This window comes from Lactuca serriola, chromosome 1 (genome assembly GCF_051521515.1).
Source record: "Lactuca serriola cultivar US96UC23 chromosome 1, Lser_US96UC23_V15, whole genome shotgun sequence".
NCBI classification, from domain to species: domain Eukaryota; kingdom Viridiplantae; phylum Streptophyta; class Magnoliopsida; order Asterales; family Asteraceae; genus Lactuca; species Lactuca serriola.
The window spans coordinates 208475408-208547496 of NC_136408.1; the positions used below are offsets into that span (position 1 = coordinate 208475408).

Here is a 72089-nt window from a genome sequence, read left to right on the forward strand (position 1 = left end):
GTGAGCAAGAAAGGTGCGGTATTCCTTACGTAAGTATTTATGAGCTTGAATATTGGAGATGATATGTAGGTTCGTTCCGAGTTTATCTCCATAGATCAATAGAGTTTCGTGGTTCGAAAGATTCAGGCGAATGGCTTTGTCAGAGCATAGGATATCGGCACGATGGAGACTCAACCAGTCCATACCGACAATGACATCGAAATTTTTGATAGAGACTGGTATGAGATCGATTGGAAATCAGTGATCGTCTAACGTGAGGGTACAACCTATGTAGATTTCGTTAGAGTTTTCGGTCTTCCCGTTAGCCATCTCTACGACGAATGTTTCTTTTAGTGGTTGAGCGGATTGTTTGAGTAAGTGTTTAAAGTTGTGGTTTATGAAGCTTCTTTCTGCACCACCATCGAATAAGACACATGCATAAGAGTTGTTGAGAAGAAACGTACCCGTGACTACTGTGGGGTCCGTTACCGCCTCGTTGTGACCAATAGCGAGTAGCCTTCCAGTTCCCCCAGCATTCGCAGCCTTCGGACAGTTCTTCTTCAAATGACCAGCCTCACCGCAGCCATAACACGTCGGGGTCACACCCAAACCAGAAACTTGCGAGATAGGTTTGGGAGGGGCCTTGCAGAATCGCACAGTATGGCCCTTTCGACCGCAGTTGGAACACTGCAATTCACGGCAGGGTCCGTTGTGGTGGAAAGGGCACTTGGGACACTTGGGCAGATTTCCACTATAAGCTTTTGGTGGTGTAGGAGTGGCTGGAGTAGTGGCAGCATGGACAGCCACAATTTGTTGGTCCTTGGAGGAGGTTTGAGTTTTCTTGCCTTTCTTCTTATCCCATTGCTTCCTCTTTCTATCAGATGAATCGGGTGGTGCAGTGGTAGTTGTGGTTGCCGTTGCTTGAGTGGAAGAGACTTCATGGTTGATCAGACTCTGGGCCAATTACTTGGCACTGTCGAAAGTGGTAGGGCGCGAGGCTAGAACATTTCCTCGATACGGGGGCATTAGACCCCATATGTATCGTTCAATCTTCTTGCTTTCGGATGGGATCATGTTGGGACACATAGCCGCCAAGTCGCAGAACCTGGCCGTGTAAGCTGTTATGTCAGTCCCTTCCATCTTGAGGTTACAGAGTTCCTCCTCAAGTTTCTGAATTTCACCCCTCGGGCAGTATTCCTTTCTCATGAAATCTTTTAGAGTGTCCCAGCCCATGGCATTGGCTGTGACCAAGGAGAGTGCGTTGACATGGCCGTTCCACCATGTCAGGGCCCTGTTAGTGAGAGTGGCAGTAGTGAACTTGGTTTTGCTCTCTTCGGGGCAAGAGCACATTTCGAATACAGCCTCGGTTCTTTCGAACCATTGGGATAATGCCAGAATTCCTCCAGTACCTCGAAGAAGGTAGGTTTACAGTTCATGAAGTCCTTATAAGTGCATCCCTGCACTCTTTGATGGACTTCACCAAATCTAGAGTTACCACCGCTCGCATCGCCGGAGTTCATTTGAGCCATGGCTGCCGTTACAGCCGCAGTCACAGCCGTTTGGAACAGCACTGTATCGAACTGCGGAGGAGGAGGTGGTGGAGGAGAGGTTTGAGTTGCTGGTCTTCCTCTGCTTGGACGCTTTCGTGGAGGCATCTTTTACTGGAAGATCACAGGAATGATAGCAATAGTAAGAGTCTATTGCGAAATAGGAATAGGGTGTTTCATGGATTAATTCAACATAATCCAAAATTCAGATTGAGAGTCATAGTAATAGGATAGTTAGCTGCCAATATACTAGTATTGATGATGTAATACAAGTTCAGGAAAAATTGACCTAACAAAAGGTCTTACATCAAACCATAGGGAAAATGTTGGCAGTTTAGAGATCTAGTTAGAGTGCTTTCTAGAGCTAGGATTATTTACAGACAAGAAATCTACGGAACATTGAGATAAAAGGCTAGTCCTTTAGACAAAAGAGTGAGGTAATTGGGTGTCTTCTACTGGCGACGGTTACTTGTTGGGCGAACCCTCAGATCCGCTAGTCGACGCATAATTTCCCGAAGGTATCGATCATGAATCCTTTGACGTGCTTGGAGTTCCCTAACTTCGGCTCAGGATGCAGCCAGCTGATGCTGCAGAGCCTCGTTGGTCCTCCTTGTCCTGTCCATGGCTTCTTCGAGTTGGCAGATGCGAACCGTGTTGAGATTCGAGTTGGCATCCACTTCTATAACTCGACCAATGGCTGCTTGACCCTGCTCGACATTCCTGGCAATTCTTCGGACCATGATGGGCAGAACCCGATCCGCTGATCCTCCTTCGCTTACGTTGTAGAAGCTTCGGTCTCCATTGAAAGGTATAGGATGGCCTTGCTCCTCGCTCCATCGATGCAAGGATATGGCCCACATAGGGGTGGGACCCTGAAATACCGGACGGGGGTTGGGATTTGGAGCTTCAGGAGGTTGGTTGTTAACTTCTGTTCGGATCTGGAACTATCAGAGAAGCCTTCAGCATGATGATCGTCCAAAGGGATCGGGTGATCATTATCTGACTCCTCATCGAGCCATCCTCCATTGCCCTGGTTTGGATAGTACGGATCGTCGAGTAGGTGGAAGCCAGCCATGCTATCTATGCGAGAAAGGGGAAAAGAAGATTAATAGACGTACTAACCTAAATTACTTATAAAATGAATCGTTACTAGTCGACCCAATACTTGCGTAGTGCATACCAATTACATGCAACCGAAGCAAGATAGTCCTTCGAATAAGCAACCCTAACTCTAGATCCCCAATCAAACAAGAATAGGAAATGAAGCAAAGGCTACAAATTCTGAGTCTATAGCGCCCTAGTCACACGTAACCGTGGCATATTCACTTAGCAACTATTGTCCTACCAGTAACGACCCTTTTTGTTATCACATATGTATGTTTTAGAGATACAGAATACTCCTATAGTATTCTTAGGGTAACGTTATTGTGGAAGTGTTGGTAAGTTTTAGACTTGTTGCAACACCACAACTAAGCTTAGGCACATGCTAGTCACTCCCAGGAAAACGTAGTTGATCAGGCTACATTCCTCCCAAATATGACTATATGTCTCTAAACCCAATTTGTGTTGTCCAACAATCTTAATACTTTTTGTTCTGTTCTAGTGTGATACTAACTTCCGTGTTTTATACAGATGTGTGTGTATATATACTTAGTTAAATCTTTTAAATACTTAACAATATATATTCTTGGTCAGAGTGTTTTAGTCCCGAAGTGTTTATAGTTCGTATATCTTTTATAGGTTGATATAATTGATTCACTATTAACAAAGCTCTGATACCAATCTGTCGCACCCCAAAACTGGTAACGGCGGAATACGTTTCGGGGTGGAGGACGTCATGTACAGTATCATCACAATTGTATAATAGTAAAAACAAGAAACATGCAACCATTTCATTTACATAGTGAGTATAATTACAAGTGTGTTCTGTAAAGTTCATCAAACACCTAAAGTATGCAAAAATAAGAGATGGATCTTGTATGCTCCACCTTCTCCAAAATGTAGCACCTGTACCTGTCTATCTTTGACTTGAGGATACAAGTTATTTTGAAAACGAGTATCAGCATAAAGCTGGTGAGTTCATAAGAGTTTAGTGTAAATTTTAGTATAAAATGTATTAGTACAGATAGTGTGAAAAGCTGCAGTTTACATTCGTAGGTAGTAGAAAACTCTAGAAAATCCTATATTTTCCAGAAAATACCTTGTAAGTGAAAGCCTTTAAGTTGCATGTACTTATCTTCATTTAAAACCATTTGTTGTAAGGTATATTACTGAGTCACCAATAGGTAGTGTAATAAGAAAAATTATGCCTGATATCGGTAATAGTGGGGCAAACTCCCATAGGAAATAGATACTTAGTTAGTTCGGGATTTTAACTTATTCTTTAGTGTTAGTATTTTAGTGTGAATGTAATGTATTCCTTGTATGCTACTGATAGTGTGAGTAATAGAGTACCCCATGACCTTCCCGGTCATGCATAGTGTAGAGAATTAGCGGCATCCCTGGGCCTGCACGGCTCGGACTGAGGTTAACAGTCAGAATGTAATAGTGTCTGCCCCGTATAGATCTATACATGTAGTGTCGTCTTCCTGTTGGAAAACTCTGGGAATAGTTTGTAGCGAATAGCGTATCTCGTAGTGAGTTAGTGTGTTATCCCCTGATTAGTGTTTTCTCTTGTATTATAGTGTAGTAGTCTTTTGTATAGCTCGTAGTGAGTTCTCTTACTAGTGTGACGTCTCGTAATAGTGTGTATTATAGTAGGTAAAGTAGTGACAGTAACGAGTAGTAGTGGCCTTAACTATACCCATTATAGTTAACTTAGTGTATATGGTTCTTGGTATTTTAGTAGTATAGGCATCGAATGAAATGAAAATACTCGTATCCAACACCAATATACATGATATATAACTAAGAATTCAACGACAGTCGGACAGATAACAACTACCCTAAGCCCACAATCAAACAAGAACAGGAAGTAAGGCGAGCTATCGGTCCTAAGTCCTTCAAGTCTTACTTATATACATATATTAGAGTGGTTACATTTTTATAAGAAAACAAATTTAATAAAGTCTTGTCAAAAGGGAACATTTAGAAAATAGTTTATTTATTCAAAGTAGTTTTGAAAACGCAAAGTTCCTTTATAAGGCATACCGATAAATCACATATGATTTGAGTTACGGATAGTGAATCACATGTGATTAATTTTCATAAATATGTATATTTGACTTGTATCCCCCCCTAAAACATATAAAAACATTTGAAAGGTTCATTAAAGGGGTATGAACTCATAGTTTATCGTAGGGTTCGAGTGTCAACGAATGCCCTGAATGCCAATGGTCCCTATAAATCATGTGATGACACATAATTAGGTTAGAACTAGGGTGTTTCATGCTTAAACATGATGGAAAAACATTCTTAGGGCTCGGAAGTACTGAGTATAAATGTCTCATGATCCATACTTAGTGATTCATGCAAGTATAGGGCCAAAAGTGGGCATTTGAGTGAGTGCAAGGCCTTGAAACTTAGTGTGCGGCTGAGGTGTGCGGCCAGAAGGTTGTGTGAGGCTGCACACAAGTGTGTGCGGCCGTTCAGAGTGTGTGTGCGGCCGTACACAGGAGTGTGTGGCCGTACACTCCTCTTGTGAGTCCATCTGAAGTGTTTGCTCTTCACACTAGGGGGTTTTGAATGTGTGTTGCCCCCTTCATGAAGGTGTGCGGCCGTACACCTTCAAGGGACTATGAATATGATGAACATGATGAGTTTTAAAGCTTGGGGTTCAAGTGTTTACCACTAATAAGCTTGAAGATGAACTAGATCACAATATGAAGCCTTCAAGGTGTTCTTGGTTGAAGATTTTAGAGAGAAGAAGTAGAGAGAGAGAGAGAGAGAGTAAGGAGCATCCAAATGAAAGAATGAAGAAGGTATCCAACTATATATAGGTTTGGGTGTGAGGCTAGAGGGTGTGCGGTTGGGTGTGAGGCCGTACACACAAAAGTGTGGCCGCACACACCTCCTTTGGTGTGTTTGATCCGATTCCATGATGCAAAACACTTTCCAACACTTCCTAAGACCCATAGTTAGACTATATTATGTCCAAAACACGCATTTGGAACCACAAGATTTACAAAGGATAATGAATTCAAGATTTAAAGACAATACGCTGACCAATTACATAGGATGAGAGTTTCGGGTTGTCACAATCAATGTCTCTATTCTTGCATTATCTCTCAAATAGAGCCAAAGAACATTGAAATGGATTTGAATGAGCCCAGGTGGGTTAATGCTATGCACGAAGAGTTAAATCAATTTGAAAAACTCAGGATTTGGATGCTGGTTGAACTTCCTAAGGGCAAAGAGTCTCTTGACACACGATGGGTATACCGCAATAACCAAGATGATTCAGGAGTCATAGTGCACAACAAGGCAAGGTTGGTGGTTCGTGGTTTTAGATATATCGAGGGTCTTGACTACACTGAGGTTTATGTTCCGGTGGCTCGCTTGGAGACTATCTGTATATTTCTTGCATACGCTTCCTACATGAACTTCACTGTTTATCAGATGGATGTCAAGACAACCTTTTTGTATGGCAAGGTGAAAGAAGAAATCTACGTTGATCAACCCCCTGGGTTTGTTAAATCGAACTTTCCTAATCATGTCTACAAGTTGGACAAGGCATTGTATGGGTTACATCAAGCTCCTGGAGCATGGTATGCAACTCTCACAAAGCACTTGCTCGAACATGGATATTCTCGCGACACTATCGATCAGACTTTGTTCATCAAGCATGCAGGTAATGATCAGATTCTAGTCCAAATCTATGTTGACGACATTATCTTCGGGTCTACAAGTCCACAGCTTTGCACAGAGTTCGAAGGAGTGATGAAAAAGCGGTTCGAGATGAGCTCGTTAGGAGAAATGACCATGTTTTTGGGGCTTCAGGTCCAACAAAGATCAACCAAAATCCTAATCCATCAAGCAAAGTATGTGTTCGATATACTTGAGAAGTTCGAGTTTCAAGACGCAAAACCTGCCTTGACGCCAATGGCCGAGAGACCCCTGTTGACTCCAGATATTGAAGGAAAATCTGTAGATCAAACTCATTATAGATCGATGATCGGTTCGTTGATGTATCTAACTGCAAGCCGTCCAAACATGATGTTTGCAATTTGTCAATGCGCACGCTATCAGGCTAATTCTAAACTTTCACATCTTATTGTTGTCAAAAGAATTTTTCGGCATCTCAAAGGCAGCCCATATTTGGGTCTTTAGCATCCGAAAAACTCTGAATTTGATTTATATGCATTTGCTGATAGTAATTATGGAGGCTGTGAGCTTGATAGGAAATCTACATCAGGAGGGTGTCAATTCCTTGGTGACCGGATGGTGTCTTGCCAGTGCAAAAAACAACACACCGTCTCAACCTCAACAGCAGAGGTCGAATATGTTGCTGCCTCTGCTTATTGCTCTCAAGTTATATGGATCCAACATCAGCTGTTGGATTACAGTTTGAATTATTTAGAAACCCCTATATTTTGTGATAATGAGGCTGCAATTCATATTGCTAAAAATCCAGTACAGCACTTGAAAACCAAGCACATTGACATCAAATTCATTTCATCAGAGATTGTTATGAGCATTCGCTCATTCAGCTGGAACAGGTTCCCACTGCTAATAATGTGGCGAATCTGTTCACAAAGCCGTTTAACAAAGCTCGATTCGATGTGCTTGTGAGCTTGTTGAAAATGATTCGTTTTGAGGACTAATTTTTGCTTTAGGTTATTTCAATTTGCGTATTTTAATTTCATTCTCACCCATGCACAAATTTATGGGGGGAAATAAACAAAAACCAAACAAAAATTAGAAAATCAAAAAAAAAATAGTGTTATTTATGTTTTATTTTTTTTCAAAAAATACTCCAAAAACCCAAAAACATTACAAAATCAGAAAATTAAAAAAATAATATATGTTGTTAATAGTTTTGTTTGTAGGTGATGTGAAGGGAGGTGATATAATCATGTGATAACAGATAACCTGAATTTGTGTAAGGTGCCTAAGTCGAATTGTCTGTGCTCTGTGTTTGATGTGCTGATAGGCATGAAGGATTTTAAAATGGACTTGACTAGGATCAGATGAACTTAAGGAGTTTAGAGTCTAGACAAATCTTGACCTAGATAGTTCCATTGAGTGTGACAATACGACGCTTGGGTAGGTTGAGCAGAGAGATATACATGGGAATTTGGGGATACACTAAATGATCTGTATTTAGAACTGTGGATTGACTTTTCCTCGATGTGCAGACTTTGTCCTTAATTCCTATATTGACGGGGCGACTGGGGAATTCCGATAAACTAGGTCTGTAGAAAGTTATTATCTTTCTTTCTTACTGTCAGTCATATGTTACTTCCTTTGTGTGATCGAAAGATCCGACTTGGACTGTAACATATGCAATTTTGTCTCTCTGCATCTTCTTCTAGGCTATTCTTCCTACCTGTTAGCCATATGTTGTCTCCTTTGTGTGATTAACAATCCGACCGAGTACACAGCATATGCAACCTTCTACTTCTCAATCCCTCTAAACTCTAGTTAGTCATACGTTTCACTCTCTGCGTGATTGGTAGAGATCCAACCTGAGTGTAAAACATATGCATTCTAAATCTGTTTTCCTCCTTAATAATTGTCTGCTCATCTGAAGTAAGGAGTAATCTAGAAGTCCTTGATTATTGGGGTATATTAGGAAGCGGGAAACACGTTCTAATACAATTAAAATTGAACACTTATAGGTTGTCTGTAGATCATGTTGCTCAATTTAGGTGGACAACAATATCCTTGGTTGTTGTCAGCTAAATGGTCTTTAGGATGTGTATCTAGATTCATAGGATCCAAGGTCTTGTCACTCTTATCTTGTCCAAAACTTATCACAAATCTTTCGTGTTTAAGTGGACCACAATACCGACAATCGACCAGACATAGAGATGAAGGTAGATGTAACGCCTGTGTTTCCGGGCTTGCCATTTGTAGCAATATAATAGTCTAGGTTAACCTTTGTAACCCGTTTTGAAATAATAAGATTGTATTATTTGAGTATTGTGTGTTTTGTGCTTAATTGCTTAATTATGTGGTTTGATTAATTAAGAATAAAAATAAGCGTCAAAAATTTAAGTGTAAATAAACTTAATATCTTTGGTTAATGTTGTAGTAATTGAAACGAGGTTTCCGAATATATATAGAACGCCCAAATCTGACCTCGTATGAGGAAGTTATGATTTATCGAAGTTCCTGCTTAGCGGTATGCAGCCTGAAATACTCGATTTGAGATCGAGCGGTTTTTAGCCGAAGCAATCTAAATGAGAATCGAAGATCTCATTGTTGGTATCGAAGCGATAAAAATTTAGGCGAGAACGGACGTCAAACGAAGAAGTTATGAACTTATAACGAAAGTTTCTGTCTCGGCCTATTAAAAATAATTAATAAAAATAAATTCAAAATTAGCCGACGGAGTCTAAACGAAAGTCGTAGAGCGTGGTCTCACCTTTCCGTGGATATAAAGAACGTCGAAAACGGAGTTCGTATAAAGAAGATATGAATTTCCGAAGTTTGATAAATAAATTGTATTTATTTTTAAATCAAAAATCCGGCATTATCCGAAGCGGGAGTCACCAGTCCGATCCGACGTACGCCCCGCGTACTCCGAGAGTGTCGACACTTCGGATGACGCATGCAGTGACGATTTCGGAAGCAGTACGCGCTGCGTACTACAGTACGCCCCGCGTACTCCGAGGCTCCAGCCTCTATAAAAGGGATCCGAAGGCAGCCGAGAGTTTTGTTCATTTCTTCTCCTCTCTCTCCCGTTTTGCATCGTTTTGCGTGCCAGAAATATCCCGAAGCCCCGGTAATATTCCCAAGTCCCGAAGCAAGTCCCGAGATCCCGAGAAGTGCGGTTCTTGAGCCGAAGCTCTGCCCGCGAGAAGTTCGATTTTTGAAGAGATCTTCCAGATCTGCTGAGGAATACTACTTCCATAAGCCGTAGTGCTGTCGGATCATCTTCTGATCAAGTGAGTGTGTAGTTATTTTCTTCTAATACAATAATATGAAGTATTTTATATGAAATACGTGCTATGTGTATATATTTGGTTGTGTTACGTGTGAATGTGTATTCACTCTCTTCTATCTTATAGATCTGATTATTTCTCTATGAGATATGTGTTATGTGTGTGTGTGCCTCATCTGTTATGTGATGTATGTGTTGATTAAAGCATGCTATACAGGTTTTTAAACTATGTATACAAATGTATATTTTTATCTACTAATATGTTGGGTAGAACATGGGTAGACAGTTGGTGTGTAATAAACAGATGAGAGGCCTCGTTGTTGTTTGATTTAGTCATCTAGCGGAGTTTAGATGACGACCACATACTATTCTAGACAGTCTTATGGAAACATTAGCAGGTTCGCCACCTGTAGGTGTTAATGAACTTGGGTGTTCATTCGCTGTACTCCATCCCCCTCATGGTTGCCTTATTTGACTTATATTGCTGAGGTACCCCCGAAGCATGTGTTGTCGCCCCGATGAAATATTCTTAGACTAGGTCCCTTATGTTAGTTGTTTTAGGGACATTAAAGTGAGAATAACGGGAATGGGTAATTGGGTTATTGTTGGTTGGTGAAAATTAAATATGATATTTATTGTGGGTTGAAAACCCTATATGCTCACCAGGCTCCCAAGCCTGACCCACTCAGTTCTAAATTGTATTACAGGAAGTGGCGGAAGGGCATGAGATGGATGAACCATCAAGTTGTTTTGTTTACAATTCTGCATATGTTTATATTTGTTATATGACTTGTAATGTATTCGTTTATGCTTATTGGTCTGTATCGGAACATGACACCCCGAGTTTTGATTATAATGAAAATACATTTCTTTTATGAAATGCTTCGGTAAACATTGTTTTATCATGTTTTGTTTTTGGGAACAAATTCCGCAACTCTTTCAAATCAAAAGGATTTACTCTGAAAATATTTAAAGGCATAAATGAAAATCGGTCTTTTCTGGCCGAGATTTTGGGGATGTCACAGTAGAGGTACCGATAAGTAGACTAAGGTTGTATAATAACTTTGATCCCAGTGTTACAAAATTACTTTCAGTGTCAGATTAGATGAAACAAGATTTATTTTTTAATTCTCAATTTTTAATTTTATTTTTAATTTTTAACTTTTCATTTTTATTTTTGATAAGAAATTTATTTTTAAAATTTAGGTTTATTTTAGTTTACTTTATTTTATTTTTATTTTTATTCTTTATCCTCGAAATGTTTTATTTTTAAAAATTTTGGGGTATTGGACTTCGTTTTATACAGTGTGGATTGCAACCCAACTTTTCAACCAGATATATAAGGGAGTTTACAGCCGAATTCAACCCCACCCTCTCATTTTCTGAGTTCTCAGCCGTAAACTCTCTAGATTCTCTCTCTCTCTCTCTCTCTCTCTCTCTCTCAAAAAAAAAAATTGTGAAATTTAGTGAAATTGATCCATTGAAACTATAAATATGCCAATTTCGATCTTGGAAATGTGATTATCGCATCAAATCGACATATATTGTGGCTTTTATCGAGGAAAATCCAACTGTTGAAGTTTACAGCCAGGCTGTTTACGGCCAGGCTGTTTACATGCAGGCTGTTTACGGCCGCGAACTTACTTTTGGTTAAATAAAAATTATTTTTTTGTGTTTCACTTAAATGCCAATCTGAATAGCTAACATGAGTAAATTCTAAATATTTAAATATATTGTTTTCTCATTTGGCTCGTTTTAGTTCAAATTGAAATGTTAGAGCTTAAATTTGCTGACAATCACAACCTGGCAATCCTTCTGGTTGAACCTCCTGTTGCTCATATGGAGAGTTCAAGTCAATGATTCATGGTTTAAGGGAATGCTGCTTGTCCATTGCTCTTACCGTGAATTTTGTAGTCTATCAAGTAATCATCAAGGAGTTCTAGAAATCTGCTAAGTTGAAGAGAGGAAATGATAGATCTATATCTATTGAAGCTGATGTAAAAGGGTGCAATGTTATCATAACAGAGAAATCAATCAGAGAAGCGTTACAAATTGACCATCAATCTACCTTCTCTACTGAAATTGCAATTGATGAAGCTCAAGAAATTCTTGACAAGATGGGCTATGAAGGCGAATTTCCTCCCAACATAAAGAAACTACTGCCACCGTACTGGAGATTCTTGGCTCACATCTTTGTGAAATGCATATCCGGCAGACGAACTGGTGTTGATGAGATCTCATTAAGAAACACAGGATCCATTACCGCTCTTGCTGCAGGAATCAATTTCAATTTCTCAAGGTTTATCCTGGACGAATTTGTTACGAACATCAACGTGAAGACTAGAGACACATTCTTGATGTATCCCAGGTTTATTCAGGTGTTTATTGATGTGCAATTTCCTGAAGTAGTCACAGATGGAGAAATCTTGGATATGAAGTCTCTTGGTCCACACACTGTTGGGTTGATCAAATAAAATCGAAAAGGAAAAGTCGTTTTTCAAGGAAAGTTTCCCCAGGTAGAGTTTGGTAAGTTTGTTTAGTTGAATGAACTATCTGAATCTCACGGGTCTTCAGACAGAGTATCTTCGGAGCTTGTATATTCAGAGCATGTGTGTTCAGAAGATGATGTCATTACAGTTTCTGATCATGAAGACGATGAAGTTGCACCTGTTGCTATTGTAGCTGAAGAGCATGACCTTCACTCTGTACAGGTTGAGAGTGATTTCAACGAAGAAATTGATTCCTTTGAGGATTTGGACCTTACGGGCTTTGACAAGGATGATATTCCCTTTAACCTTGGAGGAAATGAAAATCTCTTCTCAAATGAGGATCTTGACACTTTCTTTGACACTATCCATGATGTTGCTCATCCAAAAACGGAGATAAGGGAGTCAGAAGACATTCTTGAGACAACGCTTCCTTCTCCAAATCAAATGACTGAAACTTCAACTCCAATGGAGACATCTTCAGAGATTCCTCCCTCTGAGAATGTTCCTCCTTCTATTGACCCATCAGTGAGTGAACCTCTAAGAACTCAGACCTCATTGCCTTCATTGAAGAGAAGAAGACTTGATCCTAGACCGGGTGTATTTGTGCCTGATCTATCTCAAGGCTTGTCAACTCCACCAATTACTACTTTTGTTGCATCTTCACATATTCCATCAAATGAAGGACCAAGCACATTTTATGAAGCTAGTGGTTCCTTAGTCCCATCAGGATCATCTCCTCTTATGCTCTATTACGATGTTGCCTCTGAGAGGCTTACTCTACATTTGGCCCACGAACAAAGCTCAGTGCCTTCCTCCCAAGCTAAGGGAATTTTTTTTAGGAAGGCCATTCAAAAGAGGATGATCCAACCATAACTGACCTTCAAATGGAAATCAACGTGCTTAATCAGATGAATATTGAGCTTAATATCTGGGTGGCTAATCTTGAAGCTGAAAAGGTCCAACTTGAAATTCAAGTTGCAGATATTAACGTAGATAAAACCCAAAAAACTCAGCAAATTTCGGATCTGCAAACCCATCTGGGAGCCTTGAGTGCAAGTTACTTTGATCTTAAGAAGAAGCTAGCAGAAGAATTTGGCGACAAATTCAAGTCTTCAGTTCACAATGTCAACACTGGCCAGTCTGCTGATCAACAAGTTCAAGAACCCCTGTTGACCTGCCCACTCAAAAAAGAACGATGATTGTCAATCACTTTGACAAGGGACCTGCTCAAGCACCAAATGTTGTTGCACTCAAGCGTGCCAAGCTAGTAGCTTCTAACAAGAAAAAGCAACTTCTTTTTCAAGAAATACTCTGATCTGAATGCTCCTAAAAATCAACCCAAAATCACTGTCACTAATCTTGAAAAAAAGAAATTTGGACACAAGTATGGTGATAGGTCAGGAATTGTCTCATGGGGCTTTCATGATGGGCTAAACATGTGGTTAGTGAGACGTAAAAGCAAAAATGTGGAGCACTACAAAGACTTCCATGATTTTAGTTCCTAGACAAGGGTTGATCTTTCAGAACTATCAAATGTTCCATTTTCAAATCCTTCTAGAGATCCAAAGGCAAATCATTTCAAGGGATTCTTGGAGGATCAAGTAAAGAAGGGATTCTCTGGTATGAAGATTGCCGAGTCTTTTATTAAGAGCATCCCTAAGGTAGTGGACCCCAAGAAAAATAATCCTTTTTAGAATGTTATGTGGCCACCAACCAATCAAGTCAGGCAGATTCTGGTGCTGCAAAACCTTAATGATGGATCTCTCACGAAAATGCATTACTAGGTCTATGAAGAAACAACTGTGACTACTATCATAAAATTTCAAAAGGTTTGCTTTCGCCTATATGAAAAAAGAGACCTACTTCAATTTAGCAAGTGGGATATTCATCAGTTGGCCTTACATCAGATCAAGGTAGCTGAAGATATTTTCGAGCCTGGTGCGAAAGAGTACACAACAATGGTTGCTGAGATTATTGCGAAGGAGATGTGGCAAGGGGAAATAGGAGGGTCTGATGTGCTTATAATTGAAAAGGACTAAATTACAGCTAGCCCCAACCAAGGGGAGATTGAAGGGTCCATGTTATGGTTTGGGCTAGGCTTTTAGATGTATAGGTCATTTCTACTTTAAGTATTGTAATAGAAGTGCTTTTGGTGTGTTTCAGCCATGAGTGTGTTTACGGTCGTTAACAGGTTTACGACCGTAAACCTGTTTACGGGCATGTCCAGTTTATGATCATGTGTTCTTTGCTATATATAGGATCAGTTTGTATTTTTTGTTGGTTATTGATAATTCATTGTGTTAACGGTCATTATCAGAGTTGTACCAGACATTTTATGAATACAAATGTGTGCAAGCTTTGATTCATTCTTCTTCTACTTAATTCTCATCTTAATTGGTTGTTAGATTGCTTGATTACTGGTTAAGATCCTGTTTCTAGGACCTTACATACGGCATGCTTCAAGAACATGATGCACAGTCGGTTTCAAAAATCCAGATTTCGTCCATGTTACAACCTATAAGCTATAGGGGATCGATAGTTGAGGCTTAGACAAGAAAAATACACTACCAATTTCACCCTAAACATCACAAAATCAACAGATTAAGCAAAACCCTAGATTTTTTTACCATAACCAGAAATGCCATATCTAGGTTAGATTAATTAATTAAATCATAAATTATGCATTGGGGTTTAGTAATCAGTTGTTAAACTAGATATACAGCTAATCAATTTTGAGTATTACGAGCAAAAGTGATAAAATCCTAAAAAGCCTTAAAAACGCTATATACAAAATTAATAGATTGTTAGGTACTAAATGTAAGATAAGATTAGGAGTAAGGAGTATCCTAGATGTAGGAGAAATCAGAACCCGAAGTCAAAATCAATGAATGCGCAACGTGTCTATCGCGTGTGGTGGCCAGTTAAGAGAAAGAGTTGCGGCACTTGTTGTCGAATAAAGACAAAATCGTCATTAAATAACGAATTAATCAAGGTGTGAGAGATGCATATGCCATGCACGAAGTGCAATACCCTATTTTTAAAATTTGACACTTTTTACCTCAAATTTATTTCATCTATCAGTTTTGTACCCTAAGAATTAAAAAGTCATTTAAACATAGAAACCTTACCTATCCAAAGTCGTAAAGCACGAAAGGAATAATGTACCATTATTCATAATAATTCCATTAAATAACAATGAATCTCATTTATAGACAACCAATCCATCTAAGTAAAGCATAGACCGATAATAAGACATATTTCTATGGAATTAACTAGTTAGAAACCATAGTATGTGCTAAAAAATAAGTAGGAAGAATATTACATTCCCAAAAAATTAAAACACATAAAAATTTAAAATTTTCAATTATACCAATCAAATCTATGAGAAAGAAATAACAAGTAACATCATTATAGGATGAAAACAGGACAATGTTAGCATTAGTAGATCCAACCACCATCAAGTCAATGATTGAGCATCAAGTCTATGATGTTATAGGAAATTATGGACTCGCTACGAAGGAATGAAATATCAACCAAGGGGATAAAGAAGGTAGGTACAAGCACCTACAAGGAGTTTATCACAACAAACAAAGACCCTTCTATGGAGATGAAGGAGTAAATGGATTAATCCACTATATAGAAGAGATGGAAATCAAGTGTGCCAAGGATTATTGGGTAAAGTTTACAACCTACACATTTATGAGTAAGGCTCTTATCTGGTGGAATGCTCATGTAAAAACCTTAGGAATAAATACAGTTTACATAGTTTCATTGGATAAACTAAAGAAGCGATGATAAGAGAATTTCGTTCTAGGGAAGACATGATCTGAGTGGAACATGAATTCCATCGTATAATTACAAGAAACACAAGCTTAGAAACCTATATCATATGCTTTGATGACCTAGACACAATATGCCCATGATTGATTGGCTCGGAATGCAAGAAGATCGCAACATACATCAAGGAGTTAGCTCCACAAATTCAAAGGATGATATACATACACAACCTAACCCAATACCTACAAAGATGCTTGACAATTAGCCTTTAGTCTAACATAACCGATAATCAGGAAGAAACCATTAAATTCAAGAAAGAATAAGAAAGGAGTCAAGGATTTCAGAAGTAAGTGGGGAGAAGGTGTGACAACCCAAAATTTCCATCCAGTTCAGTCTAACACTTCTTTGAAAGTCAAACTCATTGCTGTTATCTTTTAGCACAATTAGAAGTTTATTTGAGCATTCTGAGCCTTGTACACTTAAGGAATAAGTGTTGGGGTTAATTGGCTGAAGTTTTAGCTCAAAGAAATGACCTCAAACACTCATGCAAGGAGTTCACGGCCAACACATTGGAGTTTACGGCTGTAAACTCCATGTGGGCCGTAAACTCTAGCCTATATGATGAAAAGGTGGCCATTTGTTCATTCCTTCCTTCCATTTGGCCCAAATCCTCTCAAGTATCATCCCGTTCTTCGTCCCCGATCTTCAAAACTCGTAAGCTTATTGTCTTAACTAGTTGATATCTTGCATGAACTAGTAATCTTACATGATTTCATCCATGAAATCATTCCATTTTGTAGATCTTCAAGTTTCACCAACAACACCAAGAACACACACTCTTGTTCTTGGCCAATATCGACCATTTGAGCTCGTAGATTGTAAGTACTCTTGATCCAACTCATTGTAAACTAAGTTTATCATATTTAGAGCTTAGAAAACATAAGAAATCATGGGATTCAAGGAGTTTACGGCCAAGGCATGTTCTTGGGCCGTAAACCCCTTTTAAGGGTGCAAATGACACCTTAACACCTTAGTAAGATTTGGTTAGTGACATAGAACCTTACCCCATCGACCTAAGAACCAAGATTCATGAAATGGTACTCCTTACCATGAGTTTATGGCCGTAAACTCATGGGGGAGTGGTCCCAGGGCCGTGAACATCAAACAAGGTCATTTTAGGACCTTAAACCCACCCAAACACTTGTTTAAAGCTTTGGAGCACTTAACCAATTAAGCCCTTAGAGTTTTAAGCCCCTTTTGGTGACTAATGGAGAGTTTACGGCCAGGAGTAAACTCCCCTGGGCCATAAACTCCAATAAAGATGGTCATTGGACCATAAACTCCTGTATGAGGCTTTTCACTCCTTTGTTGCAACCCGATAGCCTCCTAGCACTTGACCAAAGTGTTTTTCTTGCAATAGGATGTTCATACATGTTTAATTAGTGTTATAATCACTAATTTTTTATATACATATTTCTTCATATGTAATTAGGATCATTGTGTGTGTCTAAGTCTTCACTTAACACCAAGCACTTGTACGACACTTCCTTCCGATCCGCTCACTGCAAGTGAGTTCATACCCCTTGAATTAAGCTTTTAAATATTTTCAAATGTTTATAAATGCTTTATGGGGGGAGGGAATACAAGTTGAATCATGTTTAGTTATTATATCAATCACATGTGATTAATAATTAACATACAAATGGCTTTACTTTACGTTAACTGTTTTACCAATCAGTTTTCTTCAAATGTTTATCTTAAACGTTTTTAAGTGTTTAAAACACTTTATTAAACTGTTTATTAAACACTGTATGTTTCATTTCAAACCCTGTTACATTTGTGGTTCAAACAAAGGTTCCTTTATACTTAAACTGTTTTTATCAAACAAATACTTTCAAACAGTTTTATAAATTGACATCAAGTCGATCTTTTCTTAGGTATTAATCTTTTTCAAAGGTTTTACAAAACTCCTTATATGCTTTTATATTGTCAGTTGCATGCCTGCATATGTATAGTTATATAAATAATGTTTAAAGGACTTAGGAAGGCTAACCCGCTTTATTTCCTTTTCCCCGTTGGGATGTGGTCTGGTAGGGTATCGGGTATCCGTCCGAAGGTCGTTTAACTATCAGTTATATATCATGTATACATATAGAGACATAAAAGTTTTCCTTAGTCATTTCAGTACCTTTAAGTAGCAAAGGCATTACTTCAGGTTATACACTTACATGGTTAGTAACTATTATAGGTATAGTTAGGAGATACCACTTACCATTCCAAGTACAAGGAATCACACAAGAGTCAGTTCATTCATGATTCTATACTAGTACATTACATGATACATGAGTATGTTTACATAGATACGCTTACATGAGTGCGTTTACATAGATACAGTTACATGAGTGCGTTTACATAGATACGCTTACATGAGTACGCTTACATGAGTGCGTTTACATAGATATGCTTACATGAGTACGTTTACATAGATACGCTTACATGAGTGTGTTTACATAGATACGCTTACATAAGTACGCTTACATGAGTACGTTTACATGAATACTTTTACCTGGATACTTTTACATAGATAATATATGACAAGTTACTATTACATATTATATGAATAGATTATGTTATATACTTCTCCTTCTTATCTTTATTTTGTGATGCAATCACATAATCGACGAGATAGATTGGACTTTATATCCTAGTACAAGAGGATACTTTGTGGGACTAACCATTCCTATCACCGCTGTTAGTTACAGAGGTAAATGCACATCTACGGATATCTTAGGTTGATACCATTATAGGTATACTTTAAGGGACTAACTATTCCTACACCCAGCTGTTAGCAACAGAGGTAAATGTACATCTACGGATGTCTTAATTTAACACTATTAGTTATCCTAGTGCAAAAGGATAGTACTTAAGTTATTATGTTATTTTCTTCCTTTACTTTGTGACACATTCACATGAACGACAAGGTAGGATATATTTGATATAGATAACTATTTTCGTTATTACCTTTATATTGTGACTCATACACATAAACGATGAGGTATACTATAGTTTTATACTAATAGTTAAACAGGGAAAAACCATCACATTTACAGAGATACTTACTTTCAAAACAGTCGGGTATTGGTAGAAGACAACTTTCAAAACAGTCTGGTCTTGGTAGAAGACTACTTTCAAAACAGTCGGGTCTTGGTAGAAACTTTCAAAATAATAGGGTCTTGGTAGAAGACTTCTTTTATACATAGGGATTTCTAGGGTTATTCAAACGCTTTCCATTACTTACAAACATTTACATACTTATATGAGCTTTCTTTCAAAACAATGTCAAGACTTTCATTACAAGTTTTACACATCAAAGACACATGAATACTTATGAATTCACCAGCTTTTTGGCTGATACTCGCTTTCAAAATAACTTGTATTCTCAGGTCACAAATAGACAGGTACGACGACCAGGTTTTGTGAAGACGGAGCAGTCCAGACTCGTCTTATTCTGATTATTCATTTTATTGTTGTATATTATGAAAGAACTCTTGTAATTAAAATTATACTATTGATGCAATGGATGATGTTGTTGCTTGTTTACTACTTTACATTGTTGTGATATATTACATGACGTCCTCCGCCCCAGAACGTTTCTGCCATTCTCGGTTTTGGGGTGTGACAGAAGGTCCCAAGGGAGAATCAAGTCGATCATCATGGAAGAAAGTATACAACAATAAATCTCGGGAAAGATCACCGACTCCACCAAGAGAATACTTGGGGAGGCTTCCCAAGTGTGACAGTTGCAATTATTACCATCAGGGCAATTGTAAGGAGGTAGTTGTGACAACTATGGTAGAAAAGAGCACATCACAAAGCCTTGCACAAACTAACACATCAAGTGAAGAAATGGTTGAAGAAAAGTACCTAGGTACAATGTAATAATATAATAAATTCTAGGACTACCCTATGAAAACACCTATGTATTGCTTAATAAATGAAGTGAAAGGACTAGCAATCCTAGAAATGTTTACCTTTGAAAGGAATGTAATATATACACACCTATTTTAATACAATTACGTGTAAGATATTCCTAAGAATAGTTCAAACCAATACTTAAACATGGAGATTAGAACATAGAAATCCCTCTAGAAATCTATAATAACAAAAATAGGAAATAAAACTTAATCCTAGGTTTCCTAGTCGTGTAAATAAAAATAAATAAATACCAAAAAATGATGTTAAAGAATTATAAGTAAAAACAACGAACACCTAAAAGAAGTGTGACCAAGGAAAATTAATTATCCCAGCAAAAAGGAAGGATCAAATGGGGATTAAGAAACTGGTCTCCCCAAATAATATAACCCTATGATCTGAATTTTGAGACAAAATTCCTTAAATATGGGAGAATGTAACAATTGCAACAATTGCCACCAGTCACCAATTATAAAGCAGTCTTAGAATATGATAATTATCTAAACACAAGGCTTAGAACCTTGATACATGAGAGAAAGTAGTCCAACATATGCATAAATTGCATAAATAAGTGCGCAAGAAGTTACATTAACTGGTATAAAGGGTAACATATTAGTAAAATACATTACGGTGTCATTTCAAGGATATAAACTTCATTAAAATTGGACTTCGATTGGAGGAGTTATGATTATTAGTAAAAAAGTAAAATAAACCGCGTAAATAAATTTTAAAACATCAAAGTGATACTAAGAGATTGGTTAAGTTTTGGCTAGTGCCATAAAAAGGAGAGTCGTTGTACTCCTTCAGATAAAAATTTTGAGACGAAGAATGCCATAAATGGTGTAGGTACAATGAAGATATGATTTTTGGAAAAACATAAAATACGGGCTAAAAACGAAAGTAGGAATCAGCCAAAACAACCTAAAGGAAAGTTGTATTACTAATCAATATCTACACAAATATATAAGAATGTCGCAAACAAGATTCATATAAGAGAGAAATGAATTTTAAGAAAAAATTAATCGTGCATGTGTTACACACGCCACGCACGATGTGCACCTCTGACTCCCATATTCGTCAAGATGCGAGAGACATAGACCTCCAGGAAAGTGACATGTGACAAGTTTTGAATGGAGCCACGATACTTTTGTGAAACGCATATAGATATTTGCGCCATGTGGACATTAAAATCGGCCCGATAGATAGAGGCCTTCACCCCCTTCAACTTCCACACCTCAACCAACCTCTCTTCCCTCTGAGCCGATCTGAAAGCATCTTCCTCTTCCTGATGAATCGAAACTACCAATGTGATAGTCAGAGTCTCTTTAATCATCCTACAAAGGTGAGTTCACGACCCCACTTTTACTATTTTTAAATATTTTATGGGGCGAATAGATATTATAAAATTATATCAATGAGTTTACAAAAATATTATTAGTTGTAATATATCAGTAGTTTATACAGTACACAAAACGTTAGCATAATATTATGTCTGGTAGTTACTCTGCCTAAATTTAAGCCTGATATTAAGCCTAGTCGTTATAATACCTAAAATTAAACTGGAAGATTTTACGTAGTTATTATGTTAGTACATAGTCGTTATGCTGACCAATTTTAAGGATAAACATTGTACCTAGTTATTACCCTGCCCTAATATCTTATCGATATCAAAATCATAATATTCTTATATATATATATATATATATATATATATATATATATATATATATATATATATATATATATATATATATATAAGAATAATTATGTAAGAGAACTACATTAAAGGCAAACCTAAGGATAAGCAATGTACTTAGAAGTACTCTGCCCGAATACCCTATCAAAGAATATCATTATAGATATATATATATATATATATATATATATATATATATATATATATATATATATATATATATATATATATGTATATATATAGTAGAATCCCATTTTTTCAATTTTTACCGATCAGCTTGTGCGGAATAATAAGATCTTGAGATTTAACGATAACAAAAAGATGAAGAACAAAAGAAGATAAGTAATCTGATGATTTACTAGAAATAGAGAAAATATTACAATGAAGAACATATGGGATGGGAGTGATAACTCTTCCTTTTCTCTCTAACTAGACAAAGAAACTACATTTTGGTGTACACAAAACAAATTACCACTCCTTCTCTACTTTTAGAGAGAGGTGACCTACAATACAATAAAATGATTATAATAACCTAACTATTACTCATAATTTGTAGAGAATTTGTATGCTCCAACAATCTCTGCCTAAATGCTCGCAGAATGATGAATGATACAAATACATTGATAAAAGGCTAAAATACATAGTAAACAACTAGCAAATACAATAATAAAATGAAACATAATAAGAGGCAAATGTTGAAATGTCTCTGAAACTATGAAGTGTCTGTGATGTATGATGGTGGATCTAAATCTCTAATCGGTAAAAGTCATCGACTTCAAAACTTCACATTTGAGGCAAAAAAAATAAGTTTTGGGTCTTCAGAGTTATCATAATCCTAATCATCAAGTTGAAGATCCCATTAGAAAACACTTTGACTTCAAATATCTGAAACATCACCTGTTCTCGAATCATAATACACCTAAATTCTTCAAAAGAATAACCTGGTAAAACATAAAAACATTATGTGGTAGAGTTGGAATAATAAACAAGTATGGATCGAGGAATAGAGGTTGTAATGATCCGCATGAAAGAATCGGACTTCAAACACCGTTAAGAACTATCATCATAGCATTGGTTTGACTAAAAAGTAGATGATAAGACAAAATCAATTAGCATGCCAAATACTAAATAATCTCCTTTTCCCAGATATCTTTAAAATCTACCCTCTGAAAAATATAACCAATAATCTGGATGATCATAGTGTTATCTACCTATTTTTGATAACCAATACTCGTATATCAAAAATAAATAAATCAATCAGGGTGGAGAGTGTAGGATACCAAGAGCTTCTCATTCTCTCCTTAAATGAATGAAGGGTCTCGATAAAACATCATCAAGAAAGTATATTGGTAATTCCATGGTAATAAGTAGCTGGTTTATTATGTTGTTGAAAACTATCTGAACAAGTATCGAAGTAACAATAAGAACTCTGCGTGAAAAGTCTTTGCTCTTCGGAAAAATGGTGATGTACCCAAACTGCAGTGTTGGAACTCCTGAAGAGGTCTTTAATAAATAAATTCCACTTGCTCAAGACACATGGTTCGTCAAGCGAATATCAAGACTGACAAGTCATAAAAAGTCTTCACAGAGCGAAGGTTGCGAAGCAACTTTGTTGATGAGACACAACTGCGGTGAAATCATCCCGAAGAAAAATATGATGTCTGACTGGGGTGTGAAGGATAACTGGTCATAAAACACTGATCCAAGGAATGTTGGTCATCGAACCTTGATTAAAGGGCAATCATCATAGTAATAATTATAAAATTCTTCCAATATAATCAGCAAGAAGTAATCCATCGTGACGATCCAAGCTTGAATAAATCTCCAATAATAATATATTTCTTGAAGACAAAAAAATAGTATTGTAAAAATTATTGTACACAAAAGAGCTTCCGATCAAGGGTTGCAGTGGTAGAAATTGGTGCTTAAAAAATAACTGCTTTTAAAAAAGATAATTGACTTCAAAAAATTGGTGTAAAATAAATATTTGTTGGGGTTTGGTTTTAGCAAAATAAAATAAATGGCTAACAAAAAAAGGTATTGAAAAAATAATTGGTGATAAGTAAAAGAATAAATGAGTATTAAATAAAAACAAAAAATTAGGCTTAAAAAAATAGGCTGGAGTATGAGAAGAAGTGGGTTGAATGAGGTTTAACGAAATGGCGAGGTGTAGAAAATAAGAGGTTATTGTTGTGAGGAAGGATGAGAAGAGGAGGCGATGAGGGAAGGCTACCAAGGACTAGAGGTCTTCGGTGGCTTTGTTGGGTTTGTATTGATGGTTTGCAAATAGAAGCCGGTCACCGAAGATTGAGGTCTTCAGAAAGGTATGTGGTCAAGGCATAAGGCGGGTGAATTGCTAAGATAAGGGTAGCAGAGTGGAAGTAGCGAAGGACACAAGGGTTACGGTATGCTTTAGATATGTGGTGGCAAGGATAGAACACAAGGTCTATGGTGTCTCTGATTAAGAGGGACCATTAAGGCTGTTGCACAGGCGAAGGCCTCATATGCGAGGACTAGTAGCATGACTCCAGTATGGCTTCAACTCCTCGGGTATGGCATGTCTTTGGTGCTGGGCACTGAGGATGAGGAGGCTGACAATGATAAAAATCCCTTTTTCATGACATTTTGATACCGAAAAGGCAATAACTTTGTGTTTATCAATGGAAATGTTTTCTAAAGCATATGGGGATAAGGGATGGTTAGGAAAGGTAAACAGTGGCATAAAGTAGGATGGAGAAAGACAAAAAGTAAGGGACAATGCATGGTTTAAAGGTAAAATGTTGAGTATATAGGTGGTAAAGTCACAAGGATTTTCAAGAAGCATGGGAATGCATTAAATGGTGGAGTAAAGGGCATGTGCTTTTTCCAAATAACATCATAACGCCCATAGACTTTTAATTAAGATTATCAACATCAAATGAATAACAAGGAGCTTTATACCTTCTGTGATGAACTCAAAAATAATATGTTGATAAACTCTTCAAAAAGAGGTATTCTCCAATCTTTTGGCAAGATGAAAATCTTCAAGATGTATGAATTCGAAAATTTCTTTGATATATTCCTCAAGAACAATCTTTTCCATAAAAACTCAAGATATTATGTCTTCATTGAATAACATAAAAATGACTGGAGCAAAATTTAAAAATGTTCAAGACAACAAACATCTTCTTCCTTCTTCTTTTACTTCAACAACAAAATAGAAAACTGTATAAAGGCAGATTTTTGGAGAAACATTTATTCTTGAAAGCTTGAATCAACACTTCAAAAATCAAAAATTCATAGCAAAAATTTCAAGTTGCGAACCAAGAAATATTAGTAGAGAAATCAAAAAATCATGAAGATAAGATAATCGAATAGGAGTAGTTCCCTTTAAATAATCGCTTAGATTTTCAAGGTACGACTCTGATACCAACCGTAGTATCTCATTTTTAACGATCGGCTTGTGAAAAATAATAAGATATTTTGATTAAATGATATTAAAAATATGAAGAACAAAAGAAGATGAGTAATCCGATGATTTGCTAGAAAGAGAGAAGATATTATAATGAAAAACACATAGGTTGGGAGAGATAACTCTCTCATTCTCTCTAACTAGACAAATAGACTATATTTTGGTGCACACAAAACAAATGACCACTCTCACTCTATTTATAGAGAGATGTAACTTACAATATAATAAAATGAATATAATAACCTAACTATCATCATTTCCATCCTCCAACATATATATATATATATATATATATATATATATATATATATATATATATATATATATATATATATATATATATATAGGGGAGAGTTCAATTGAGAAAAAAAAAAAGATTGAGAATGGGGGAATCATTCTCAGTCAATCATTTATTTTTGCCGCAAAATCCTCCATTGTACCGGCGGAAATGGGAAACGAATGCACATGTGTTTTCCAACGTAACATATTTCTTTAAACTATGCTAATCATTACCTTAATATATACAAAAACATAGTTTTTTTTTTCGTTTTTTTTAATTTTTATAAGCTATTTTTATCAAAAAATGATTTTAAATATACCAAAATTCATGATTTTTTTCTCTACAAATAGACATCCATATTGATGTAGTTTTAAGATAAAATAAAAAATTTATTTTTTTATATTTTCAACTATCGTTATTCATAAGTGAATAAAAATGAATCAGGTTTTTACTACAGTACATTCGTTATTCAGTTATGAATAAAAACTTTTTTACAATTTAAGTATATTCATATATGAATATAATATATAATAAACATAGTATATTCATATTTAAATATTAGACGATGCATTCACTTATGAATATTAGATAGTATATTCACTTGTGAATATTAGATGGTATATTCACTTATGAATATTAGATAATATTTTCATATCTGAATATTATATAGTATTATATGGTATATCACATGTGAATATTACATAGTATATTCATTTGTGAATATTAGATGATATATTCACTTATGAATATTACACAGTATATTCACATATGAATATTACAAGGTATTTTCACATATATATATTTTTTATATGTTATTCACATATGAATAACATACAGACTTGCATATTTGTTTTTTTGTTTTAATAATCATATACTAAGAAAACATATTCATATATGAATATAACGTGGTAATTTAGTTCATGCATTTCATCAAACAGTTGGAGTGCATACAATTTAACTTTTTTTAAAAATGTTAAAAACATGATATTTTGACCATTTAAATCTTACAAAAGAGTAGATTGATTGAGAATTATATGAAATTTTTCAAAAAGAACGATTTTGATATTTTTCTAACCTCAGTTTTCAAGTTTTATTTGATAATCGATGTTGAATGAATGATATGAAGTGGATTTTTGTTGATTATCGATGATGTTGATCTAATAACGCTGGGAGTATAATTAATCATAGATGTTGAAGATCTGATCGTATTCAAACACAATTGAAGGTTGAATTAAAAGAACCAAAAACGAATTTTTGTTGTTAACTGTTGAATCGTGTTGATTATTGACGAAGATCGATGATTGATTAGCACTGGATGATGTTGATGATGGTTTAATTGAAAAAATATGAATGATTGTTGAAAGTTGGAAAAGAAATTTGGATGATGAACGATGAATGGGTTTGAACTACAGATATGTATTTGAGATTGAAGGTTGTTTTCATATTTACAAGTTTGCCACCTTGTCTTTTTATGCTTGAATAAAATGAGTGGCTGAAAATGATTCCCCCATTCTCAACATTTTTTATTTTCTCAATTGAACTCACCTATATATATATATATATATATATATATATATATATATATATATATATATATATATATATATATATATATAGGGTAAAGTGAATATACCTAACAACCTTATATAAGCTTAGGTACCTAACCTCATCAAACTACGTCATTTTGCATTAAATTTTCATTGCAATCATCCAAGGTTCTTAAACTTCATCCCTAAACTTGATTTACTTCAAAAAAATTTGGAAATTCATCATTATATTTCTCCTACATCTTTTCATTTGTAGCGGTAGGATATGAAGGCCATAGGTGGTATTCGATAGAAAGATGTGATGTAAAAGAAAGATATTGTTGAAAGTCCAAAAATTTTGGAAGTAATCAAGTTATGGGGTTGAAGTTTAAGAACCTTAGGCAATTACAACGTAAATATGATACAAACTGATGTAGTATTATGGAGTTAGGTACCTAAGCTTATATAAGGTTGTTAGGTATATTCACTTTACCCATACATATATATATATATATATATATATATATATATATATATATATATATATATATATATATATATATATATATAAAGAGAGAGAGAAAGAGAGAATTAGGTTCAAATGTTTTCAACAAGTATTGTGTGTATATATGAACCAATAAGAATTAAAAAAAAAATAATTAATTAAATTATTTAAGTGTATAATCAAAAATCTTTGCTATATTTAATTATGGTAGATAATTAAAATATTTATTATCCTTTAAACACGGAAAATCAAAGTCAAACCCTTAAGGAACACACCCTACGCCTAATTATCATAGTCGATACACATATTCACCTATCATCAGTAAATGCCGAATACCAGCTCCACATTCATGCTGCCTCTACCGTTGATACTCATGATTTTCTCGTTTGGTCCATTTTAAATTTGATAGATTTCTTTATGGAGGGTTTGTTTTCTAAGATATTTAGTTTTGAAGATGGTGCTTTTTGAGGATTTTAAAGTGTGTATGTCATTTCAGATCTTCAATTGTTTTTGAATTCCCATCCAGTTAATTGATTTTTAACTTCTAGTTAGATTACATATAATCAAATTACTTTATAGATATTATCACCGCCTCTACTTATGTTTTTTTTTATATACTCGTAAAAACTAATTCCAAGTACGTAATTGATTTTTTATATATTCGTAAGAATCAATTTTAATTATTAACTGGTTATGTTTTTTATGGGTTGAACAATTTCTTAAGTCGATTATTTGGATTACTTAAAAAAACTCATTCTATCAGAATTTTAACAAAATGAGTTAATAATATCTACTACATTTTATCACAATTTATAGATTTTTATTCTTTTAGAATACATTGAATTTTATAATCTTTGAAAGTTGTTTATGCATTCTTTGTGGATTTAGGTTTTGAAGAAGCTGCTATTGATGTGGAGAAGAATGAAAACAATGTATAACAAGAATATTCTAACGGAATGTATTTTACCGGAATATATAAAATGCTCTTAACAATAATATTTTTTCATAATGGATTAATGTTTTTATTAGATTTTGATGTTTTTTTTTAACTATTCTTACTTTTAATCTGTAAGAATATATATGAATTTGTGTTTAAGTTTGATGTATAAGAATATATTAGAATGTTGTTATTATTTAATCTCGGATTCAATAATTTTGTTATTTTTCAATACTATTCTAATAGAATAAAATTCTGAAAGAACATCATTGTAACAAAAAAAATATTCTGACAAAATAAAATCGATTATTTTTACAAATTACGTTAGGATTAAAATTGATTTAAATAAAAAAAAATCTAGATTTTTAAAATTAGGAGAATTAGTTATACAAAAAAATCCGCAAATTTCCTTTTATAATTGTAGTTAATTATCCAAAATATCCTTTAGCTAAAATTTGTGTGATTATATGGTACATGTTATTCCATTATAATATCATAGACCCTCAGATCATGACCTTTGATTATATTCAATCCGATGATTCAGATCTGTGCTACTAAAAACAAAATAACCATATATATATATATATATATATATATATATATATATATATATATATATATATATATATATATATATATAAGTAATTTAATTGTTCTTTTTATGTTGACCGAGTGCAATATTCACAAACAAACAATGTAGCCTATCAAAATTTTAACTTAAAGACTGCATATTCGACCAAATCACAAGGACAATTTTTGTAATTTACTGTTATAAATATGGCAAAGATTATAAGTTAAGGCAACACGTATATATGTAGTTATGTACTTACATAACATAACAAACAACTATTCCCTCTTCACGTTTCATATGTCATGCATTTTGGTCTATAAATACGGCTTGAAACCAATGAAATTAGTTGCAGATTCAAAAAGAAATGGGTCGAATCGCTAATAATTGGAAAATCTATAATGGAGTCACCCACTGGCTAGGATTATTAGACTCTCCCCCAAGCGACTTCCGCACCTACATCAACCACTACGGTGAAATGGCTGAAGCCACTTACGATGCTTACATTAAGACACCGGTCTCAAAAAACGCAGGAAACTGTCGTTTCTCACGCAAAAATCTGTTCGACCGATGTGGGATTCTTCGTGGGCGCCCGTTGAACCAGTATAAAGTGACCAAGTACATATACGCCACATCTGCTGTCCCAGTTCCTGGTGCATTTGTCACGTCTTCGTCAACACAGGCTTGGAGCAAAAAGTCAAACTGGATAGGGTTTATCGCAGTGGCTACTGATGAAGGGAAGAAGGTGTTGGGAAGGCGAGATATTATGATTGTTTGGAGAGGGACAGTCAACCCTTCGGATATGGTTCATGATGCTGAGTTAGTGAAGGTTTCCGCTAAAAAAATATTTGGTGAAATGCATCTAGATAACCCGAAAGTACACATGGGCTGGTACTCCATCTACACTACTTCGGATCCGAATACACGTTACAATCAAACTAGTGCTAGAGACCAGGTAATGTATAATCCCCAAGAGTCCTTAATTATTTATTTTACATGTTCAGTATCATATCATTCGTGAAAAAGAAATTCATTTTGTTATGTTTAGGCATTGGCTGAGGTGAAGAAACTAGTGGATGAATACAGGGAGGAGGAAACTAGCCTCACCATTACTGGGCACAGCATGGGTGCAGCAGTAGGGACACTAAACGCTATTGACATAGTCTTTAATGGAATCAACAAGCAAGCAGTTGTGCCACCGAGGGCCTGCCTTGTAACCATGTTCGCTTTCGCCTGCCCAAAAGTAGGAGATGCCAACTTTCAAAAAGTATTCAATTCACAGACTAATCTTCATTGCCTACGCATTAATAATGCGCTAGATATAGTTCCGAAGTATCCTATGGTAGGGTATTCGGATGTTGGGCACGAGTTGGGGATTGATACCACAAAGTCTACTTACTTGAAGAATGTTGGGGATCCCGTGTCTTGGCATAGCATGGAGGGTTATATGCATGGTGTTGCAGGAACACAAGGTATTAAGGGAGGGTTTAAGCTGGAGATTAATCGTGATCTCTCTCTTATAAACAAGTATTCAGGTACTTTAAAGGATGAATATGGTATACCTAGTAGTTGGTGGACTGAGAAGCATAATGGAATGGTTCAAAACGATAATGGAAATTGGGAATTGAATGATCGTGAAGTAGATGACGATCAATGAGACTGATGGAAGAATTTTATTCAATCCTATTATATTGACGTGTGTTGGGTTTGTTGTTTTAAATTGTCCTTTACTTGTTTTTATGTTGTGCGTACTTATAATGTGTTTCTTGTTGTCGTATTTATGAGATGAATTGTATCGATGTTGGTTAATGGACTATGGGTGAAACTGAAACTATTATCAGTATCTCATTTTCCCCATATCCGGTGATATTTTATTTATAACAATAATATTTTAATATTTGTAGTTACTGACTTAATACATAAATTAATATATAGTGTACTATTCGTTAGTATAGCTTCTGCGGAAATTAAAAGAATGTTTTGAGATAAAATTATCTCTCTGTTTTTTTCTTACTGAAATGAAAACATTCAGGGAATATATACAACAAGTTTAGGGCCGGCTACACTAATCAGATCCTAGATTAAAGGAATCTCAAATCAATTCTAATCCTATCTAAAAATAAATACAAGGAATAAAATCTACTAAATATAACTTCGTAATATTCAACACTCCCCCTCAAGCTTGGTTGTAGATATTGAACAAACCAAGCTTGGAAATAAGTTCTTCGAAGTTAGTCCTTGGCAAAGCTTTAGTTAAGACATCAGTTATCTGGAGACGAGATGGAACATGGCTTAGATGAACAGTTATGTTATCAACCTTTTCAGAAATGAAATGTCGATCAATTTCTATGTGTTTTATACGGTCATGGTGAACTGGATTTTTTGCTATGTCAATAGCAGGCTGACTATCAGTGAACATCTTTACTGATTCTTCCTTCTTCATTCCAAGTTCCTTGAGAAGTCTTTGAATCCACATTCCTTCACAATGTCTTTATAATGCATACATATTATGGGGTCTACCAAATTTTAAGACTAAGGTCTTAAAAACAAGGAGGTGAAATTTTAGCCATTTGATATTTTTTGGATGGTATGGATCAAAAGTTGGTGATCCATGTGAGTTAAAATAAACCACTGAAAATCAAGTATTATTTTGAAACCCTACATATAAAACCCACTATTATAGAAAACCGTAACCCCATTTCAAGTTTGATGGCCTCCTCTTTCTCTCTTTAACAAATCCCATCCGCCCAGTTCAAACACCATTTTTCTCTGTAGAAAAACCAGTCACCACCAATTCATCTTTCTACTCCGGTATAACTACGACCACCATCGTTGCCACATTTGTCATCCATCCGACATCGCAACCCACAATCGTTATTGTTGCCTATCCAAGACTGAGAATTCCAAACTACCACTACTCACTCTTTTTATCCCTTTCTGTCTTTTGTCTTTTCTGGTCTACCACCATAAACAACCGTCACTACCTCCTGAAACCCTATATCTATACTATCAGCCGTATTTTATCTTCACCACTGTTTATCTCCCTATTTCTATGGCTGTCTACAACCATTCTACGAGAAGTGTTTTTCACGCCATCGTTGCTACAGATCTGTGTTAGTGTATGTAAAGGATATGTGAATACGTATATAGTTTTTTAGATATGTATCTTCAAATGAAGGTTAGTGATATACATCATTTATTGAAAAAAGAAATTTGCCATGTCTTCAAGCTTCTATCACCATTTTCTTCCCTCCAGAAGTTTCACATTGTAGCCCTATAAAGTTTCACATGTATTTTACAAATTCATGTGTTTACATATTTTATATATATGTGTATGTTTGATATCTGAGATTTTACTCTTTTTTGTTTTTGTTTTTCAGGTCCAGGTCACACATACTTATGATGTGTCTCATATGTGTACTCATTGTTTTGAAGATTTTGATTTTCAAATGTTTATTTTAACTTAGATTAGCTATATTTTGTTTTACAAATCTGGAAATGTTTATAGTGCCGCCAACAGCGTTTTTATAGTTTTGTATACTTAATGTGTTTTTTCGGAAGGAAACAAATATTGTGGTGTGTATTTTTTGTATATATGAAAAAGGGAATGAAAGTTAGTTTTATTTTTGTTCTTATACTTGTTCTGAATAGCAAATATATGGTTAAAAATATCTTCACATCAGGTTGTAATAAAAAACTTCACATCTGTGTTTAAAAAACTTAAAAGATAACATAAATCTTGCTAAATAAATAGCCATGTTTTTTTTTTTTTTTTTTTTTTTTTTTTTTTTTTTTGTGATTTAAATATTTGTATGGAAAAGCTTTACATTTTTTTAAGTTACTTGGAAACGAGATATTGAAACAAATTATATTCCTAATATGGTTATCTTTACAAATGAATTTATGTGTATTATTCATGTACTTTTTTTTTAAACGTATATAATAATTATAATATTGAAACCAGTTATGTCACAATTAAGAAAAAATAACTTATTATAATATGCTTTCTTTTTGTACATAAATTGTTTTATTATATACATCCGATTGTGTATTATTTGATAAAGTACCAAGTAACTCTATTAAATATATATAACTAAAACTTATAATTAGAAACAAATAAAAAGGGAAATTATAATCTAAAATAAAGAAGAGATGTAATTAAGTAAAAAGAAAGATGAGGTATGGAAAGGAAGGGTTGGTGTATAAGGTATCCAACATCACTTGTACACATTGAAAAAACAAAAAATAAAATAGACCGTCATCATTCACTTGTATCTACTCAAAAAGCAAAATGATGGATAAAATAGGTTGTTATCATTCACTTGTATCTACTCAAAAAAGCAAAATTATGGATAATTATGAGTTAAGTTGGTGTAAAAATTATATATAAGCATGACATGAATTTGTTTGTATTATTCAAGTAGTTTTTGTTTTTTAAGCGTATATAATCATTATATTTATTATATTTTTAAGACGACAAAATGAAAAATGAAAATAAAATATTGAAACAAGTTATGTAACAAAAAGTGAAAACTAAATTACTTCTAATATGCTTGCTTTTTTGTATATAAATTGTTTTATTTTATACTCTCAACTGTTTACTATTTGAATAGATGATTTTATAAAGTACGAAGTACTCTATTAATGATATAACTAAAAACTTATAATTATAAAAAAAAATTATGTAAAATAAAGAAGAGATGTAAATTATTAAAAAAAGATACGAAAGATTATGAAAGATGAGGTAGAGAGAGGAAATGTTGGTGCATAGACATGACTGATACTCATTGAAAAAGAAAAAATAGAATAGCTATCATCATTCACTTAAATCTACTCTAAAAGCTATGAAAAATTATAAGTTAAGTTGGTACAATATATTTATATTCTTTTAAAAAAAACCACATTATTATATTTGTTCAACCCCTCTCCCTTCCTCCTAAATCTTAATTATCGAAAACAATCTATTTCCTGAAATGAAAGTATATATCAAAACTTTTCTCGTATGTTACAAAATTATTATATCTTATTATTTATGTTATAATTACTTAATACTTAGGTGGTATGACATATTTAGACGGTTTATAGAATAATAATGACAAGTAACACAATATACAAAACTAAACGTAGAACTATAGATTTTTTTAATTTTATTTTTTGCAATATGACAACATAAATAATGTTATATAAATTTCTATATATAAAGTTTTAGTCTAATTTGTACGAACATCAAAATCTATAAAAATCGAACTGAAATGAAATGACTGAAACCGAACAAAAATGTGAATTTGAAAAAAAAAAAAAAAAAAAAACACACGGAAAAGACTACTAGGCCAAATTGGTCAAGAATAAAACCAAATTGAAAAAAAAAAAAGACGAGTCGAAAAAAAAAAAAAAGAATGGATCAAAAAGACCGGTATAAAAAAAGAGTGGTCGAGACCTCTCAAAATAGGTCAAAAGCAAATTATTCGTCCTTCGGAAAAACGTTAATTAATCTAAAGAATGAAGCTATTTGTCGACCGCTGCATCGCACGGGTTCGCTGCTAGTGTGTATATATATATATATATATATATATATATATATATATATATATATATATATATATATATATATATATATATATATATATATATATATATAACCAAATATTCACAAACTCGTATCAAAATTTTAACTTAACGACCGAAACTGCAAATTCTACCAAATCACAAGGACAATTTTTGTAATTTACTGTTATAAATATGGCAAAGATTATTAGTTAAGGGAACACGTATATATGTAGTTATGTACTTACATTTCTTCACGTTCATAAACATAACAAACAACTATTCCCTCTTCACGTTTCATATGTCATGCATTTTGGTCTATAAATACGGCTTGAAACCAATGAAATTAGTTGCAGATTCAAAAAGAAATGGGTGGAATCGCTAATAATTGGAAAATCTATAATGGAGTCACCCACTGGCTAGGATTATTAGACTCTCCCCCAAGCGACTTCCGCACCTACATCAACCACTACGGTGAAATGGCTGAAGCCACTTACGATGCTTACATTAAGACACCGGTCTCAAAAAACGCAGGAAACTGTCGTTTCTCACGCAAAAATCTGTTCGACCGATGTGGGATTCTTCGTGGGCGCCCGTTGAACCAGTATAAAGTGACCAAGTACATATACGCCACATCTGCTGTCCCAGTTCCTGGTGCATTTGTCACGTCTTCGTCAACACAGGCTTGGAGCAAAAAGTCAAACTGGATAGGGTTTATCGCAGTGGCTACTGATGAAGGGAAGAAGGTGTTGGGAAGGCGAGATATTATGATTGTTTGGAGAGGGACAGTCAACCCTTCGGATATGGTTCATGATGCTGAGTTAGTGAAGGTTTCCGCTAAAAAAATATTTGGTGAAATGCATCTAGATAACCCGAAAGTACACATGGGCTGGTACTCCATCTACACTACTTCGGATCCGAATACACGTTACAATCAAACTAGTGCTAGAGACCAGGTAATGTATAATCCCCAAGAGTCATTAATTATTTATTTTACATGTTCAGTATCATATCATTCGTGAAAAAGAAATTCATTTTGTTATGTTTAGGCGTTGGCTGAGGTGAAGAAACTAGTGGATGAATACAGGGAGGAGGAAACTAGCCTCACCATTACTGGGCACAGCATGGGTGCAGCAGTAGGGACACTAAACGCTATTGACATAGTCTTTAATGGAATCAACAAGCAAGCAGTTGTGCCACCGAGGGCCTGCCTTGTAACCATGTTCGCTTTCGCCTGCCCAAAAGTAGGAGATGCCAACTTTCAAAAAGTATTCAATTCACAGACTAATCTTCATTGCCTACGCATTAATAATGCGCTAGATATAGTTCCCAAGTATCCTATGGTAGGGTATTCGGATGTTGGGCACGAGTTGGGGATTGATACCACAAAGTCTACTTACTTGAAGACTGTTGGGGATCCCGTGAGTTGGCATAGCATGGAGGGTTATATGCATGGTGTTGCAGGAACACAAGGTATTAAGGGAGGGTTTAAGCTGGAGATTAATCGTGATCTCTCTCTTATAAACAAGTATTCAGGTACTTTAAAGGATGAATATGGTATACCTAGTAGTTGGTGGACTGAGAAGCATAATGGAATGGTTCAAAATGATAACGGAAATTGGGAATTGAACGATCGTGAAGTAGATGACGATCAGTGAGACCGATGGCAGAATTTTATTCAATCCTATTATATGGACGTGTGTTGGGTTTGTTTGAAATTGTCCTTTACTTGTTTTTATGTTGTGCGTACTTATAATGTGTTTCTTGTTGTCGTATTTATGAGATGAATTGTATCGATGTTGGTTAATGGACTATGGGTGAAACTTAAACTATTACACTTTATGAGTATCTCATCTTCCCCATATCCGGTGATATTTTATTTATAACAATAATATTTTAATGTTTGTAGTTACTGACTTAATACATAAATAAATATATAGTGTACTATTCGTTAGTATAGCTTCTATACATCATAGAATGCTTGTACGTAGTACTAATAGGCTGTGACGAAAATTGTACCACTATGTATGTCATTTATATAGTAAATATGTATGATTACATATGTAAATGAACTGAACATTCACCAAACTGTTCATAAACCATTCGGCAGGAAGTTCATTTATGTTCACTTATTTAATAAATGAACATGAACACAATTTCTTGTTCATTTAGTTAAACGAGCAAACATGAACAATGGTCCCTTTCGTTCGATTATGTTCATGAACGTTCATTTATGTTGTTCGTTTACGTTTGTTTATATTCGTTTATATAATTTCCATTTACGTTCATATATGCTTAATTTTGTTTGATTACAATTATATATTATATGTTCATTTATGTTCATATAGTTTCAATTATGTTTGTTTATCTTTGTTCACGTTTGTTTATGTTCGTTTAGCATGTTCATGAACATAAACGAACGAATATGAACAATGTAATTTCTTAAACGAACGAACATGAACAAATAAAACTCGTTCATTTATCTGTTAGTGTTCGTTTATTTGTTTGGCTAACTTAAATGAACGAATATGAACAAGCCTCCGTTCGTGTTCGTTCGATTCGTTTACAGCCTTATGTATGATTATTAATTTTGTGTACAAACCTTTTAGGAATTTTAACTAATGAATTCGTTTGATTCTAACTATCTAGTTACTACGAAGAAGTGTCTTACACTCTTTGGTTTTGACTATGGAGCCAATAGTGTATGATCTTTATCGAGCTAGTTGCATGAGTGTGGTCCACTACTAGAAAACATACTCTTTAATACTTACAACATATTACGTAGGTAATCTGTAGGAAAAACATGTTACCTACAAATTGCCTACGGAAACAGCTCCGTAGGAATACAGCTCGTGGGTAATTGGTTGTAACGGATTAACTACGGAATTTCCTACGGACTCCCTACGAAAATTTTCGTCAGTAATTTACCTACATATTGCCCACAGCTACATTTAACTACAAATCACCTACGGAACTTGCTTTACTACAGATTGCTTAAGGATTTTTTATCCACAGATTACCTACAGAATATTAGCTATAGATTCCCTACAAAAATATTACCTACCGATTTCCTACGACTTTTGCCAATTTGTTGTGACGAATTTATCTGTCGCAAATCCATCACTAAAATGATTTTAGTTTTTCTTTAAATGAATTAATTCCAAGTTTTTGCAGCCCAAAATGAAGAAAAGAACCCTGTAAATTAGACATAAAATTACATTCAAATTCAATGAAAAAAGTAAATTTTCTAATACATTATAAATTGTCTAACATACAATAATATTCAATTTCAACCACAAAACCAATAAACATTAACACACAAATGGTCCATTACATTTAAAGTGTCTAATACAATTACATAAAACATGTATTACATGTTTAACAAAGTGTTTAAAAGAAAAAACTAACAATCATTCTATGGATTACCGGATGGGTTTATTTAATTGTCTCATTATGTCACACCCCCAAACCTGAATGGCGGAAACGTTCGGGGGCGGATGACTTCATGTGGTAACGTAACAAATGAATACATAGTAAAGAAAGCAATACAACCATCATATATATAATTGAAAGTTTACATTTGTCAAAGTTACATGTTCAAAACCAATTACAATATGATGTCAAAATATGAGATTTAACTGGCGCCGCAGCATCCCTTCATCAAAAGCATAATGATACCTGAAATTACTGATTCCCTGGGACATACAAATAATTTTGAAAGAGTAGATCAGCATTTAAGCTGGTGAGTTTCATAAGTATTTAAATGAAAATGTTTGTATGAAATGAAATGTTTTGACCTTGTTTGTTTGTGTTTAGAAAATCCTATATTTTCTACTAGTATAAAAGTAGTCTTCACTCGAGACCAAAGTTTGTTTCAGAAATGTATGTAAGCGTATAAATAACCAATATGTTTGAAAACCCCGTAACTCAATGTATTTTTAATACCTCATGTGAGTTTTATAACCATACTATTGACTCGGAATGCCTATACACAACGTTCTTCAGGCGTTGGAATGTTATGACGTTTGTCACACCAAATGGTGGACTGTAGCTAACAGTCAAGGCACGGGTTGTCAAGCCCGTATAGATCTATACACAAACACCATGCTCCCCCTCCAAGGGATTCTGGTATATAATACAGGACTTGAAATGTGTACTCAAACGTACGTGAAGTTAATGTCTCACAAAACCGTGGTATAAAAACAGATTTACGTGTTAAAATGTTCGTTTGTTCTTGTATATGAAAGTGATTTCTTGAAAATCGTGTTTCTAGTATGTAAAAGTTAGCAATATCCTCGTAAAACTATACCTATTATAGTTTTCTAAAAGTGTGCCTCGTTTGTTTTAGAATATCTAGAAAAAGGAATCACTTGTTATGAAAGCATAGATTTTTGTAAAGCCTAAGATAGACACATATACATTAAATCTAGGAAAATGTTCGGTTTATACATGCATTCCAACAATTTATAGTTTTTAAAGATAGAATACTATTGAAATATGTTTTGTACACGGGAGTTCCCTATAAAGTTTATAAATCACATATGATTCTACTTAATAAAAGTGTATAATAATCTTTATATATAACATCCGATAGTAGTCGTGTGTTTTACTTGTATTTCCCCCCCTTAGAAAGCAAATAAAAGCATTTACAATATTTAAAAAGGGTTAATCAAGGGGTATGAACTCACTTGAAAGTTTGAAGATAGCGAGATGGAAAACCAGGCAGAGTTTCATCTCGGGAAGCGGATTTTTCTCGGGATCCTCGGGAATCTCGGGAGTAAAATCGACCTTCAGGACTTGAGCAAAATGACCAGGGCTTCGGGGTAGTGCGGGCACGGAAAACGAGGCAAAACGCAATAAAAGTGAGAGAGAATGAGCAATTTTTCCGAGAACCCTCGCATCTCTATTTATAGGAGGCTGGAACCGCCTCGGTACGCGGGGCGTACGCTCGTACGCGGGGCGTACGCGTACGTCATGCATGACCGAGTCCTCGACTGCCTCGGACTTCGGATAGGACAGGCTAGGCTTCGTATAGACCGAGACGTGGACGATCCCAAGCCTTGGCCTTGAGTACGCGGGGCGTACGAGGGTACGCAGGGCATACTCCCACCCTATTTGCTGACTCCTTCGGATAATACCAAGAGTTTATAAATAAATTTATATATAATTTATTTAATAAACTTCTAAAATTCATATCTTCTTCATACGAATTCCGTTTTCGATGGTCTTTATATCCACGCGTAGGTGAGACTACGCTCTACAACTTTCGTTTAGACTCCGTCGGCAAATTCCAAAATTATTTTTATTATTTATTTATTAAAATGACGTGATTAAGGAAATTCTTCTAAAATTCATAACTTCTTTATCTGACGTCGGTTTTTGCCAGACTTTTTACCGCTGAAATACCATTGCCGAGAATTTCGATTCTCGTTTAGGTCATTCCGGCCAAAAGTCGTTCGATCTTCGATTCGAGTTTTTAGCTGTCTGTTGCTAAGCTGAACTTGGAAAAAATCTTAACTTTAGTATACGAAGCCGGATTTGGGCATCCTTTTTACGTACGATCCCGGTTTAATGATATTAAACATAGTAGGAATTTAAATAGATACTTTTTGGGCATTTTATTATCAAAGTTAATTTTATTAACTCCAAGGTGTTTACAATACTTGACTTTTTAGGTCATTACAAAGAGTTGAAATATCGGGTTGTCACATCATCCCCCCGTTAGAGGGAATTTCGTCCTGAAATTTAAAGTAGTAAAGATACTAGTGAACATGAAAGAGATGAGGGTACTTTTGTTTCATCTGATCTTCGCGTTCCCATGTGAATTCAGGTCCCCGCTTGGGGTTCCAGCGAACCTTCACGATGGGTATGCGACTTTGTTTTGTTTGTTTGACCTCTCAGTCCATGATTTCTACTGGTTCTTCCACAAAGTTAAGGCTCTCGTTGATCTCGATCTCGTCGAGTGGAATAACAAGAGTCTCATCGGACAGACACTTTTTCAAGTTTGAGACGTGGAAGGTTGGATGTATGTTACTAAGTTCACGTGGTAGGTTAAGCTTGTAAGCCACAGGGCCGATTCTGGCAAGAATCTCGAAAGGCCCTATGTATCTTGGATTTAGTTTCCCATGCTTTCCAAAGTGTATTAAACCCTTCCACGGTGAGACCTTTAATAAAACGTGGTCTCCTACCTGGAATTCCAAAGGTTTCCTCCTTTGGTCAGCGTAGCTTTTCTGTTGGTCTCTAGAGGCTTTCAATCGTTCATGAATCTGAACGATCTTCTCTGTCGTTTCTCGTATGATTTCCGGACCGGTAAGAGTGCTTTCAGGAACTCTTCCTTTAGCTAACTGGGTATCGCCAACTTCAGCCCAACACAGAGGGGATCTGCACTTTCGACCATAGAGGGCTTCAAACGGAGCAGCCTTTATGCTTGTATGATAACTATTGTTGTATGAAAATTCGACAAGGGGTAAATGGATATCCCATGCCTTTCCAAAGTCAATCACACAGGCTCTCAGCATATCTTCTAATGTTTGTATCGTTCTCTCACTTTGCCCGTCTGTTTGTGGGTGGTAGGCTGTACTCATGTCTAGCCTAGTCCCCAGGGAACTTTGTAGTGACTGCCAGAATCTTGAAGTGAATCTACTATCTCTATCGGAGATAATGGATATCGGAACACCATGCAGTCGCACTACTTCCCTTAAGTAAGTTCTTGTAAGCTTTTCCATTTTGTCAGTCTCCTTGATGGGTAGGAAATGTGCGGATTTGGTCAATCTGTCGACGATGACCCATATAGTATCGAGTCCACTCGTCGTCTTGGGTAAATTGGTTATGAAGTCCATAGTAATCCGCTCCCATTTCCATTATGGTATCTCCGGTTGTTGTAGTAATCCTGACGGTTTTTGATATTCGACCTTAACCTTAGCGCAAGTAAGGCATTTACTTACGAAGGTAGAAATTTCTGCTTTCATGTTAGGCCACCAGTACAGTTTCTTAAGATCCAGATACATTTTATCTGAACCTGGGTGAACGGAATATCTTGAGTTGTGTGCCTCGGTCATGACTACGTCTCTGAAACCACCATGTTTCGGTGTCCAGATTCGGTCCATGAGATAATAGGCTCTGCCACCCTTGACTTCTAGATTCTTTTCCATTCCTCGCAAGGATTCACCCGCCACATTTTCAGGTCGCAAAGCTTCCATTTGTGCCTCTTTAATTTGTGTGGATAAGTGGGAATGGATAGTCATAGTCAGAGATCTCACCCTCCGACCAGTGTATTCCTTTCGACTGAGGGCGTCAGCTACCACATTGGCCTTGCTAGGATGATAATGAATTTCACATTCATAGTCATTTAGTAACTCAACCCATCGTCGTTGTCGCATGTTGAGTTCCTTCTGATCGAAAATGTGTTGAAGGCTCTTGTGATCGGTGAAAATAGTACTCTTTGTTCCGTATAAGTAGTGTCTCTAGATCTTCAGAGCAAACACCACTGCTCCTAACTCAAGATCGTGTGTCGTATAGTTCACTTCGTGTGTCTTAAGCTGTCGAGAGGCATAAGCAATAACCTTCCCTCTCTGCATAAGAACACAACCAAGTCCTTGGTTGGATGCGTCGCAATACAGTACGAAATCTTCTATCCCTTCTGGGAGGGATAGTATCGGTGCGGTGCACAAGGCCTGTTTTAGCATTTGGAACGCCTTCTCTTGTTTCGCTTCCCAGTCAAAGGCCACGCCTTTCTGGGTTAATGTAGTAAGAGGTTTCGCAATGCTGGAGAAGTTCTTTATGAATCTGTGATAGTAGCCGGCGAGACCTAGAAATTGACGAATCTCTGTAGGTGTCTTTGGTGCCGACCAGTTCTCAATGGCCTTAATTTTGGAGGGGTCCACGTGTATCCTATTCTCACTAACAACGTGGCCCAAAAATTCGACTCTTCGAATCCAAAATTCGCATTTAGAGAACTTCGCATAGAGTTTCTCTGTTCGCAGTGTTTCTAGGACTTTTCGTAGGTGCTGACTATGCTCTTCCTTACTTCGGGAGTAGATAAGTATATCATCGATAAAGACGATGAAGAACTGATCCAAGTAAGGATGGCACACCATATTCATTAGGTCCATAAATACTGCTGGTGCATTGGTTAATCCGAACGGCATCACTACAAATTCGTAGTGCCCATAACGAGTTCGGAAAGCTGTCTTAGGAATATCCCCCTTTAGTACTCATAATTGGTGGTATCCGGATCGTAGATCTATCTTTGAGAAGTAGTTCGCTACTTGTAGTTGATCGAATAGGTCGTTAATACGGGGTAGAGGATAACGGTTCTTGACAGTAAGTTTGTTCAGTTCTCTGTAGTCGATGCACATACGGAACGATCCGTCTTTCTTCTTTACAAACAAGATCGGTGCTCCCCAAGGTGAGAAACTTGGTCTTATGAATCCTTTTTGAAGGAGTTCATTAAGTTGACTGGAAAGTTCTTGCATCTCTGCTGGTGCTAGACGATAAGGCGACTTCGCTACTGGGGTAGCCCCAGGAACTAAGTCGATTCTGAATTCAACATGGCGTTGTGGTGGTAATCCTGGTAGTTCTTCTGGAAAGATATCGGGAAAGTCGCGTACTTCTGGAATGTTCTTGATGTCCTTCAGTTCCTGACTTGTATCGACGATGTGCGCTAGGAATGATCGACAATCCTTCCGTAAACACTTTCGAGCTTGGATGCACGAAATGATACGAAGGTTTGTACTTGATTTGTCGCCGTAGAGCACTAATGTTTCGTTGTTAGGGAGATTAAGGTGCTGCTTGTTTTTTCGAAGCAAAAATTCAAAAAGTCTGCGGACCACCTCTGCAAACCTCTGCAGCAGAAGAGGTGGACCAAACGGCTGCAGACTGTAATAAGAAGCGTGTTTGTTTTTATTAACATCTGCAGACTGCTGCAGACATTAAAAAATTAAAATAAACTAAATAATAGACACTTATTTAAAAAGAAAATAAAAAAATGAAATTCTAGACACTTATTTAAAAAACAACATTAAAATTAATTAACTTATGTAAATTAAATGGGAGAAAAGAATTAAAGAGATATAAATTTAATGTATTAAATGTTAAAGGGATGAAAATAGAATTTAATATATAAGTAAAGGACCTTTAATGTAAATTTAAATATACTTCATGGAGAAATGTAATATTAAACACGTTCAATTTTTGAAAAAAAAAACACCGATGGTTTTTTGGGGTTGGATTTTGTTAGTTTAGGTTTGAAGAGGTGAGAAGAGGTGGGAACAGGTATAACAAGTGCTTCCCCAAGAAGCACACGGGCAGAGGTTTTAAGCCCCGAAGACTTCCGAAAAACAAACTGCTGCGGGACAAAAAGTGCTGCGCGCGTGCTGCGCCGCGCAGCAATAAGAGTTTTGAAGAGGTTTTTTAAGAAAAACAAACAGCACCTAAGACGAACTGCTTTTTCAAAACACATGATGTCGGTGCGAAGAAGACTTAACCAATCCATGCCGACTATGACGTCGAAACTTTTAATTGGGACCGGCATGAGATTGATTGGGAAAGAATGACCATCTAAAGTTAACGTACAGTCCTTGTATATGCAGTTAGTGTTTTCGGTTTTTCCATTGGCCATCTCTACAGTGAATGATTTTTCTAACTTGCTAGGTTTAGGTTTAAGTAAGTGAATAAAGTTTTGACTCACGAAGCTTCTCTCCGCTCCACTATCGAATAATATGCATGCATATGAATTATCGAGAAGGAACGTACCAGCAACTACAGTTGGGTTAGCTACATCTTCGTCGTGGCCTATAGCCATAACTCGTCCCACACCGCCGGTGCCTGCTGCCTTAGGGCAGTTCCTCTTGTAGTGGCCCACCTCGCCACAACCGTAGCAAGTCTGGCCTACACCCGCACTGGGAACTTGAGTGATCGGCTTTGCGGGGTCCTTGCAGAAACGGGCTGTGTGTCCCTTTCTGTTGCAGTTGGCGCACTGCATTTCCCGACAAGGTCCATGGTGGTGGTAAGCGCATTTGGTGCACTTTGGAAGGTTACCTACATAAGGCTTTGTGGGGTAGGGATTTGTAGGGACTGTAGTAGGTACAGTGGCAGCATTCACTGAAACCAGTTGTTTCCTTTCGGGCTCCTGGGAAGACCCACCCTTCCCTTTATTCCATACCCTCTTCTTGCTATTGTTGTTGTTGTTGTTGTTGTTGTTGTTGTTGTTGTTGTTATTGTTGTTGTTGTTGTTGTTTGCCTTTTGTGGTTCTGGTGTAGCAACCGTTGAGTTCTGATGACCTCCATAATCAACAAGAGATTGTGCTAGTTCTTTGGCACTTTCAAAGGTGTCAGGTTTTGAAGCCAACACGCTTGACCTAATTTGGGACGACATTCCCCAAATGTACCTCTCTATTTTCTTGCTCTCTGGAGTAGTCATATCTGGGCAAAGGATTGCCAGATCACAGAACCTGTTGGTATAAGTCGCGATGTCGTTACCAACCATTCCAAGAGTCCAGAGCTCGTGTTCGAGTTTTTGAATCTCTCCTCTTGGATAGTATTCTCTCATCAGCATGACCTTTAAGCTCTCCCAGCTTATGGAGTTTGCCACAATCAGGGTAAGTACCTTAACGTGGCCATTCCACCAAGTTAAAGCTCTATCGATAAGGGTGAAAGTTGCAAACTTGACTTTGCTGTGCTCGGGACAGGAGCAGATTTCAAAGACTGACTCCATCCTTTCAATATACTGCCTCAGGGATATCACACCACCAGTTCCATAAAACATCCGGGGCTTGGCATTAGTAAAGTCCTTATAGGTGCATTCTCGGGGTGGTCCATGACTCTCGCCATGGTTGCATGGGTGTGTGCCAGATCCCGAGCCATTAGTACTCGAGTTATTGATCTATGATATGGCAGCTGCTACCACTGCGGTGACTGCTGCTTGGAACATAACAGCATCAAATTGAGGTGGTGGAGGTGGTGGTGGTACAGGTGTTTCCCTACCGTTGTTTCGCCTTGGGTTCCTACGCAGAGGCATCCTTCAACTATAGGTTGAAAAGGTAAAGATAGGAATTCCATAGAATAGAAAATGTATGTGTCTCATGAACTAAATTGCTATAGTTCAACAACAGGTGATAGTATGAGTCTTAAAATAGAAGAATGAAAGTATTTGTAAGACTGAAAGTATGAAACAAGTATTTGGTTTCTTGATGACTTTCCAAGGTTTGAACGAAATACTCAACGTAGTAATAATAGTGTCACTTATATTAATATAAAAGTTGATACAACGATCATGAAAATTTGACCCTTATAAGGGTCTCCGATTACAAAGTTCGAGAAAATTAAAGACTTTTAGCCGAGGTCTTAAGCTATAACAAAATTTGAGTCTTTGACAAGCACTACTTGCGACGTAGGTTGCGCTTGGAGCTTGGCTCCGCATCTGATTGCTTTGACTCCATTAGACGCCTATCAAAAGCGGCTTGTTGTTCCCTCAGCTCAGCGAGGGCTGCAATCATTTGCGCTTGGAATGCCTTGGTTTGGAGTTGAGCATGGTCTTGCATCTTGTCCAGCCTACGGATGTCAGAAGTGTGAACCTGTACTTCCACGTTGACATCTCGGAGTCGGCTAGCTTGAACTCCAGACTGATAGGACTGATTGGCTAGCTTACCCACCATTACTGGGAGTGCCCGATCAGTCGAACCTCCGCCGCGGACATCATAGAAGTCCCGGCACATGCCGTAGGGAGGGCGTAGGTTTTGTTGTTGGCTCCAATGGTGGAGGTGACTTCCCCAGATGGGAGTCGGTCCTTGAAAGTTCCTTACGAAGACGGGAGGTTGAACGGGTGGTGGATTGATCACCTCCGGCTCTGAGTCGGTACCGGAGTCACTATCCACTTCTATGGGTTCCTCGTCCTCTTCGGGATCATCTTCGACCCATCCTCCGTTGCCTTGGTTGGGAAAGTAGGGGTCCCCAGGGTGGTGAAATCCAGCCATTTGACTGTACGCGAAATAGGGTTATAAGAATTGAATAAAGTTGAAACATGCAAAACATGTAAGTTAAACTAGTTTAGGTAGCAAATACTCCTATAGTATTTAAATTCTTGTGTTTGATTCTTGTAATGGTTTGGTAAGTTTTGACTTGTTGCTTACTACAAGCAATCCTCGATATATATTGGTCCGATCTCGGGCAAATATAGTTGATCACGCTATATTTGTCCAAAATCTGATTACATATATCGAGTCTTAATCGTAGTGTCAACTTGTCTAAATACTTGTTGTATAGTTAGATATCATGAAAATAATTTGTTGTATGCATGTAATTGTACTTAAATGAACTATCAATTTAAGTTAAACGTAACGCTGCTTAAGCGTAAAAAAAAAAAGAAAAATGTTTTGTCAGATAGTATTAGTCCCTTAAGCATTTATAGTTTGTATATCTTATGTGGTTCGATATACTTAGTTCACTATAAACATTGCTCTGATACCAATCTGTCACACCCCCAAACCTGAACGGCGGAAACGTTTCGGGGGCGGATGACTTCATGTGGTAACGTAACAAATGAATACATAGTAAAGAAAGCAATACAACCATCATATATATAATTGAAAGTTTACATTTGTCAAAGTTACATGTTCAAAACCAATTACAATATGATGTCAAAATATGAGATTTAACTGGCGCCGCAGCATCCCTTCATCAAAAGCATAATGATACCTGAAATTACTGATTCCCTAGGACATACAAGTAATTTTGAAAGAGTAGATCAACATTTAAGCTGGTGAGTTTCATAAGTATTTAAATGAAAATGTTTGTATGAAATGAAATGTTTTGACCTTGTTTGTTTGTGTTTAGAAAATCCTATATTTTCTACTAGTATAAAAGTAGTCTTCACTCGAGACCAAAGTTTGTTTCAGAAATGTATGTAAGCGTATAAATAACCAATATGTTTGAAAACCCCGTAACTCAATGTATTTTTAATACCTCATGTGAGTTTTATAAGCATACTATTGACTCGGAATGCCTATACACAACGTTCTTCAGGCGTTGGAATGTTATGACGTTTGTCACCCCAAATGGTGGACTGTAGCTAACAGTCAAGGCGCGGGTTGTCAAGCCCGTATAGATCTATACACAAACACCATGCTCCCCCTCCAAGGGATTCTAGTATATAATACATGATTTGAAATGTGTACTCGAACGTACGTGAAGTTAATGTCTCACAAAACCGTGGTATAAAAACAAATTTACGTGTTAAAATGTTCGTTTGTTCTTGTATATGAAAGTGATTTCTTGAAAACCGTGTTTCTAGTATGTAAAAGTTAGCAATATCCTCGTAAAACTATACCTATTATAGTTTTCTAAAAGTGTGCCTCGTTTGTTTTAGAATATCTAGAAAAGGAATCACTTGTTATGAAAGAATAGATTTTTGTAAAGCCTAAGATAGACACATATACAGTAAATCTAGGAAAATGTTCGGTTTATACATGCATTACAACAATTTATGGTTTTTAAAGATAGAATACTATTGTAATATGTTTTGTACACGGGAGTTCCCTATAAAGTTTATAAATCACATATGATTCTACTTAATAAAAGTGTATAATAATCTTTATATATAACACCCGATAGTAGTCGTGTGTTTTACTTGTATTTCCCCCCTTAGAAAGCATATTAAAGCATTTAGAATATTTAAAAAGGGTTAATCAAGGGGTATGAACTCACTTGAAATCTTGAAGATAGCGAGATGGAAAACCGGGCAGAGTTTCGTCTCGGGAAGCGGATTTTTCTCGGGATCCTTGGGAATCTCGGAAGTAAAATCGACCTTCGGGACTTGAGCAAAATGACCAGGGCTTCGGGGTAGTACGGGCACGGAAAACGAGGCAAAATGCAATAAAAGTGAAAGAGAATGAGCAATTTTTCCGAGAACCCTCGCATCTCTATTTATAGGAGGCTGGAACCACCTCGGTACGCGGGGCGTACGCGTACGTCATGCATGACCGAGTCCTCGACTGCCTCGGACTTCGGATGGGACAGGCTAGGCTTCGCATAGACCGGGACGTGGACGATCCGAGGCCTTGGCCTTGAGTACGCGGGGCGTACGAGGGTACGCAGGGCGTACTTCGGCCCTATCTGCTGACTCCTTCGGATAATACCAAGAGTTTATAAATAAATTTATATATAATTTATTTAATAAACTTCTAAAATTCATATCTTCTTCATACGAATTCCGTTTTCGATGGTCTTTATATCCACGCGTAGGTGAGACTACGCTCTACAACTTTCGTTTAGACTCCGTCGGCAAATTCCGAAATTATTTTTATTATTTATTTATTAAAATGACGTGATTAAGGAAATTCTTCTAAAATTCATAACTTCTTTATCTGACGTCGGTTTTTGCCAGACTTTTTACCGCTGAAATACCATTGCCGAGACCTTCGATTCTCGTTTAGGTCATTCCGGCCAAAAGTCGTTCGATCTTCGATTCGAGTTTTTAGCTGTCTGTTGCTAAGCTGAACTTGGAAAAATCTTAACTTTAGTATACGAAGCCGGATTTGGGCATCCTTTTTACGTACGATCCTGGTTTAATGATATTAAACATAGTAGGAATTTAAATTGATACTTTTTGGGAATTTTATTATCAAAGTTAATTTTATTAACTCCAAGGTGTTTACAATACTTGACTTTTTAGGTCATTACAAAGAGTTGAAATATCGGGTTGTCACACATTAAATCTGTCTACACTCTTCAAGTTGTCTTTGTCTTTGTTTAGTTTTTTCATGGAAAGGAAGAGGAAACCCGAGTGGGTGCAGACAATGAGTGCGGGCAACAAGCCCAAGATGTCAGATCACAATTCGAGGAGCCAGCAGGGCCGCAGCCGGTGTGGCAAATGCGGCAAGATGCACGAGGGGTCGTGCAAGGCTGAGAGTTCGGGCTGCTTCAAGTGCGGCGGGACTGGTCATATGAGCACGGATTGTATTGATGCTACCACTACAACATTATTAGATCTTATTTGCTTTCAGTGCAATCAAAGGGGACACAAGAGGTCCCCGTGCCCGAGTTTAGCTGCAACAGGACAAGTTGCGGCACCTGCTCCCGACACACTAAGGATTACAGATAGCCATCAGGGCCGGGCTGAGGCCCCCACAGCGAGGAGAAGGGCTTTTCAGCTGTCTATAGAGGTGGCACGAGCGGCTTCCAATGTTGTGACTTGTATGTATTCTCTCCTTATCTCTTTATTTATCTTGATTGTCGCTCATGTTTTATGTGTTTTATTATAGTATCGTTCCTAGTGAATGGTATATCAGTTTTGGTACTATTTGATTCGGGTGCCACCCGATCTTTTGTGTCGCTCGCGCTCAACAAGCGATTTATAGGAGCTCCGGGAGAGCTGGGTTGTCCACTGGATGTGGAGATAATAGATGACACGACCGTTAGGGTCACGAGGGTTCACATAGGATGTAAGCTACAACTATTCGATCAACTTTTCTCAGTAGACCTGGTTCCTATTCCCTTGTGTGAGAATAAGGTTATAGTGGGTATGGATTGGTTGAGCCTTAATGGGGCAGTGATAGCCTACAAGCAACAGCTGGTGAGGGTTCGCACTCCTAGTGGGGGAGAGCTAGTGATCCAGGGCGAGAGGCCACAACGCCGACCGAGTTTCTGTTCAACAGCAAGGGTGAAGTGCCACATTCAGCAGGGTTGTGCATGGTACGTCGCCTATGTCATGGATACCCAAGAGAAGGTTAAGGTGACGGTTGATGACGTATTGGTGGTTCAAGAATACCGGGATGTAGTTCCGGAGGATATGCCTAGGGTACTTCTAGAGAGACAGGTTGACTTTGTTTGATTTAATGTCTAAGCCAATAACTATTATTGGTATGTACTCGACCCGAGAGTAGCATGGTCCATTTGGATTGCATATCGTCAGGACAATTTGTTAGGATTGACTCTTGAGAGAAGGTTATATATGATTTATTAATATATTATAAGTTCTAATATATTAATATGAAATCATATGTTTTAATTAGTATTGATCAAGAATTAATTTGGAATTAATTTAGTGATCAAAAGAGACTAATTAAATCTATGGGGACTAATTATGGTAATTAGTTCTATTTATATGTGTTGGTCTTATGATCCATGTTGTACCAAGTTTATCTATGGATACATAAAGAGTCGGGCCACTTGAACCATGGATCATAACACCCATGGGTATGGGTTTGGGTTAACCCATGACCTTTGGAATTCCACATATAAATATGTCACTGCATAGCCAAAATCATAACGAATGTATTCTTTTAGGATATGGAAGGTTTTGGTGTGTGTGAATTCTCTCTCAAGTTTCATCCTTTGTCCATGATGTGTTGTGACTTCATTTGAGACTTCCACACTAAGCTTTCAAGCTACATAAAAGGTATGTTACCCTAACTAGTATTTTATATGGTTTATGTCAAATGCATGCTAATTATAGGTTTAATGCCTTAGAAACCATTTGCATGTATAATTAGTGAAAAGATAGATCCAAGGTGTTTAGGGTTGTATGTGCACCATAGGATGTTGTAGTACCCTAAAACCCAACAGTGGTATCAGAGCCATCAGTTGCTTTCAATTATACTTGATGTTATTTGCAAGAAAAATTGTTTTTCTGGAATCGGCGAGTTCACCACGAGGTGGTAAAATTTACCATAAGGTAGTGACTGTTCAGTGAATTTTTTTTTTGTTTTTTTGGCCTGTTTTGGATTAGAATCATTACTACAAAGTGTTTTTGTTCATAAAATTTGATTTTGTTGTTACGGTAATGTTAAGTCTCTTCCAATTATTACATAATTGTCATAATTTCAAGTTTTGTATTAGTTTATATAAATATGCAAATTTCTTGAAGATTGATGATATGAATTATCTTGTTCTTATGAGTTAGTTTAGATTAATTGAAAATTTATGTGAAAATTGTTTTCGATCCAAATTGATCTAGAAGTTGTTCATAATATGTGTTTTTGTAACTTGTCCTCAAGTTATATGAAAAGTCTCATTTATGAATTTTGAAAACTCATAATATTTCCATAGGTTAGGAAAAGGGTTTTTGTCATAGAGACCCATCTAACTTTTACTTTAGGTTTTAAAAGACCAATATTGTTTTTTGGTCTTTATGGACCCTCAAACTCGAAAATTACATGTCTCTTATACCCTTATTGATTTCGTAATTTATTTAGCCGGTTAAAAGGTTGATGTGGCCGCTGACTTAGGTGGTCATTTAGTAATTGTGCCAAGTGTGTAATTCTAGAGTAGAAAAAACTTGTAAATAATCTTAATTCATTTTCCATAGTCGTTTTATAAGAAGAGGAATGGAGATTTGAACTAGGGTTTTTAACCATCGTATATAATATCGAGATTACACTGCTGTTGTTGAAGGTATTCTACTCTTTGAAGATTGTTTCACTGTTGCATGGCTGAGAACGATAACGAAGCTGTATATCTTACATTTCATCTACAATACAATGGTGTATTTGTTCGACATCCTTCTGGGTATGTTGGTGGGAATAAGTTCCTCTTCACTGATGTTGATTGGGCAGGTATGGATGTAAGGGACTTTTTTGACTTTATTTATAGAGCTATCGGGGAAGACATTCAAAACGCCTACTACTGCTCACCTAACATCCCTTTATATAGACAGATTCATCCCATTGTAGATGATTTGGATTTTGCCCAGTTTGTAGATAGTGGGTATGAATATGGGGAAATTTTAGTTTATGTTGATCATAATGGGAATGGGTTGGAGGAATGGTGGGATGATGAGATGAATCTGGTTGTTAGTGAAGATAATGAAAGTGTCCTTGAAAATGATGGTGTACCTAGAAAAGAAGAAAACAATGCCCCTGATGAAACCCATCCCAATGTTGGTCTTAACGATGAAGTAATTGACATTGACAAAGTACCTTTGAACAAAACGACTAGGGATGAGTTTCTTAGTAAGTTATGTCCTCCAGAAGGTGATACTGGTGACAATGAAGTTGAAGAAGAAGACGTTGAGATCCATTCCATTTTCAACCAGGATATGCAATGGAAGAGGCAAGTACATGTTCTTGGGATGAAATTTGAAAGTCCAAAGCAGCTGAAAAATATGTTATGTAACTATGTTGTGGCAAATGGATACAAACTATGCTTCAAGAAGAATGATGGTAAAAGGTTGTTGGTGGTGTGTTGCAAAAGAGCTTGCCCATTCAGGTTATGGGCAACATGGATGAGGCAGGAGGTGTTATTTTAAATATAGTCATTGAAGATTGGGCATAATTGTGATAGAAACTAAAAACTAGGATCAATTGTCACATACTCTTGGATAGGAGAGCATTATACAAAGCAAATTTTGCATAGACAAAAGTTAACAATTAGACAATTAAGATTGGAGTTCATCAGGAAGTTTTGAATACAGGTTAGTTTAAGTCAATGTAGAAGAGCAAAGGCACATGCCATGAATCTTATCGAGGGGACTCTTATTGAGCATTATGCAATATTGTGGTCTTATGGGGAGGAAATTAGAAGAAGCAATCCAGGTTCAACAGTCAAAATGGATGTCTAATGCATGCCTGTTGGTTTGACTTACTTCAGTAAGTTATATGTATGTTTTGCTAATGTGAAATCTGGTTGGTTAGAATGTTGTAGAAAGGTGTTAGGTATAGATGGATGTTTCCTTAAGGGTGTATGCAATGGGGAATTATTGTGTGTTGTGGGTAGAGATGCTAACAACCACATATTTCTAGTTGCATGGGCAATAGTGTGTCTTGAGAATAAGGAAAATTGGATGTGGTTTTTGGAGTTGCTCAGAGATGATCTTGAACTAGGTATGGGCATTGGGTTTACCTTAATGTCTGACCAACACAACGGTCTTATGGAGGCAGTTAAGGATGTGCTTCCTTGTGTTGAGCATAGACAATGTGCAAGGCACATTGTTGCAAATTTTAAGAAGAGGTTTGCAGGGTCTATTTTTGAGAACCTTTTTTGAAAGGCTTGCAATGCAACAACACCACAATCCTTCAACGAATTCATGCAAAAAATTGAAAGATTAAGTCTAGAAGCCCATAAGTACTTGATGGAGAAGGAACCAAAGACCTGGTCAAGAGAATTTTATGAGGTAGGGAGGGCATGTGCTGCAGTGGACAATGGTATTTCTGAGAGCTTTAATGCAGTAATTGTTGAGGCTAGAAGGAAACCAGTAATCACTATGTTGGAGGAGTTGAGGATATATATATTGGAGAGGATGTTTAAATTAAAACAGAAGAAATGGACAAAGGATGTAATTACTGCGATAAGGAAGTTACTAAATGGTTTAAAGATTGAAGCTAGGTACTGGCAAGTGCTCCCAAGTGGACTAAACAAGTTTGAGACATGAAATGAAGGTCAAGCTTATGATGTGGATCTTGAAAACATGACATGTTCTTGTAGGTTATGGTAACTAAATGGATATGGGTGTGCCCATTTAGTTGCTACAATCTTATTTCTGAATAAGGATGTTGACACGTTTGTGGATCCCATTATCTGCAGAGCAAACTACAATAAAACATACTTGAATAATATCTTGCCTATGAATGGTAGTAACATGTGGCCAGAGACATCATTACCCCACCCTTACCTCCCCAAAGAAGAAGGATGCCTGGAAGACCTGCAACAAAAAGGAAGATAGATGTGATAGAGAAAATGTTGAAGCGTAAGGTATCAAAGAAGGGTAAACCCATTGTGTACAGTGCTTGTCATATGCCTGGCCACAACAAGATGACTTGCCCCACAACAAATAAGCCATAAATAGGGAAGCATAGGGTATCAAAGAAGGGTAAACCCATTGTGTGAAGTGCTTGTCATATACCTGGCCACAACAAGGTTACTTGCCCTACAAAAAATAAGCCAGTTAAGCTCAGCGTGAAAAGACCAAAGATAACCAAGACTACATAGGTATATTGAAATGATGTTGTCTTTTTAGCAAAGCAAATTTTTAAATCTTAAATATTAACATGTTACCTTGTACATGAATTTGTAGTTGAAGGTTCGGTGAATGGTGGTGCAGTAAGTGTACAAGGATCAGTTAACAATGTTGTAGGTGGTGTACATGGAGGTGAAGGTGGTGTGCATGGTGGTGCAGGTGGTGGAGTGCATGGTGTTCGAAAGAAAAAGGTACTTTGAAACTGTACAAGTATACCCCTAATAATGTTTTTAGTATTATTAATGGAAGGGTAATACGGTAATTTTATTATTTAATGGAAGGGTAATATGGTAATTTTATTATTTAATGGAAGGGTAATATGGTAATTTTATTTTTTGAAACTGTACAAGTATACCCCTAATATTGTTTTAAGTATTTTGAATGGAAGGGTAGTATGGTAATTTTCTTATTTACAAGTGAAAGCAAGAGGAGTGGGGGTTGCAGTTAGAACAAGAAAGCCTTCTGAGAGAATTTTGAAAACCAAACTTGCAAAAGCAGTGTATGGGAAAAATGCTGAAGGCAGGTCAAACCTTTATGTTATGTAATAGTTTATGTTGTTGCTGCATGGGGAACATTTGTGTCTTTCGAACCTTTACTTAACTTCTCATGCATCCCCTAATTCTGTCGTTTGAACCTTATGTAATTTGTCTTTATGACTTATTGTTCTAATATCACATGTGATAGTACCATACTATTTTATCAGTATTCAATCCTTGAGTTGGTCCACAAATGTACACTCCTCCCAAAATGTTGTCATTTTAATCCGTACGTGGGTCCCATGTGTGGTCCTCATTTTACCCAATGCCTTTTAACTGTATTGGTCCACAAACTCAATCACTTTCACTTGTCTGTTGTACCCATGTGATATTCATTATATTCAATTGTTTTGGTCCACAATAACCAATGCCATTTATCGGTATTCAATTGCACTTAACAAGACCATTCAGTGGAACAAAGTTATCTTAAAATAAGAGGCTTGTTTACATAGGTACAAAACTACATGGGGCATACCAAATTTGAGTAAATTACAGGGGCATTTGCTTGAAAAGGGCATTTACATCCATACATATACTAATCTATATCCTACCCACCAAAAACCATAGAAGATCTTCATATCCCCAACCCTAAGTTTACAAAAAGGGAGAGCATCTATACCACCAAAAAACATTCACTGCCCCAATCCCTTAGCCCTAACCATATCTATCCTACCACCTTTGATTTCTGCAACATCAACACAGCAACAAGAAGCACAAGAAACATCATAGCAATCCTAACCTTCAACCTCACGAACTTCAACTCACCCCTCAATTGTTTCTTTTCTTCAACAACCATGGCTAGCTCACCATCAACAATTTTTTTAGCAACAATGGCTTCAGCATTCAGGTTCTCTAGCAAAGCTACCCTTCTCTATAATCTTGCAGCATAACCAGTGTCTTTCATTAGTTTCAACTCATACTTGAGATTGTTGAAAGCATTCTTGTAGTGTGGTGTCAGCTCATCATCGATCCACTTGAAGTATTTACACTTCTCAGCTGCCATCTCCACTTACAAACAAACATACCAACAAAATATTCAGTCACACACGCCAGAAGCTCGTTCCACTATCCACTTAATTGAGAACAATAAACCCTAAACTCAAAATTATCCTCATTGTTTGCTAAACCCTAATTCCACAATCTTGACAACAGATTTAAAGAAGACGTTGCTTACCAAAGAGTCAACACAGTTGCAAAATCTACGAGCTAGATTCTTATCTGACATCGGCATCCTTTCTACGCTTAACTTTGGATGACGACAAGTGCACAACTCAGTTTCATGATTCCTAGTAGCGAGAACATTGTGGTTATCAGATGATGATCCAGATTAGTATGCCATCGAAAGAGAAGCTAATCGATTCTTAAGGATTCGTGACCTAAAGAGTATAAGACACCGATAATTTTCGAGTTTGAGGGTCCATAAAGACCAAAACAAAATATTGGTATTTTAAAACCTAAAATAAAAGTTAGATAGGTCCCTATGACAAATACCCTTATGTAAATGAAGAGTCTTATTTTCTTAAATGATTTAAAAGTCTACCATAACTTGTCCTCAAGTTATGGAACTTGAAGAGTTTTTCATTAAACTACTTTGAACTCATAGGTTATGGAAACCAAAAGTATTTGAATTGTTCAAAAACTGCCCTCATGTTTTGGAATTTGGAAAGTAACCCCCCCATGTATACTTCAATTCCAACCCCTAGAATTTTAATAGTTTCAAATTCAACCCTTATTCTATTATTTAATAGTTATATATATATATATATATATATATATATATATATATATATATATATATTGTGACATCCCCAAAATCTCGGCCAGAAAAGACCGATTTTCATTTATGCTTTTAAAATATTTTCAGAGTAAATCCTTTTGATTTGAAAGAGTTGCGGAATTTGTTCCCAAAAACAAAACATGATAAAACAATGTTTACCAAAGCATTTCATAAAAGAAATGTATTTTTCATTATATAATCAAAACTCGGGGTGTCATGTTCCAATACAGACCAATGAGCATAAACGATAACATTACAAGTCATTCAACAAATGTATACATATACAGACTTGTAAACAAAACAACTGATGGTTCCTGCATCTCATGCCCTTGCGCCACTTCCTGTAATACAAATAAAACTGAGTGGGTCAGGCTTGGGAGCCTGGTGAGCATATAGGGTTTTCAACCCACAATAAATAATCATATTTAATTTTCACCAACCAACAATAACCCAATTACCCATTCCCGTTATTCTCACTTTATGTCCCTAAGACAACTAACATAAGGGACCTAGTCTAAGAATATTTCATCGGGGCGACAACACATGCTTCGGGGGTACCTCAGCAATATAAGTCAAATAAGGCAACCATGAGGGCGATGGAGTACAACGAATGAACACCCAAGTTCATTAACACCTACAGGTGGCGAACCTGATAATGTTCCACAAGACTGTCTAGAATAGTCCGTGGTCGTCATCTAAACTTCGCTAGATGACTAATCAAACAACAACGAGGCCTCTCATCTGTTTATTACACACCAACTATCTACCCATGTTCTACCCAACATATTAGTAGATAAAAATATACATTTTATACATAGTTTAAAAAACCTGCATAGCATGCTTTGATCAACACATATTTCACATAACAGATGAGGCACACACACTAATAACATGTATCTCATAGAGAATAAATCATATCTATGAGTTAGAAGAAAGTGAATACACATTCACACACATAACCACAAAATTATACACATAATACGTATTCCGTATAAAATACTTCATAATTATGCGTTAGAAGAAAGTAACTACACACTCACTTGATCAGAAGATGATCGGACAGCACTACGTCTTGCAAAAGTAGTAATCCTCAGCAGATCTGGAAGATCTCTACAAAAATCGAACTTCTCGCGGGCAGAGCTTCGGCTTGGGAACCGCACTTCTCGGGATCTTCGGGATCTCGGGACTTGCTTCGGGACTCGGGAATATTACCGGGGCTTTGGGATGGCTTCGGGGGTTTACGCGCAGAGCTTCGGCACAAAAACGAGGGGAAATTAGCAAATAAGCTCGGAACCCTCGCATCCTATTTATAGGAGGCTGGAGCCTCGGAGTATGCGGGGCGTACGCCTGTACGCAGGGCGTACAGGTCCGATATCGTCACTGCGTTCGTCATCCGAAGCCACTTGATGCGAGTGTCGACATCCTCGGTGTACGCGAGGCGTACACGAGTACGCGGGGCGTACTTCGGATCGGATCGCTGACTCCTATTCGGATAATACCGGATTTTCCAATTAAATTTAAATACAAAATATTTAATAAACTTCGGAAATTCATATCTTCTTCATAAGAACTCCGTTTTCGACGTACTTTATATCCACGCGAAGCTGAGACTACGCTCTACAACTTTCGTTTAGACTCCGTCGGCTAATTTTGAATTTATTTTTATGATTTATTTTTAATAGGCCGGGACAGAAACTTTCGTTATAAATTCATAACTTCTTCGTTTGACGTCCGTTCTCGCCTAACTTTTTATCGCTTCGATACCAACAACGAGATCTTCGATCCTCGTTTAGATTGCTTTGGCTAAAAAACTCTCGTTCTCAAATCGAGTATTTCAGGGTGCACACCGCTAAGCCGAAACTTCGATAAATCATAACTTCCTCATACGAAGTCAGATTTGGGCGTTCTATATATATTCGGAAACCTCGTTTCAACTACTACAACATTATCCAAAGATATTAAGTTTATTTTACACTTAATTTTTGACGCTTATTTATATTCTTAATTAATCAAATCACATAATTAAGCAATTAAGCACAAAACACATAATACTCAAATAATAAACTCTTATTATTTCAAAACGGGTTACAAAGGTTAACCTAGACTATTACATTGCTAAAAATGGCAAGCCCGAAAACACAGGCGTTACAATTCTCTCCACCTTAGAATGATTCCGTCCCCGGAATCACACATCAACAAACAAATGCGGATAGCGACTCAACATGTCACTCTCCGTCTCCCAGGTGAGATTCGGCCCAGTCGTGTGTTTCCATCGGACAAGCACTAACCCAACCATTTTGCGTCGCAACGTCTTAGTCTTTCGGTCAACAATTGCCTCTGGTTCTTCAATTAACCTTTTGTTCTCATCAATTCTCAATTCAGAAATTGGAATTATATCGGGAACTTCTCCCGTGAACTTTCTCAAATAACACACATGAAAAGTGTTGTGAATTCCATTCAGTTATTCGGGTAATTCGAGCTTGTATGCTTGATTCCCAATCATCTCAAGAACTTTAAACGGTCCAATAAACCTTGGACTCAACTTTCCCCTTTTACCAAATCTTATAAGTCCCTTCCACGGCGAGACTTTAAGCAAAACCGAATCTCCAACCTCAAAATTCATCGGTCTTCGCTTTTTGTCAGCATAGCTCTTTTGACGATCTTGAGCTGCTAACATTCTTTCTCTAATTATTTTCAACTTTTCAGCAGTTTGATGAACCATCTCTGGTCCCATAAACTGCTTTTCCCCAGCCTCAAGCCAACAAGACGGCGTACGACACTTCTGTCCGTACAAAGCTTGATAAGGTGCCATCTTAATGCTCGAGTGAAAACTATTATTATAGGAAAATTCTACCAAAGGTAAATGTTCATCCCAATTACCTAGGAATTCCAAGGTACATGCTCTCAGCATATCTTCAAATGTTTGTATTGTTCTTTCACTCTGACCATCAGTCTGTGGAGGGTAAGCTGTGCTTAAACATAACTTGGTACCCATTTCCTCTTGTAGACATTTCCAAAACCTTGAGGTGAAACGACTATCACGATCCGATACAATCGTTAACGAAACACCGTGAAGCCTCACAATTTCCTTCACGTAAGAATTTGCAAGCTTTTCCATAGACCATTTCTCCTTGGCTGCTATGAAATGCGCACTCTTAGTGAATCGATCAACGACCACCCAAATCATGTCATGACCATTCTTTGTTCTGGGCAGTTTAGTGACAAAATCCATAGCAATGTCTTCCCACTTACCCATAGGCACAAGCAATGGTTCTAAACTCCTGTACATTTTCTCATGTTGTGTCTTGACTCTCGCACAAGTCACACACTCGGCCACATACTTTACAACATCAAGCTTCATCGTCGGCCACCAGTAGTAGGGTTTCAAGTCCCTATACATTTTAGTGCTACCGGGATGAATCGAGTACATGGTTTTGTGAGCTTCTTCCATCAGAAGATCCCTAATTCCTCCTGACTTAGGTACCCAAATACGATCTTGGAATACCTTCAGTTCATGACCGTTTGTACCAAACACCAACGTTTTACCCAAACGTTCCTCCTTTCGGTCATTTTTCTCAGAAGCTTCCTCTTGAGCTTTCTTTATACTCTCCACAATGGTCGAGACAACATCAATTCTCAACGCTCTTGTCCTTTTCCTTTCAATATTGGCTTTCCAAGTAAGAGCATCAGCAACAACATTAGCTTTACCGGGGTGGTAAAGTATCTCGCAGTCGTAGTCTTTAAGTAATTCTAGCCAGCGTCATTGCCTCATATTCAATTCTTTCTGATTAAAGAGATATTGGAGACTCTTATGATCAGTAAGAAGTTTGCACTTCGTGCCATAGAGGTAATGCCTCCATATTTTCAGAGCGAAAACTACCGCTGTCAACTCCAAATCATGAGTCGGGTAATTCTTTTCATGCTCCTTCAGCTGTCGAGATGCATATGCTATCACCTTTTCTCTTTGGGTTAAAACACAACCCAATCCAACACCAGACGCATCGCTATAAATAGCGAAGTTTTCAACTCCATTGGGTAGAGAAAGTATCGGTGCCTCGCATAGCTTCTTCTTTAGCTTCTCGAATGCTTCTTTATGCTTATCACTCAAAGCATAAGTAGCTCCTTTGTGGGTCAAAGTTGTCAATGGAGCAGCGATCGAAGAAAAACCTTGGAAAAACCTTCGGTAATATCCGGCTAATCCCAAAAAGCTTCGAATCTCCATGGGACTTTTCGGTTGCTCCCACTTCGTCACAGCTTCGATCTTCGCTGGATCAACCATTATCCCTTCTTGGTTGACCACGTGACCCAAGAATTGGACTTCACGAATCCAAAAATCACATTTGGAGAACTTCGCATACAACTTCTCCTTCTTCAAGACTTCCAACACTTATCGCAAGTGTCTGCCATGCTCCTCTTGGCTTTTCGAGTAAATCAGAATGTCGTCTATGAACACTATCACAGATTTATCAAGGAAAGGATTACAAACCCTATTCATTAAATCCATGAATGCTGCCGGAGCATTGGTTAGTCCAAATGACATAACCAAGAACTCGTAGTGTCCATATCTAGTTCTGAATGCAGTCTTCTCGATATCTTGCTCTCTTACTTTTAGCTGATGATATCCTAACCTAAGATCGATCTTCGAGAAGTAGCTCGAACCTTGCAATTGATCAAACAGGTCATCAATCCTTGGCAACGGATATCTATTCTTTATTGTTGCCTTGTTCAGCTCTCTGTAATCAATGCACATTCTCATAATTCTATCTTTCTTCTTCACAAATAACACCGGAGCTCCCTAGGGTGATGAACTAGGTCTAATGAAACCTTTGTCCAATAACTCCTGAAGTTGCATCATCATCTCCTTCATCTCTGTCGGTGCTAATCGATAAGGTGCTTTTGCTATTGGCGTGGTTCCTGGTAACAAGTCTATTCTGAACTCCACTTGTCTATCAGGTGGTAATCCAGGAAGATCTTCGGGAAATACTTCCGGATAATCACACACCACTGGAATACTCTGCATCACCTTATTTTCTTTCTTAGCATCAATCACGAATGCTAAATATGATGTACATCCCTTGGTCAAACACTTTCTGGCTTTCATTAGAGAAATGATTCCAGAATTCACTCTGCGTTTGTCCCCATACACCATAAACGAATCTTTCCCAGGCGAGTTTACTTTAACTATCTTCTTCTTGCATAATATCTCGGCATCATTGGCGCTAAGCCAATCCATTCCCAAAACGATGTCGAAACCATTTAGTTCGATAGGCAATAATTCCTCGTGGAACTTATTCCCATTAAGGTCGATTAAGATGTTTTTCATAGGATGGCTAACAGGTACAAACTTGCCACTAGCTACTTCGACTAATAAATTATCTAGTCTATCAACAGGCAAAGCTAGCTTTCTACCAAACACATGCGAAATAAAGGAGTAGTTGGCTCCAGAATCAAACAAAATTTGAGCAGGTAATTCATTTACGAGAAAGGTACCTGAAGCGACATCAACTTCATCTTTAGCAGCCTCAAGTGTCATCTGGAAGGCTCTCGCCTTTGGCTTTGGTGGAATGTTGGGCCTAGCTGCCTCCTTCTTCTTCGGACAGTCTTTCAAAATGTGCCCCTCTTCATTACACATCCTTTTATTGTTCGGACATTCATTAGCAAAATGTCCAACCTTTCCACACTTGTAGCAGGTTACATCCTCGCTACATTTCCCAAAGTGCTTTTTCTTACACTTATCACACCACTTCGCTTCGCATCCTTTTCCTCCAAACTTTTTCGAATCAGATTTCGAAAATTTGCCTTTCTTACCGGAACCAGATGTTCCCTCAAACTTTCTCTTCTCACCAACCTCAACCTTGTCAGTGGTTCTCCCCTTAATCATGTTCTCAACAGACTTGGCAGCCCATATAGCTGCCTCTAGAGTATGTGCCTGGCGTACTGGCACCTCGTACTCCCATGGTAGTCCCTTCGCATACCGGTCCACCTTTGTCAGCTCGTCTGGGACGATAGGCAAGGCAAACTCCATCTTATCGGTGAAGTTATTGGTGTATTCATAAACTGACATGCTGCCCTTCGTCAATGTCAAAAACTTATTCTCCAACTCCAACAGATTTTGAGCCGAGCAGAACTTGCGCTTGAACTGCACCAAGAATTCTGCCCATGACAATTGCAGCGGCTCATTAGGGCTTAAGGTCTTCCCTAGAGTGTTCCACCAACGAACGGCTCCACCTCGGAACTGTCGCACTGCATAGATAGTCTGCAACTTGCCTCTGCAGCCACAAGTAATGAAGGCTAACTCCATTTTGGAGATCCAATCCATAACCCCAATCGGACCCTCCTTTCCATTGAAGGTCGATGGTTTGCAAGTTAAAAAGTCCTTGTACTTGCATCCCATTCCATCATTCCTTCCATCATGGTTGTCTTGCCTAACTATCGGTGAGTTGGCTTGACCAACAGACCCACTGAAGTTTCCACCTTCCGAGTGCCCTTCATTTAATTCGGGCTCTTCCACACGAATTGACAGTTCTTCATGATTCTGTTGAAGCAACCGCCTAGTTTCATCCATCTGACGATCCAACATTGTTTGAATCATCATTTGCACACCAGCCATGGTTATTGGCTCAGGTGCTGCTGCTACGACAGGTATTTGTTCAATCACTGGTGGTTGATTCCTGTTTTCATCAGCATTTCCAACTCCACTTCTTGTTCTCACCATTTTGATCTACAAACCAAATAAGGTGAAATTAGATCCTCAATCACGGTAGATATTCAAATCATCCTTATCACTCCGAAACGTTTACATGCTAGTTCTAATATCGTATACGTACGCTTAGAATCCTACACACATAAGGTTTCTAGATCCGGTCGGCAACAAACCATAGATCCAAACAAATAATATCATATATGGCAGCATATAACATTTAGCACATAAAGCATTTTAGGCTACTTTCCTAAAATAAACTAGTGCTCGTGTCTAAAACACAACAGACACACATCTCAAAATTCCACTTAGCATTCTATGTTTAAGTCTAGAAATCCTACAAATTCCTAGTTCACTTAAACTAATGCTCCAATACCAACTGTGACATCCCCAAAATCTCGGCCAGAAAAGACCGATTCTCATTTATGCTTTTAAAATATTTTCAGAGTAAATCCTTTTGATTTGAAAGAGTTGCAGAATTTGTTCCCAAAAACAAAACATGATAAAACAATGTTTACCAAAGCATTTCATAAAAGAAATGTATTTTTCATTATATAATCAAAACTTGGGGTGTCATGTTCCGATACAGACCAATAAGCGTAAACGATAACATTACAAGTCATTCAACAAAAATATACATATACAGACTTGTAAACAAAACAACTGATGGTTCCTCCATCTCATGCCCTTGCGCCACTTCCTGTAATACAAATAAAACTGAGTGGGTCAGGCTTGGGAGCCTGGTGAGCATATAGGGTTTTCAACCCACAATAAATAATCATATTTAATTTTCACCAACCAACAATAACCTAATTACCCATTCCCGTTATTCTCACTTTATGTCCCTAAGACAACTAACATAAGGGACCTAGTCTAAGAATATTTCATCGGGGCGACAACACATGCTTCGGGGGTACCTCAGCAATATAAGTCAAATAAGGCAACCATGAGGGCGATGGAGTACAGCGAATGAACACCCAAGTTCATTAACACCTACAGGTGGCGAATCTGATAATGTTCCACATGACTGTCTAGAATAGTCCGTGGTCGTCATCTAAACTTCGCTAGATGACTAATCAAACAACAACGAGGCCTCTCATCTGTTTATTACACACCAACTATCTACCCATGTTCTACCCAACATATTAGTAGATAAAAATATACATTTTATACATAGTTTAAAAAACCTGCATAGCATGCTTTAATCAACACATATTTCACATAACAGATGAGGCACACACACTAATAACACGTATCTCATAGAGAATAAATCATATCTATAAGTTAGAAGAAAGTGAATACACATTCACACACATAACCACAAAATTATACACATAATACGTATTCCGTATAAAATACTTCATAATTATGTGTTAGAAGAAAGTAACTACACACTCACTTGATCAGAAGATGATTGGACAGCACTACGACTTGCAAAAGTAGTAATCCTCAGCAGATCTAGAAGATCTCTACAAAAATCGAACTTCTCGCGGGCAGAGCTTCGGCTCGGGAACCGCACTTCTCGGGATCTTTGGGATCTCGGGACTTGCTTCGGGACTCGGGAATATTACCGGGGCTTCAGGATGGCTTCGGGGGTTTACGCGTAGATCTTCGACACAAAAACGAGGGGAAATGAGCAAATAAGCCCGGAACCCTCGCATCCTATTTATAGGAGGCTGGAGCCTCGGAGTACGTGGGGCGTATAGGTCCGAAATCGTCACTGCGTTCGTCATCCGAAGCCACTTGATGCGAGTGTCGACATCCTCGGTGTACACGGGGCGTACACAAGTACGCGGGGCGTACTTCGGATCGGATCGCTGACTCCTCTTCGGATAATACCGGATTTTCCAATTAAATTTAAATACAAAAAATATTTAATAAACTTCGGAAATTCATATCTTCTTCATACGAACTCCGTTTTCGACGTTCTTTATATCCACGCGAAGGTGAGACTACGCTCTACAACTTTCGTTTAGACTCCGTCGGCTAATTTTGAATTTATTTTTATTATTTATTTTTAATAGGCCGGGACAGAAACTTTCGTTATAAATTCATAACTTCTTCGTTTGACGTCCGTTCTCGCCTAACTTTTTATCGCTTCGATACCAACAACGAGATCTTCGATCCTCGTTTAGATTGCTTCGGCTAAAAAACTCTCGATCTCAAATCGAGTATTTCAGGCTGCACACCGCTAAGCCGAAACTTCGATAAATCATAACTTCCTCATACGAAGTCGGATTTGGGCGTTCTATATATATATTCGGAAACCTCGTTTCAACTACTACAACATTATCCAAAGATATTAAGTTTATTTTACACTTAAATTTTGACGCTTATTTATATTCTTAATTAATCAAACCACATAATTAAGCAATTAAGCACAAAACACATAATAATCAAATAATACACTCTTATTATTTCAAAACGGGTTACAAAGGTTAACCTAGACTATTACATTGCTAAAAATGGCAAGCCCGGAAACACAGGCGTTATATATATATATATATATATATATATATATATATATATATATATATATATATATATATATATATATATATATATGTATGTATATAAGCACAAAGTCAGTCTTACCGTTAGTAGGTCTCATTCACGAAGCCGGTCTAAAATGGGGGTATAAGGTTACGGCCTATAAAATGGCAGTTTAATAGTTGTCCACTCTCACCCACCGCTTCCTTGACTGGTGGAGGGTCGTTAGCCGAACGGATAGGACAAGGGCTATAATTCTCATTAAAAGTATAATGATGAATATAAAGTAACTAAAGCTTTTATAAATTCCCAATCTTAGTTACTTTAGGAAAATGTGAATTTGGTGCTAACCCATGAAATTACACTTTGTACATTACCAAGTCGTTGGTGGAGCGTGTTTGGGTAACCGACACACTAACATGGACTAGTAAGAGTGGCAAAGGGTGACTTAATGTTTATCATAGATCGGTGGAGCGCATATGGGTAACCGGCACATTGATTAGCTGATATAGATTAAGGGTACCAAGTTAATTTGCATGGTTATTCACACCTTGTTTGTGATCCTCGGCATGCCAGTGGCAAACTTGAGAGGGCACAATCAAGATTTAAACACGCCAATGAAAAGTTCAATGAATCTTAAAAGATTTAGGAGTTTCAAACCAATTAAAACCTAATATATATTTCGTTTATGGTGGAAATTGGTGAATCGTCATTCACCTACCTTCAAATATTTCATAGCTTGGATTTACGGCATCCCTCTTCCAAGTTATAAAATATTGTGTTGGGTCCTAGCCTTAATATTTCATATTGGATGTTATATTAAGGTCTTAAATCAACTAACTTGAATTTCTCTGATTGTAGATGTCTGGTTTAGATAACTATGATCTTCCAAAATATCTTGGAATAGGCTTTCCTAATGAAGATGATGTCTCGTGATTAGATCATGGAAATCATACTTCTCTTCCTCCACCTCCTCTAACAATTCTCCCTAACCCACAAGTTCTTGAAAAGTTCAAGGTAACTCAATCCCTATTGGAAAGCAATGTCTATATGTGCTCACATCTTGGAGATGAAGTTGCATATTGAAGGGCTAGGAGAGTTGGGTGTCGAAGTCTCGAGGTAGCTGGCTGTTGACTTGGTTCTTCTGTCACTCCCTGATGACAGATCATGACATGAACCTTATTGATCTTACCCTTTTTCTTGTTGTTGATGAATCAACAATGATTTAGGGCACTAGTAAAGAAAATTTGTTTGGAAGATCTACTTTCCAAAAATTCATGGACATTGACAATGGAAACATTGGAAGTCCAGAAAAGTATTCTCTTCCCAATGGAAAGGGATCGTCCATAGTCAACTCGGTTGACCAAATGGTAAAGATACATGCTAAGTCTAAGATAGTCTCGTGTACCATTCCCAAAAGAGTCCATATGTTTCTATTGCCAAAGGAAGGGGCATTGGTTGTGAAGTTGCCATATTTACCTTAGAGATCATAAGGATGGTAAAGTCAAAAGTTTGAGTCTACTTCGGGTAAAATCCATTATCAAACTCTATTAAGTTAATATTTGGAGATTCTTAATACATGATGTAATGTAATTACATTTTGATGTTTTGAACAATCGAAGGAAGCTTAAACAAAGAGTAAGCTGATTCTGATCGCAAAGATGGATTTCTATCACATGACTCGAAGATCAGAATTTTGAGTTGCCGCTGAGAGTTATGATATCTTGCTTAGGAATAGATAAAAACATGTTTTCATATGCATTTACATTGTATGGATAAGTTTTTCCGCAGTTTTAAAATAAAAGGAAAATTTTTGATTTTGTTTATTTTTAAATTTCCTTACAATGGGATTTGTGAAAAAAATTTGTTTATATGATTCCATTAATAGCAATACTGGAAAACGGATTTGATTCTTTCGTTTTTGGTAGTGTCATAATTTACGAAATAAGGAAAGATTCTCATCACCCCAAGTTTCAACTAGATAGAAACTTGGAATCTTGCAACTTGTATTGTGTGATGAATGAGAATTTTCATCTTTGGGAAATTAAGACTAATTCCTTGTTCACATGTATTTGTGAGTCAAGTGAAGGACTAGGGGATCGGGTACATTTCGTTGTGCGTTGATCAGGTCCGCTACAAAGAACGATAATACTATTCGTAATGATTTACAAAAGTTTAGTAAATATGGTTATGCTTACAAGTTTTAGTGTAATTCTGAAACATTGGAAAAGTTTCAATGCATGGAAGAACGAATGAGAAGAATCAAATTAGGCAGAAAGATAAAAGTTTCTCCAATCTGAAAAGATGGGAGAGTACTTTAGTATCATGTTTTATGGTTATCTTAGTGATTATGAAACCATGTCACAATTGATTCACTAATGACATCTTAGTGCATTTGTTTGGATAAGAAGAGGAATCGTGAATTGCTGAAATGTTTGAATCAAAAGATGAATCATACTTCGTTCAAAAAACAAGTCTTAGAGTCATACTCCAAGATTGTAACTTGAGTGACATAAGGTTTATAACACTTGTCAAATGTAGAGTAAAATATTTTCTACTCTTGTACATTTGAAATTGGTAAGTTGTGATGTTCCGGGTAAGACAAAGACCCATTAAGACTAATTGTGTGAAGTGTTTATCTTGATAAGAAACCGCATTAACTCTTGAATATTTGTTTGTCACGTAATGGTTCTCGACAAGAGAAACATATATGTCAAGAGGTTAGTGGGAGTCTTAAAAATCTTGAAAAAGGTTTCAATAACTAATCAAGAATAAAACATGTTATTTATCACTAGCACACAATTTGAGGTTTATAACCTATCATGTTGACACATTCTTATTTCTGTGCTCATTCCAGTTAAAATTTAACTATGCATGTGAGTTATATGAGTCCTCAATTGTTTTCATAACAACTTGGAAGACATGATAGGCCCTGGTGCTGCCAGGTGACAAGAAATTAAGATTGAACAAGTTCAATCCATATGAGTTTGGATTTGTCACTAACCTAGTCTTGTGCTTATGGTTTTGACAAATTCATATGGATAGGAACACATACACCATAAAAAATCTAGGTGTCATAAGGTTTCTCTCCGATTCATGAAAATGATGGTGAGGAAACGCTTTCATTAAGTAGATTTTAAGTAGATGTCAATTATGATATTTACATTGTCAAATTCGTTAGTGGAGCATGTGTGGTTAACCGACATACTAACATGGACTTGTGAGAAATGGTAAAGGTCTAAACAATTGAGACTATGATTACGACATCCCTTTTCATAGTTCTAAAAAAATTTGTTTTGACACACAAGTAAGCTATCTAAGAAAAGGTGTTTGATCTTCATAAAGTCTTATCAAAGTATCTCATATCAGAAATCTGAACTTTGGTAAGAAAGTCAATAAATTATTGATTTCTAGAAGTCCTGCTGATTTCTGGATACCTTTCAAAGCTAGTGGGAGCATAAGAGTTACGATAGTAATTATTATGCTAGTAGGAGCATAATAAACTATGATAAGTGTTGCAAGTTAGCAATGTTAATTAGAGAAAACAAAAGTTTCAATTAGGAAAAGTTGTTTTGCTATAATTAAGGGAGAGCAAATTATATTTCATTTCAATTCTAAAAGCTTAGATTGAGATTTTAATCATCTTTAGTCAAGGATATATATATATATATATATATATATATATATATATATATATATATATATATATATATATATATATATATATATATTGCGTTGTCAAAATTTGATTATGATTATGACATCCCTCTTCATAGTTGAATTATGAAAACATGGCAAATAAAAAAATATTGTAGCAAAAGACTGGTCTAGGATCATATATTTATGTGAGACATCATGAATTGTGTCCCATATGCTTCAGGTATAGGATCGATTACATGTTCTATAATATTTATCCTTTCTAAATTTTCCGAATGCTTAGGGAATTTAGAAGGGAAAGGTCTAGAATTGGATATGACTAAAATGATTGAGCAATTGTCGAGGGCAATATGAGGTTTACCAAAGATTGGTTGCTCATGGATAGTTGGAAGTATGGTGTAAATTTTTAAAAGGACCATATTGACATATTCTGAAAGGAGGCAACCCTTGTTCAGAAGTGATAGTCAAAATGGGAATCTGGAAATGTTTCCATAGGTGGAAGTTATTCATCAAATATGTGTAAAATTAGAAAACTTAATGCAAGAAGGATGTTTAAAGGAATGTACTTTGAATTTGAGACTTTGTTTCCATGGAATTAATCTGCCATGTCTTTTGAGAAATCTTTGTGACTTTATGTAACATCTCAAGTTCAGAAGCAAGAGTTCAGGGGTGTAAAGTTTAAATAGGAGAGTGGACTCAGCAAGTTGGAGCTATAACTCGTCGAGTCGGAGCGAGTGAAGAGCATGTGATTAAGTGGCATGACTCACTGAGTCGGAGGCTGGACTCGACGAGTCAGTGTTGGGAAGAGAAAACCCTAAGATTTAGGGTTTGCACCTTATTTAAAGGATCTATTGTTCACCCTCCGCCCCCTTACTACCCTTTTGAGATCTAGAAACCCTAAATCGTGAGTGAGAGTCCTTGGAAGCAATTTGGTGCTTAGATAAGTGATTTTGCAAAGAGATCTTGACGATCAAGAAGCTTGGATCAAGGAGATTTGTGGAGATTTGGATTATTCTTCAGCGGGAGGTTATTTTGGAGGTAATGAATCGTTATCATGGCCTCATCCTTTCTTGATCCATCTTTCACGGAGTTTTATGGTTTGTTTGGGGATAACATGATGAGATTTTGGTGCATGAGTTAGATCTGGAGTTGAAACTCCAGATCTGAGTTCTATTTGGATCTAATTTGCAGAAAGCCCTTTGAATTTCTATAGAAAAGCCATCCCCCATGAGTTAAGTTCCTTTTCTTGCTTGGTTTTTGAATTATGGGACATGAAAGCATGTAAAGATAGCAACTTTATGTTGCTAATGCACTATTGGGACCCAGATCTATTGTTTGGAGCAAAGGAGTAGCTATGTATCTTTCGATTATGGGAATGCCCGTATGAACTCGGTGAGTCTGGGAGATGACTCGGCGATTCGGCTCGGGGTTTGTTTCAATTAAGTTCCGAGTGAACTCGGCGAGTCTGAGAGATGACTCGGCGAGGTGGTATGGGGTTTCAGGAACTGAGTCTTGTAGTGACTCGATGAGTCGGTTGGGAACTCTGCGAGTCGAGTTGTGTATGGTGGGTTTCAGAGTTAAGTGAACTCGGCGAGTCACTAGGTTGACTCGGCGAGTAGGGTTAACAAGGATGGTTGACTTTGACCAGGACTGGGACTTTGACCAAGAATATGACCAGTTGACTTTCAAGGGTATGTTGGTAATTTGGATTCTGATGGTTATGGTTTCATTGAAGTAATATGTGGTGGTGTTCGTGGCGGTGATCGGGAGTTTTGATTCTATATCTGCAGCTCGGCAAGTGCAAAGTGAGTTATCCTCACTATAATCAAGGGTCTAAGGCACCAAGGTCGTCCCTTTGAATTGTATTTGAGATAGTTACACTGTGATCAGATTGTTCTATATCCTGGTAGATAGGATGGTTATTATGCTGGTGTGATTGGTTAGATCGGTATTTTGGTAGAATGGGAGCGGTTATGCTTCGTGACCTATAGTTAGGTCTAATTGTTTGTATGTTGGTAGGAGATCACCTATTATATGCACACATGATTGTTTGCTAGTTGTGGGGTATTCCATACTGAGGATGATAGGACCCTAGTATGTCGGGTATTCTATGTTTTCTTTTGTTTTAGCAGCAGTGTTACTGCTAAGGTATATATTATTTTCCCCTAGTATTTTCACTTGTGATTTCCTCATTATTCTTTTAAAGTCAATTCTGTATTTTGGTAATGATAGTAATTTGGGGAAAACTGCTCCTTAATACATAAATTCGTCGGGTCTTGGTAGAAGACTGCTTTTATTTAGAAAATATAGGATTTTCTGGAAAGGACGCTAATACACCGTAGATTCTAAAATACTATCGTTCATAAACTTATTTTGATTAAAAATGTGTATTTATACAAATGACACTAAATACTTATGAACTCACCAGCATTATAAAAATGCTGATACTCGCTTTTTAAATAACTTGTATTCTCAGGTCATCGATAGACAGGTACATCCCGGGAGCTTTTGTGAAGACAACCTAGTACCAAGCTACATCTTGTTATGTTCTGTATTTACTTTGATGTTGCTATGAAATGTAACCTATGTAAAATTATTACTATTAATGAAATGGTTGTTGTACTTTGATTACTATACTGCATATGTTGTGATACTTGACATGA

The 72089-nt window shown here is 36.8% G+C and overlaps 2 protein-coding genes and 1 long non-coding RNA gene across 3 annotated transcripts; all 3 read left to right on the top strand.

Annotated features, from left to right (window-relative positions):
• Positions 1 to 29144: 29144 nt before the first annotated feature.
• On the top strand, positions 29145 to 30634 carry LOC145103492 (phospholipase A1-II 1-like). Its single transcript, XM_079040891.1, has 2 exons — positions 29145 to 29729; positions 29823 to 30634. The coding sequence occupies exons 1-2, from the start codon at positions 29253 to 29255 to the stop codon at positions 30429 to 30431; spliced, it is 1086 nt and encodes a 361-aa protein (XP_078897017.1). The 5' UTR covers positions 29145 to 29252; the 3' UTR covers positions 30432 to 30634.
• Positions 30635 to 31459: 825 nt separating this feature from the next.
• LOC145072417 (uncharacterized) lies at positions 31460 to 32397 on the top strand. The gene is made up of 2 exons (XR_013691011.1): positions 31460 to 31952; positions 32155 to 32397. It is a non-coding gene; the product is annotated as an uncharacterized LOC145072417 (long non-coding RNA).
• A 2285-nt stretch (positions 32398 to 34682) lies between these two features.
• On the top strand, positions 34683 to 36211 carry LOC145103508 (phospholipase A1-II 1-like). The gene is made up of 2 exons (XM_079040892.1): positions 34683 to 35274; positions 35368 to 36211. Exons 1-2 carry the CDS (start codon positions 34687 to 34689, stop codon positions 35974 to 35976), a joined length of 1197 nt encoding a protein of 398 aa, XP_078897018.1. The 5' UTR covers positions 34683 to 34686; the 3' UTR covers positions 35977 to 36211.
• Positions 36212 to 72089: the final 35878 nt, after the last annotated feature.

Bases quoted from the DNA above. Each gene is read 5' to 3' on its own strand.
- LOC145103492 (XM_079040891.1), top strand. From the start codon at position 29,253: ATGGCTGAAGCCACTTACGATGCTTACATTAAGACACCGGTCTCAAAA. The intron at 29,730-29,822 runs GTAATGTATAAT...TGTTATGTTTAG, and splicing joins AAACTAGTGCTAGAGACCAG to GCATTGGCTGAGGTGAAGAA.
- LOC145103508 (XM_079040892.1), top strand. From the start codon at position 34,687: ATGGGTGGAATCGCTAATAATTGGAAAATCTATAATGGAGTCACCCAC. The intron at 35,275-35,367 runs GTAATGTATAAT...TGTTATGTTTAG, and splicing joins AAACTAGTGCTAGAGACCAG to GCGTTGGCTGAGGTGAAGAA.